The sequence below is a fragment of the Solanum dulcamara genome, chromosome 1, assembly GCF_947179165.1.
Source record: "Solanum dulcamara chromosome 1, daSolDulc1.2, whole genome shotgun sequence".
Taxonomy (NCBI): domain Eukaryota; kingdom Viridiplantae; phylum Streptophyta; class Magnoliopsida; order Solanales; family Solanaceae; genus Solanum; species Solanum dulcamara.
In genome coordinates, this window is record NC_077237.1 from 3668089 (window position 1) to 3740177 (window position 72089).

General features: G+C 31.9%; 6 protein-coding genes across 8 annotated transcripts in view; 3 read left to right on the plus strand and 3 right to left on the minus strand.

The window, feature by feature from the left end:
• The window catches only part of LOC129898123 (protein DETOXIFICATION 27-like), a 7832-nt gene extending 5264 nt beyond the window's left edge, over positions 1-2568 (plus strand). The window contains exons 5-8 of the mRNA XM_055973083.1: positions 105-343; positions 602-720; positions 1056-1145; positions 2259-2568. Coding sequence (XP_055829058.1) covers positions 105-343; positions 602-720; positions 1056-1145; positions 2259-2318 — 508 coding nt within the window. The 3' untranslated portion in view covers positions 2319-2568. The remainder of the gene's footprint in view (positions 1-104; positions 344-601; positions 721-1055; positions 1146-2258) is intronic.
• Positions 2569-5685: 3117 nt separating this feature from the next.
• On the minus strand, positions 5686-6988 carry LOC129886082 (putative clathrin assembly protein At4g40080). The gene has a single exon (XM_055960614.1). It carries the CDS (start codon positions 6926-6928, stop codon positions 5885-5887), a length of 1044 nt encoding a protein of 347 aa, XP_055816589.1. The 5' UTR covers positions 6929-6988; the 3' UTR covers positions 5686-5884.
• A 7058-nt stretch (positions 6989-14046) lies between these two features.
• Positions 14047-18228, minus strand: LOC129885152 (uncharacterized). Its single transcript, XM_055959357.1, has 6 exons — positions 17813-18228; positions 17115-17361; positions 16750-17018; positions 15962-16683; positions 15527-15820; positions 14047-15332 (listed from the first exon to the last, which is right to left on the minus strand). The coding sequence occupies exons 1-6, from the start codon at positions 18226-18228 to the stop codon at positions 14047-14049; spliced, it is 3234 nt and encodes a 1077-aa protein (XP_055815332.1).
• An 11803-nt stretch (positions 18229-30031) lies between these two features.
• On the plus strand, positions 30032-30994 carry LOC129886091 (protein MIZU-KUSSEI 1-like). The gene has a single exon (XM_055960626.1). It carries the CDS (start codon positions 30110-30112, stop codon positions 30818-30820), a length of 711 nt encoding a protein of 236 aa, XP_055816601.1. The 5' UTR covers positions 30032-30109; the 3' UTR covers positions 30821-30994.
• A 2483-nt stretch (positions 30995-33477) lies between these two features.
• On the minus strand, positions 33478-39796 carry LOC129898139 (probable glucan 1,3-beta-glucosidase A). Of its 3 annotated transcripts, none has more exons than XM_055973084.1 (10): positions 39504-39796; positions 39284-39399; positions 38907-39026; positions 37304-37489; positions 36186-36341; positions 35843-36012; positions 35600-35755; positions 34341-34693; positions 34045-34230; positions 33478-33766 (listed from the first exon to the last, which is right to left on the minus strand). In XM_055973084.1, exons 1-10 carry the CDS (start codon positions 39577-39579, stop codon positions 33678-33680), a joined length of 1608 nt encoding a protein of 535 aa, XP_055829059.1. In that variant the 5' UTR covers positions 39580-39796; the 3' UTR covers positions 33478-33677. The 3 variants fall into 3 exon arrangements, with proteins under 3 accessions (XP_055829059.1, XP_055829060.1, XP_055829061.1); XM_055973085.1 differs by having other exon boundaries at positions 33478-33754; positions 39504-39773; XM_055973086.1 differs by lacking the exon at positions 39504-39796 and having other exon boundaries at positions 38907-39039; positions 39284-39370.
• Positions 39797-54904: 15108 nt separating this feature from the next.
• Positions 54905-56794, plus strand: LOC129886102 (transcription factor bHLH96-like). The gene is made up of 3 exons (XM_055960637.1): positions 54905-55375; positions 55956-56360; positions 56638-56794. The coding sequence occupies exons 1-3, from the start codon at positions 54992-54994 to the stop codon at positions 56731-56733; spliced, it is 885 nt and encodes a 294-aa protein (XP_055816612.1). The 5' UTR covers positions 54905-54991; the 3' UTR covers positions 56734-56794.
• The last annotated feature ends 15295 nt before the right edge of the window (positions 56795-72089 follow it).

A 72089-nucleotide genomic window follows, 5' to 3' on the forward strand; every position in this document is an offset into this window, starting at 1 on the left:
TCTAGGAAATTATTCGTACGATATTTAATGCATGATTTTTCTCACATATATATGTAAATATTTCTTATCGTGAATACTAAATTCAGTTGAACTCGTTGATGCAGAGTAAGGGTAGCAAATGAGTTGGGTGCTGGAAATGGAAGAGGAGCAAAATTTGCAACAGCAGTAGCAGTAATGCAATCAATAGTGATTGGATTATTCTTCTGGATTTTGATAATATTTTTCCACAATGAACTTGCCCTAATTTTCTCAACAAGCAAACCTGTTCTTGAAGCTGTTCATAAACTAGCTATTCTCTTAGCTTTCACTGTTCTCCTCAACAGTGTCCAGCCCATTCTCTCAGGTAAATTTAGAGATTACAATTTTACCGTTGCTCCAATGCTATTCTTCAACTCAGGAGCGGAGCTAGTAAGGGCTTAGGGGGTCATCTGAATCTTCTTCAGCAAAAAATATATATAATAGATGTTGAACCCCATTGAGTTCTTTGTATATTTATTTCTTCATATTTTGAACAGACGCTTACTAACTCGAATTTATTAACATTTTTTAGGTCTATTTTCTTGGGGTTTTTTTTCTTGAACTAATGTTTGGATATTTACAGGGGTTGCTGTTGGATCTGGATGGCAATCATATGTTGCATACATAAATTTGGGCTGCTATTATTTACTAGGCGTCCCTATGGGCTTTATTATGGGCTGGGGTTTCCACTACGGCGTCATGGTAATGTTCCTAATATACCCTTTAATTTTATGTTCAAATGTGTTACTTGATTCGAGAATTTTTTGAAACACACTTTCTATTTTCACAAGGTAGAAATAAAGTTTGTATACACTTAATTCATCAATTCTATGTAACTATGCTGAATATTATATATTGTTATTATCGTCGTTGTACAAATGCTTTTTGCAAATGGTTTTTGTGCTGCATAAATTAGTTATAAACATGGAATTAAAGTTTTTGAAAGTGAAAATTTATAATTTGAATATTTTTTCGATAGTAAATCTTAACTAGAAATTAAATATGAATTTAAGCTAATGAAAATGTTTTATTTATAGGGAATATGGGCTGGAATGATCTTTGGTGGAACTGCAGTTCAGACTTTGATATTGGCTATAATCACAATTAGATGTGATTGGAATAAAGAGGTAACATTTTTCTTTCGGAAACTTACGTAGATATACTATATTAAGAAACTTTTTACTATCTATCGTAATAATATTTTTTTCACTGAACACTTATAATATATATATAATACAGTTTTCACATATATTACAGAGAACAATTTATAAAACACATATTATACAAGTTTTATTCATAAATAATACATTTATCACACACTTTAATACACTTATAATAAATTGTGTCAGTTTCTTACCAAACAAACATAATATATTTTAAAGCACTTATAATACATTTATATTGTATGCATAATTGTTTTGTTTTGTTTGTAAAGCACTCAAGTAATTTTTCCTTATTGTTTTGTTTCTCATCCGAATTTAATAGTTATTTTTGAGGGTCTAACTAATTTAAATTTTTGTCGAAAATTTTTCACATTAACATGATAAAACATTCTCTACAACCCTTTCGGTACCTATCCACACAAATATATAATGTTTAAGTGTGAATATCGGCCAAAGCTCAATTTTCAAAATTAAATCCGAGATTTTTAAGTAAATATATATTTTTATATTATCAGTGTATTTTAGTTTTCCATTATTTTGGGCATATTGACAATCATTACCACATTTCCTTGATTACTATATTTTATTTTTAAATTTGCTTTAATATGTTTTATCTAAGCTGAGAGTCTATAAGAAATAGTCTCTCTACATGTTTAAGTGTGAATAGAGGCCAAAGACAACTTAATTTTCAAAATTAAATTCGAGACTTTTAAGTAAAATATATATTTTTATTTTATCAGTGTATTTTAGTTTTCCATAATTTTGGGCATATTGACAATCATTACCATTTTTACTCCACTACTGTATTTTATCCTTAAATCTGTTTTAATATGTTTTATCTAAGCCGAGAATCTATAAGAAATAGTCTTTCTATCTTTATAAGGTAGGGATAAAGTACATACATTGCTTACAAAATTCTATCGAATATGTTATTGTATTAGTGTATTTTAAGTTTGTTGGAGTGGATAACTTACTTATTTTCATGTTATAAACATCACCTTATATTTTTAGATAGTTAGGTGTAGTTATGTTTTAAGTGATCGGATAAAGAAAATTTTTTCTTTGTTGAAAATGCAGGCAGAGAAGGCTTCAATGCATGTAAGGAAATGGGACAATGTTGGTCACGTGACTTCATAGAAATAGCGACGAATTTTGCCAAGTATTAATGATGACGAAAAAGAAATAACAAGAATATTGAATATTTTATCTCGAAATTTTGTGCATTGATTTAATTTTCAGTCTAATTAAGCTAGTTGTAGTTTTCCTTTCGTACACAAAGTGTATCAATACATGTATAAATTTTAAATGAAGTTGATTGATGGTATGGATTTTTTGTATCTTGGAATATAACATAGAAATTGATGATTTTCATTCTATGAAATCTATATATACATAGAAATGGGTGGATTTCTTATTAGACTTGGTCAATCTTTTTCCATTTGAGTTAGCTTTTGTTTTACATGGTATCAGAGTAAGATTCATCTCACTCAATGTTGGACCCTCAAAATTAAAATTGTTCACGCATCAAATGTTAAGCACTGGGTGTGAGGTGGGGTGTGAAAGAATGACAAAAGTCTTATATTGGTGATTAATGAAATGAGTGGACTCCTTATTAGACTTGGACAATCCTCTTTTCTTTGAGCTAACTTTCAGTGTTTGAGTTAAGTCGAAGACTTAATTTTACAAGCTGAATATAGAGAAGATAAAATGGCACCTCTCTCTCTGGCTCTGGCTCAAGACATGATAGAAAAATACCACATGAATTCATATTTCTTCCTAAGAGACATAAATAAACACTACTTATTCTCTCTAAAAAAAAAATTAATATGAAAACTGATAATTTACTTCTAACTTTACAAGCCATCTGTAATCAACATGTATAAACGACGATAGTAAAATCATTAGCTAAGTTGATTTAGGTCTTTTATTGTTGTGTTGTTATAGTTATTTTTGTTTATTTTACTTGAAAATTTTCTAAAAACATGCTTATTGTGTTTTTCAGATCGATTTTTTTGTAGCCACAAATTTTAACAAACGAATTGCATTTACACAAGTTTGAAAATCGTTAATAGAGGATGAAAAAGAAGATTAAAACTTCTTAATTGAGGAAGAGAGAAAACTGATAATTGAATTCACCTATTTGGATCTCTTAATATATAACGTAATTAGCCTTTACCATATTTGAAAGATACTCTTTCATAATTTTCTCCAATCTATTTTCAATTACTTGTATTATATGTAAAAAACAAAAAAAATACAAAAAGTGTCTAAATAACAAGTCAAATTATTGTCATTTTTAATAAATAATAAAATATAGCTAGAGAGTTCTATTGTTGTTTTGAAAATTTCCTCAAGAAAGAGGGTCAAATACAAAAAATGGTCATCTTTGACAACTTCTCAAATCTTGATCTAGTAAACTTGTATATACCAACACGGTTATTTGCAAAAGTGACACTGTTTCATTCTTAATCAAATGTCTCAGATTTAAGTTTTGAGTATAAAAAATATTTTGTGGAGTGTCACTTTCAAATGAACCCTACAGTGCACAATTCAAATTTAGTTGGACTCCATGAACTCCGATATCGGATGGAAACCAAAAAGATTCCAATTTTTATAATCCGAATTGGTAAATGTGGAAAAAAATATTTTGTTAATTCTTGTTTAGCAACTTCACAAAATGTTGATTAACTTGTCCCAATTAACAATTCTTTTAGTAACTATCCATTTTGTACAAATTCAACCTTTTGACTTTTGAGGTACAACACACTGTACATCTCCAATAATGACATTCAACATAGAACAAAAATAAATTATGTTTTTTTGATTCCTTAATTAATTAATTGTTTTTCCTTTGTTATATTTATAGTAAGAGAGAAAAACGAATATTGTTTGTTTGTAATTAAAAAAATAATAGTTGGGCACTGACATAATTTATTGACGTACAAACTGTATTTGTACCGGGAATCTAGAGACATTATCAAGTTGTCTGTATTATTTATTTATTACCATAAAGATGGATTTTACAAAACATATGTCATATTCTATCAGTAATAAATACTAAGTAATTTTTTTTGTCAATATTAGAATAGATCGGAAAAGAACGACTCCCACCAATTGTAGGTGCTAAGTAACTTTGTTCATCGAGATTAGAATAAATATACACAAATCACCTAGTATTTTTAATTCTGCTGAAATTTAAACTTATTTATGTTATTATTTTTATCACCACTTAATTTTCTTTTTTTCTTTTTTGGGTAAGCACCAGAGTAATATTTAATTTGCTTTGACATCAAAATTTGATTAAATCACACACAAGTTGATAATGTGCTTTATATCATAAGATGCACTGCAATTTGTTTTGAGCAATTGGACCATATTAATATGTACTTCCATGTCACCACTAGGTTTTCATAATATAATCTGACTTAATATATAATTGCTAATGTATAGTAACTGACGTCTCAGTCGTGAGAAATGAATAAGCTTTCTCTTTCACAAATTTATACAATATGCACATTATGCTACTTAGATTTTACTTTTTTACATTTTTTTCCTTTTAAAATCAAGGTAGGTCACTATGTTATATTTTAATTGTCGAAATATTTCATTGATTCTTTGAGTCTCACACATAGTCTAGCACTTAATCTTAAGCTCCATTAATTCAGACTTACATTAAAAAATACATTTTTGTGTAAGACAAAGTTCTTCAACGGTAAAACGACAAGGGGACCATGTTGTTCCAATAATAGATATAATTCCCATGCAATAATATAATACTCTGACAAAAAGCCTCAACATTCTCTTTATAAAGTGGTAATTTAACGGTTCATTTTTTCATCATTTCTCCATGTACATAAATATAGGCAAATTTATAATTTAGAATGGCAAATTCAGAATGAAAGTAATTACATGTATACTTTAACCTTTTTCATAACAAACCCCCTCCCCCTTCTTTCATACATTTTGTATCAAGTTTTTATATAATTAAAATTCAATCAGTTTTATCTTAACCTTCTTCATATGTGTTTGAATTCAATGTCTTTTATCTGAAGCTAACATACATATAGATGATAGTTTAAACATATTGAACTTTAGACATATAAAATCTTAAACATCAAGTTTATTCGAAATAAATAGAGGGTGAAGTAGCTTTAGAAGCAAAAGAAAGACCGAGGGTGAGGTACTTTCCCCAGCATACGGAAAGAAAATCCAGGATGACGGCTTTCAAAAGACGAGTAAGGGACGGAGAGAGGGCGACTAAAAAAAAGCTCGAACATTCACTTTCTTGCCCTTTACTCACTCACTTGAGTCGGACTAAATTACTCTTTGAGTTTGGAAGATAAATTTCCTTTAATTCGTAAGTTTAGACTTACATGTCCTTTCATGAATTCTCGATTCATTTTTTTTCCTTCTAAATTGAGTACAAATTAAGCCTACTACACTAGAGTGATCCAAGTATTTTTACAAAATAATGTAATGAAGACAAAAACATGGAAGACAATCAAAATCCAAAATTGGGACACATGTACCATATATATGTACAAAAATATCTGTGGGAAACATTTCAAATAATATAACACTTCCTAATATATTGTTACACATATAACCACCCAAAAAAAAAAAAAACACCCCCCAATTATGAAAATTATAAAATTTTGCTTCGAATTTGTTCAATTAATTGGAGTTTAATTTCTCCAATTTCTTCATTCAACAATCATTAGAGGTAAATTATTCATCTCATACCTCCCTGACGAAAACTGAACTGAGTTACCAAATTTTACAACTCGGTTGTTAAACCGAGCTGACTCGCTCGATTTTTCGAACGTTAGTAACTTACGACCCGATAAATCGACCTTCAAATCATCAATTTTCAAGCTCAACTCGGTTACGGAACTCCATAATAACTCAGTTGATGGCTTTTTAACTGAAAATAAAACCGATAATCTCTCTTCACATCCTTCTAATCTCTTAAAAATAAAACTCAACTCGACCGAGTCACCGAAACTCAGACAACTGAGTCGTTCCTTGAACTCACTGAGTCGTATTAACAACTCGTTCACCGTCGATAAGTAATCGGAACTCAGTAATCCGATGACTTCGTAGAGCAATTTGTTGCCGTCGAGTAGAAGTGAATCGGGCAATTTGATCGTTTCTTCGATTAATTGAACCAGCGAATCGACGTCTCTGATTAAATCTGAGTTTAAGAAGGTGGAGATCTTTTCGCCTGTGTTATACGAAGACGAAGAAGAAGAGAGAAAATAGCCCAAAATTCTCGAGGTGTAGAGTAGGGTTTCGATGTATCTAGAGTAAAATCGGATCCATGCGGAGATTGTAAATCTGGATGCGGTAGCGCCGTCGCGGAAGGCGGAGAGTTTGAGGTAGTTACGTCCGCCGGTAGCCGGGAAGACGGAGAGTTGATCTTGTAGTATGAACGGTCCCCGTTTGATTATTTGATGGATGATTAAAAGGCATTTGAGTGCGACGGTTGAATCGCCGGTGCGGTGAAGTCGGTCCATTATGATGACGATAAGTGAGGAAGCTGTGGCGCGTGAGCTGTCTCCGAGGGCAAGTAGAGCGGAGATATGGTGGTCGTCTGGTGGTGATGACGGCGCGTGAGTGGTGGCACGGAGGACGGCGAGGTGGAGGGAGAAGCTGCTTGGTTTAGAGATGAAAGCGGCTTTGGATTGTGAAGCTTTGTCTTTAATGGTGCCGATGAGGTCTCTGAGAGTTGTTATTTTTTTCCCCATTGATGGATAGAGAGAGACAGAAAAAATTGACGAAGGAGAAATAACAAAGTTTGTTTTTATGGTTTGAAAAACTAATTTTGATTAAAGTTAATTATATATTATGGTTTGAAAAGTTTCTTGCTACTATTATATTGGGATCATATTATATAGTTTCCAAATATAATTTTGTTTAAAGAATGCCATCGCCTTGAAAATCAATAAATCAAAAGGAAAGAAGATATTTTAAAATAAATATCTTTTGTAAAAAAATAATAATATAAATTCAGAACAAATTTGTGAAAATGTACAAAATCAAATGTCCTCCTTTTGCTAAGTATTCAATGACACGAAAGAGACTTGTTGAATAGCACTTTCCCCCATTTTAAATTAGTTGTTATTTTTTGATTTTTGAGAGTTAACTTATCTAATTTTTAAAGTTGAATTGAATTAGATTAATTAAGTATTTTTTTCAGATCTCACATTTATGAGATTACACAAGATATGTATTGTATCAACTCAATAGTTTATAAGGATAATTATAAAAAAACACATATAAATAAATGCGTATTCAGAATTTCGTAATGATAGATGCACTATTATGAGAAGGTAGATCTAAGATATGAATTTGATCAATTTGATAATTTGGTTCTTATCACTGAAAATCGTTAAGATTTTAAAATTATAGATCCAAAACTATTTTTTATCTATTCAACTATATATATATATATATATATATATATATATATATATATGAACTCCAAAAGTGCTTTCAATAACCACTTGGAGAGGTGCACCCAATCATTATAGCAATATATGATAATTCGAGTGTAGGTTCACACATTTATATTTTAATATTCTTTTTAAAATATAACACTACTATATAAGATTTTGGGAAGGAAGTATGGGTTCACGTGAATTTGGTGACCCCCTTCTACATACGTCCCTGCACCTGAAGTATAATGTTTTTGCGAATTTCAATCTCAACTATTATTTGCATTTCTACCTGAGTTATCATCCATTATTTATCAAAACAAACCAAATTAAGGTCCAAGTTTTTGAGTATAATTGTCAAAAACTGAATGACAAGTAATTTGCCCATAAAATTTCGTATAAATGGAAACGAACTTAATATTGCGACGATATTATAGAGTTTCCAATTATAATTTTGTTAACTTTATACTAAATACTAATGGTAGTGGTTTATATGGAAATTATTAATGGACAAAACACGAAACAATCCCTTTTGCTGACTTGGTAAACACATGAAAGAGAGTTACTTGACTAATAATTTCTCCGCATCAAATTAGTTGTTATATTTGATAGTTGATAAGAGTAATTAATGAAACGGGTTAAACGTGAAACAATTAGAGTGGATGTTTGTTTTTCTATATTTTTAATGTAAGGATTTCACATGATTATGAAAACATAAATAATCTAATAATGAATCCTATCAATTATTCAGAATTGTAGAACTACATAATTTTTACATAATATAAACTACAATAACTTGGTCAAAAAAACATACTTGAATCCGTCATGTTATTCCTTGACTTAAGTGCGGAAGTGTTCTTTCTTAATTATTCTTTACTCTTTTCTCTCTCTTTTTCCTTTTTCTGATTTCTTAATGAATAGAATGATGGAATACACTATTCTCATTTTAAGGGCAGAGAGAGGGCCCATAATAAATTGTATGGGGAGTTACAACTTCTTTTAACCACTCTCCATCATGTAAGGAAAAAAGAGTTACAATACAAATTCATTTCTCCATAACATCCAATTAATTTAGCCGTTTAATATTTATGAAACTAACTTTATTACTTGAGCCACAAATGAAACTTACATTCTCCCACTTGGCACACGCTTATTCATGTAATGTTTCAATAAATATTTCAATCATTATGTGCACGTTTAAAGTCAAATATTTATTTTATTGGAAACATCATTCAATGTGATTGAGTAAAACTAATGTGAGTCATGACAGTTGTATATCACCTCTCGATATAATTCCTTCCATGTACTACAATATTAGTCTATCGCCCCACACAACCTTTAAATACGTAATAGTCCAATCACAGTGCTTAGTATATCTTGACATAAGCCAAAATATGTTATCGTCATTTTCAACATAATGTGTACAAGAGAAAATATATAATAACAGAAACATATATATATCGTTGAGCCCAAGTGTCAATTACATAAATATAATGAAATTTTTACATAAAGTACTCATTGCTATCAATAAGATCCATTCTTTCAACATGTTCAATAAATATTTTGGGTGGCAATCCTTTCGTCAAAGGATCAACAATCATAAGCTTGGTGCTAATATATTCAATTGTCACTTTATGTTTCTAGACTTCTTCTTTAACCGAAAAGTATTTCAATTTCATATGCTTAGCACCTTTTATCTTGTTTTCCTCTTTTAAAGCCGAAGGTCTTTCGAAAATAGTCGTCTTACCTTTTAAGGTGGGGATTAGGTCTGCGTACACTTTACCCTCCCCAGACCCCACATTGTGGGATTACACTGGGGTTGTTGTTGTTGTTGTAGTCCAAGTCCTGAAATAAAGTTTCACAGCTAATTAGTCTGAACTGTGGCCTCAAAGCATGCCATAAACTCAGCTTCCATAGTGGATGCAGCTATAACAAACTTCTTCACACTCTTTCATGATATTGCTCCTTCAGCTAACAGGAATAAATATTCAAATATGGATTTTCTTGTATCCACACAACCAGCATAATCTGAATTTGAATATCCAATCACATCAAGATGATTAGATCTTCTATAAGTGAGCATATGATCTTTCGCTCCTTGCAAATATTGTAACATTTTCTTTGCAGCCCTTCAGTGGTCCATTCCTGGATTACTCTGATAACGACCCAGCATCCCAACAGAAAAACTTATCTCTGGTCTCGTACATGTATGGACATACATTAGGCTCCCAATAATTGATGAATAAGGAATATCTTTTATTTTTTACATTCCAATTCATTCTTTGGATATTGATTGAGACTAAATTTATCTCCTTTCTGAATTGAAACGGAATTTGATAAGCATTTTTTCATTCTAAATCTCTCTAACACTTTATTAATATAGGCCTTTTGAGACAACCCCAACAATCCTTGTGATGTATCTCAAAATATTTCTATTCCACTCACATATGATGCCTCACCTATATCTTTCATTTCAAAATTGTTAGAGAGATATTTTTTGGTACCGTATAACAAATTAAGATCATTAGTAGCAAGTAAGATGTCATCAACATACAGTACTAACATAATAAACTTACTCTCACTGACCTTTAGATATATACACCGATCGATGATGTTTTTCTTAATTCCAAAGGTGACAATAGTTTCATTAAATCTATGATACCATTGTCGAGAAGCTTGATTAAGTGTGTATATTGACTTCTTAAATTTACGCCATCACGTGTTTCTTTTCTTTAATAGAAAATCCCTCATGTTGATTCATATAAACTTCTTCCTCTAAATTTCCATTTAGAAAGGTCGTTTTCACATCCATTTGATATAGCTCTAAGTCATAATGAGCTACTACATTCACTATAATTCTGAGTGAATCTTTTCTAGAGATAGGTGAAAATATCTCCTTATAGTCGATGCCATCTTTTTGAGTGAATTCTTTGACAACAAGTCTGGCCTTGTGACGTTCCATGTTGCCAGTTGAATCTCGTTTGGTCTTAAAAACCCATTTACGCCCTACTCTTTCGTAATCTTCAGGTAATTCAACAAAGTCCCAAACTTTATTATGTTCCATAAATTTCAACTCATCTTTTATAGGTTCTATCTATTTATAAGAATTCTTACTTTCAATGGCTTGTGAAAATAAAACTGGATCATTATCAATTTTCAGATCAATTTCTGACTCGTGTAAATATATCAAATAATCATCAGAAATAACAGGTCTTTTTTATCTTTGAGATTTTCTTAATGCTATTTCTTGTGGTTCATCTATAATAGATTCATTAATTAAGACTTCATTGTGATTAACAGGAGCATTAATTTGTTGTTCTTATTGATTGTTAGTTTCTACAACAACTTCAGGAACAACAATTTTAGAAGAAGTGCAAAGTATAGGAATATGTACTCTAACTTCTTTAATCTTCACATTGCATAGTTCTACACTCCCACTAACTTCACCACTCTCAATGAACCTAGTATTTTCAGTTTCAACTATTTTTGTATTATGATTTGGACGGTAAAATCTATATCCTTTTGATTTTTTTGAATAACCATTGAAGAAATCAGTGATTGTTCTTGAATTCAGTTTCTTTTCTTGTGGGCTATAAACTCTAACTTTTGTCGGGAAACCCGAAATATGGAGGTGCTTTAAACTAGATTTTCTACCAGTCCACAGTTCAAAAGGTGTCTTTGGAACTGCTTTACTAGGAACTCTATTTAGTAAGTAAACGACAATCCTTAAAGCATACATCCACAATGAAAGAGGTAAAAATGAATTACTCAACATACTCCTAACCGTATCCATTAATGTACGATTACGCCTTTCTGCCACACCATTTTGTTGTGGTGTGCCTGACATTGTTTATTGAGCACATATGCCACGCTTCAAAAAATTTAGCAAATGGATCAGGGTGTTGTCCACTTTCATCATATTTTTCATAATATTAACTACCTCTATCTGACCTGATTATTTTCACCCTTCTGTATAGTTGTCTTTCTACCTCAATGATAAATACCTCTAAAGCATATATCACTTAAGATTTTTTCATGCAACAAATAAATATATCAATAACGTGAAAAATCATCAGTAAAAGTAATAAAGTATTTTTTCTTACTGAAAGATGCGTATAATTTCAAGAAGTTGTGTGCTTCTTGTGGATCATTTCTCTGTGTGTTTTGTTTTTTTTCTTTAATACAATCCACACAAATGTTAAGGTCTGTGAAATTCAAATCTGAAAGAATTTCATTCTTAACTAATCTTTTCAGTCTTTCTTTGGATATGTGACCTAAACGTTTATGCCATAAATATGCAGATTGTTCATTCACCAAAATCCATTTAGTTCCAATATTATGATGCAAAGTTCAAAGTGTTTTGACAAATAAGCTATCACAAAGAGTATTAGTACCAATGAGACAATTTTGCTTAAACAAACTAAAACATTCATTATCGAAATTAAAATAGTATTCAATCTTATCCAACTTAGACAAAGAAACTAAATTTATCGAAAGAGAAGATACATAACAAGTTTCAAATAAATCTAAGTGATGCCCAGTATCGAGGATCAAACGATAAGTCTCGATAGCTTCAATTTGAGCCTTTTATCACGGGCCTATTTTCTTCAGCGCGTGGGACAATCTAAGTAGCGTGCACGGCTTGCCTAAGCTCAGTCCTAATAACAAGAAAGCACAACAAGTGCAAGAAGAAAAACAATCACAAAGTCCACACAAACAACCACAAGCTAAGAGGAAACTAAGGGAGAAGCTTTGGGAGGCAAATGCCAATTTTCTGATTGTATATATTTCAAGATTAGTTACAATGGGTGCTTCCCAAAGGGCTTATATAGATACAGAAAATAAAACAAAGGCTGGAAGTCCCAATAATTCACTCAACTATGGCTATCTATACAAGCAACAACAAAATATTAAAAAGTTGTCAGGCCTGCTCACTGTCCCCAGTGCTGCAGGCTGCATGCTGGCACAGCTTCACAGGCTGCCTGGACCACCAAGCTGCTGGAATCCAGTGTAGCAGCATGCAGGGCGGTACACGTTCCTCCACCTGAGTTGGTGACGACCCCGGCACCACAAAACAGCAAGTATTCTTGGACCTTGCGGTGAATCTGCCACAAGTCCTCATACTTCTCCCAAGTTGCCTCCTCTAGCGAAGTCCCTTTTCAGTGTATAAGGAACTGCGCACTTGCATTATTCCACCCCTTGCCGCGCACCAGCTGATGGTCAATAATTTCCTCAATCTGCTTGTCTACGGCCAGTGGAGCAATAAAGATTTGGGGACGACTGCCTTGTCCTCTCCCCTTGTCTTCCGTATCTTCAAAATAAGGCTTTAGCTGACTAGCATGGAAGATAGGGTGTATCTTCAAATGATGTGGCATGTCGACCCGATAAGAAATCTTGCCTGCCTTGGCAATGATCTCAAAAGGCCCTTCATATAGTCGAATCAGATTTTGATTCACCTTCCTCAATGATTTGAATTGTCGGGGATTAAGTTTGACCTTCACCTTATCCCCAACATGTTAATTAGTGGGACGCCGCTTATGGTCGAAAAATTTCTTCATCTTCCGGGCTGCTTTATCAAGATAGGACCTTGCAAGGTCGATTTGTTCTTCCCAAGCCTTTGCCATGTGATAAGCCCCCGGGCTCTTCAAGTCAGCATCAACTGGTAGCGATTGAGGCATGTTGTGCTGCTGCACAGTAGCCAATTCAAAAAGGCTCTGCCCTGTGGCCTCACTCCGCTGCAAATTATAGGAGAATTGGGCAATGTCCAACAAGTTAGCCCAATCCTTCTGGTTGGCACTAACATAGTGCCGCAAATAGCATTCCAAGAGCCCATTAATCCTTTCTGTTTGCCCATCCGTCTGAGGATGGAAGCTGGTGGAAAAGTGTAATTCGGAACCAAGTAGGCTGAACAACTCCCTCCAAAATGCTCCAATGAACCTTGGATCGCGATCGCTAATGATGTGCTTAGGCATACCCCAATGTTTGACAACGTCCCTCAAGAAGAGACGTGCAACCTCCTTCTCCTTGCAACTCGCCATAGTGGCAGTGAATGTTGCGTATTTAGATAACTGATTGACAACAACCATAATAGTACCAAACTCCTCAAAGTTCGGCAAGCAAGTGATGAAGTTCATAGTGACGTTGTCCCATGGTCTCTCTGCAATAGGCAATGACTCAAGTAGTCTGCCAGACACTTTGTTCTCAACCTTGCCTTGTTGACAAACAAGAAAGGTGCGAACATATACTTCAATATCATCTTGCATACGCGGCCAACAATAAGAGAATTCAAGCAAAGCCAATGTCCATTTCTACCCTGGGTGGCCCATCCAAGCAGAATCGTGCCCCTCCTTTATTAACATGTGCCTCAGGTTTGCCCACCTTGGCACATACACACGCCTGGCTGTAGTGTACAACAGGTCATTCTCTTCCTAAAATTTCTTTGTCTTGCACTGCTGGGCTAAGACGAGGAGATGCTTCGCCATAGGATCGCGCTGCATACCTTCTTTGATGTTGTCAATAACACTATTGCATGTTGAGCTGATGAGAGATGCCAGAACAGTCTTCCGACTTAGAGCGTCGTCTATAATATTAGCCTTCCTAGGCTTGTGCTCAAAGGTGAAATTAAATTCTGCCAAGAAGTCTTGCCAGCGGGCTTGCTTAGCAGTCAGGGTCTTTTGAGTTTGTAAATACGTCGTCGCGACGTTGTTCGTCTTCACAATAAAGTTAGCCCCCAATATATAGTTATACCAAGTCCTTAGGCAGTGGACTACGGTCGTCATCTCCTTCTCATGAGATGAGTAGCATCGTTCGGCATCATTCAATTTTATGCTCTTAAAAGCTAACGGGTGGCCCTCTTGCATTAGGACACCACCAATAGCAAAGTCAGACGCATCCGTATGAATTTTGAATGCCTTAGCAAAATCAGGCAATACCAAGACCGGTTCTTTGGTAATGGTTGTCTTAAGTTCTTCAAATGCCTTGCTGCATTTGTCATCCCATTTCCACTCCCGACCCTTTTTCAGCAGGTTAGTAAGCGGAGCTGTAATTGCCGAGTATGCAAAAATAAATCGCTGGTAGTAATTGGCAAGGCCAAGAAAGGACCAAAGCTCAGGCACTTTCGTTGGGGCCTCCCAATCCTGAATTTCTTTCACTTTATCACCATCCATATTTATCTCACCATGGCAAATAGTATGCCCAAGAAATTGAATAGTGGGCTGTGCGAAGCTACACTTCTCTCGCTTGATGCACAGCTCGTTGTCCCGCAATATTTGGAACACTTTGCACAAGTGCTCCACATGTTCCTTCATGCTGTTACTATAAATCACAATGTCATCCAAATAGATGACAACAAACTGATCCAAAAAAAGGTGAAACAGTTTATTCATCAAGGTACAAAATGTGGCAGGAGCATTTATCAAGCCAAATGGCATGACCAGCCACTCAAACGCCCCATAATGAGTTACACAAGTCGTTTTGGGCTCATCCCCTTCAGCAATACGAACTTGATAGTAGCCTTTCCTCAAGTCCATTTTTGTGAACACATTCGCTTGGCCCAAGCGATCAAACAGATTCGCAATCAAAGGGATCGGACACTTGTTCTTTACCGTTACTTTGTTCAAGGTGCGGTAGTTAATACATAACCGCAACATCCCTTCTTTCTTCTTTTGGAATAGGACAGGTGCACCAAAGGGTGCCTTCGATGGTCGTAAGTGACCTGCATCAACACATCCTTAAGCTACCTCCTTAACTCAGCCAATTCTGTAGGCGCCATGCGATAGGGGGACATGGCAGGCGACTTCGCCCCTGGAATTAATTCAATCTGATGGTCAACCTCCCTTCGTGGGGGCAGTCGCTGGGGGAGTTATTCAGGCATCACATCCTTATTGTTGTCAAGGACCCGTTCAATACAAGGAGGCAAAGGTACTGCCTCAAGAGAGTCCTCAGCGACTCCAGTCAAGGCAGCAAGGAAGGTTGGTTCTCCTTTCTTGAAGCCTTTGACAAACTGCATAGCCGACAGATGCATTCCACTTTGTGGTACCCGAATAAGGGGCACCACGCATGATCCTCCAGCATATTTGATGTGTAACTGGTTGAGACGAGGTAAGATAAACGCATTGATCTCATACCAGAAATCAAGTCCCAATACAATATCAAAAACGTCCATGGGTGCTACAGTGAAGTCCGCTAGTCCATCCCATTCCCCTAAAGAAATTTGTACCTTAGGGGCAACTCCATGAACAGTATTGGGAAGTGCATTGACAGTTTTCAACAAAGTGTTACTGGATACATATGACAGCCCCAAATCCTTGGCTCACTCCTCCGTCACAAAATTGTGCGTTGCACCTGTATCTACCATTATACGCACGTCTTTGTCGTTTAGCTTGGCATCGACAAACAAAGACTCCCTTGGCCTAATTTTAGGTGGCTGCGCAGCAAGTGAAGCCAAAGTCATATGATTAAACAATGTCATATGGTTGAACAAACCAACAGCTTTGTTCCCACCCTTCTCGGCTCCTTCAGCCTGTCCGCCACGCTCACCGGGCTGCCTGTCGGCTTGCACCGCTGTTTGTTCTTGCTGCTTTTGGGCAGCAACCATAACACTCAACTTGCTTAACGAGGGACAGTAACGAGCAGCATGAGTAGTCTCCCCACATAAATAGCAACCTTCACGATGAAGAGCCCCTTTCTTGCGGTTCTCATAATTTTTGCGGAAATTAGAAGGTTGATTGCGATTGTTACCTCTAGTGTCGCTGCTGCGGTTGGGAACAAACTTGCCCTTGTTCCTGTTGTTGTCTCCTTTGGGAGGAACAGTTTTGCTCCTGTTGTCCTTTCTCTTTGATGGTTCTGCTCGAAAATTAGACAAGGATTCCGCCACTGTTATAGCCTCATCAACGTCACCAATTTGACGCCTTTGCAACTCTTGTTTGGCCCAATTTTGGAGGCCATCCAAGAAGTAAAATAGCAAGTCCTCATTGGTCAAGGACGGAATTTGTAGGGTGAGTTTTGTGAACTCCTTCACATAGTCACGAACAGTGGAAGTTTGTTTCAACTCCCTCAATCTCCATCTGGCTTCATGCACTACATTTTGAGGGTAGAACTGCCTCTTGAGCTCTTCTTTGAAATGCCTCTACTCATCAATGGAACAAGCCCTTCGCTCCATATCTGCCTTTTTCCTCCACCACCACAGCATGGCGGTGTCGCTCAAGTACATAGCTGCCGTCCTGATTTTGGCAGCCTCGCTGGTGATATTCACGTGCTCAAAATAAGCATCCATCTGCCACAAGAAGTTTTCAACATCTTGTGCATTTCTTTCTCCACGAAACTTCTTTGGCTTAGCTTCTATGCGAGTTTCATAAATATTTATGGGTCCAACTACGCCCATGTGGCCAGATTCCTCCACCTGTGCCTTTAAAGCCTCAAACTCTTCATGCAACGAAGAACGAGCCTCCGTGAGCTTGAGTTCAAGGCTGGAGAGGCCTTCTCTGCCCTCCTACACCTGCTTAAGAAGATTCGACTTAACTTTGTCTAGCCCTTCGAGTGCAACTGACTCAAGGGAACCGAAGTTTTTCTCAACAGTTGCTTGACGCCTGTTCAGCGCTATCAGCCCAGCCTCGACGCCATTGATCTTTTCATTGAGATGACTGGTTGGTGAGTCGTCTCCTTCGTCAGCAACGTGGATTTTGCCACTAGCAGGCGGCTGGGAGGCTCCCTGCCCTTGCTCGTCACATTTCTTGGCATTATCCCTGCGAACCTCTGCTTCTCATTCCTGGACAGTCTCTTTGTTGCGCTGCGACTTCGACGTCATGTTCGAACCAGTTGCTCTGATACAACTTGTCACGGGCCTATTTTCTTCAGCGCGTGGGACAACCTAAGCAGCGTGCATGGCTTGCCTAAGCTCAGTCCTAACAACAAGAAAGCACAACAAGTGCAAGATGAAAAACGTTCACAAAGTCTACACAAACAGCCACAAGCTAAGAGGAAACTAAGGGAGAAGCTTTGGGAGGCAAATGCCAATTTTCTAATTGTATATATTTCAAGATTAGTTATAATGGGTGCTGCCCAAAGGGCTTATATAGATACAGAAAATAAAACAAAGGCTAGAAGCCCCAATAATTCACTCAACTATGGCTATCTATACAAGCAACAATAAAATATTAAAAACCTGTCAGGCCTGCTCACTGTCCCCAATGTTACAGGCTGCATGCTGGCACAGCTTCACAGGTTGCCTGGACCACCAAGATGTTGGAATCCAGTGTAGCAGCGTACGGGGCAATACACTTTACTCTATTCACCATATACACAAATCTTTCACTTTGATTTATAATCTGTGTTGTAAGGAATCCCTGAATCGTATTAGAAACATGAACAGTATAACCAGTGTCAATCCACCAAGTATTATAAGGAACTTTAGTTAAATTTGATTCGAGACATGTAAAAGCATAAGACTTACCTTTCTTCTCGAACCATGCTTTATGTTTCAGGCAATCATTCTGAAAGTGTCCAGATTTTCCACAGAAATGACACTTATCATTCTTATATTCCTTCTTACGTACTTGAGATGAGGACTTATTAACATTATATTGCCTTTGTTTTTCCTTAACATGCTTCATTCCTTTTTTCCATCTCCTTGATGACTTACAAAGTTGATAGAGTGGGTTCCTTGATTCTTTAGTCTTATTTTCTCTTGAACTTGCATTCCATGCAACTCATGCACATTGTATTTGTCTTTCATGATGTTGTAGTTCATTTGGAAAGGACCATACTTAGACGATAATGAGTTGATGATAAATTGTAAAAGAAAATTCTGTTCCACTTTCATTTCCAAAGACTTTAGTCTTGATGCTATGTTTTTCATTTCAATGACATGCTCATGCATGGTACGTGAACCATCAAACTTCATGGTGGTCAAAGTATCATTAATGTCCCAACAAGAGACTTATCAACAGCTTGAGAGGATTCTTCCATAAATTTAATCAGTTAGAGTTATCCCAGTGCTTATAATGGGACCTTTCTTTAATTAGTTTTAGTAATAACAGTTGGCTTCTCAATATAAAGAGAAACATCAAGATCTAAAACCCCGAGGAGGAATTTGATCTGTTTGCAACAATATGAGAAGTTAAGACCGTTAGAGATCGTAACAGAGGCAGAGTGCGAATGAAGAGCAAATGCTGCACATAAAACATGCTCTTTAGTTAATATTTTGAGTTATTAATTTAAACATACTATTAGATTAAAAAAAATGGTTTATATATTCTTAAATGTATATTGATGTCCTCCTTTGGGTAAAACATCAACATATAACTTTAAATATAATAATGCTTAAAAGCAAATTTAACATAATTCGATAAGCTTAAATGCATCAATTAATACTATTCATTATCTTTGGATAAATAAATAAAACTAATGATGCATCTAAATTATCTCTTTAATGTTAAATAATTATAAAAACAAACAATCAACCTTTGAGTGATCCATAAATGTCTTATAATAAAAAAACTTCAATTTACCCATAAGAGTTATATCGGTTATAAGCATCAAAACTAATGAGTAATTGAATTTAAGTTTAATCATTATTTTGAAATTATGTATTCATAAAGATTTGACCGCTTTGGCGTTTAACAAATCTCTTATATGTAATTTCAAGAAATGTACAAAACGGTAATTTTCAAAAAAATTTAAGTCACTGCATATTATGTGTATAATCCCTTTAGGAATGTAGTAGACCAATTAAAAGGTATTTAAATTGTATTATGAATCCATCAAGTACAATCACAATAGACTCCAAATAATACATTACATTCATTAAAAACAGAGACATGTAGTTCATATATGATTCTAATAAGTCACATGTTCACTGTTAACCCCAAAGGATCATAAGTAATAAATAAAAGAAACGAGAACAACTTGCCAAGTTCATGTTCCCGAAACCGTCATCTTTTCTAATTAAAGAAAAACATTACTTTTATGAAAAATTACTAGTTCCTCAACCTGGCTCTTGATTCCACATGTAAGGATTTCACGTGATTGTGAAAACATAAATAATCTAATAATCCTATCAATTATTCAAGATTGTAGAACTACATAATTTCTACATAATATAAACTATAATAACTTAGTCAAGAAAACATACCTGAATCTGTCAAATTATTTCTTGACTTAAGTGCGAAAGTGTTCTTTCTTAATTGTTCTTTACTCTTATTTTTATTTACTCTTTTCTCTCTCTTTTTCCTTTTTTTGGTTTCTTAATGAATAGAATGATGAGTACACTATTCTCTTTTTAAAGGGAGAGAGAAGACCCATAATAAATTGTATAGGAAGTTACAACTTCTTTTAACTACTCTCTATCATGTACGAAAAAAAAAGGTTATAATACGAATTCATTTATCCATAATATTCAATTAATTTAGCCGTTTAATATTTATAAAACTGACATTATTACGTGAGCCGCAAATGAAACTTACATTTAAAAATAAAAAATGGCAAAAATGGCAAGTTTGAATTGTTTATATTGTTGAAATAAATATAAATAATATACATACTAGCTCCCTCTATTAATATATGTAAAGGTGTTTGACTGATATAGAATATTAAGTGAAGGAAAAATATTTATAATTTTTTTCCCAATATTAATAGACGGACATATATATATATGTGTGTGACTAAGGGAAGATGTCATGTTGTATGAGACTAATTAGAAAAAAAATGTCACATAAATTGAGACGGTGAATCAAAATATTGTACAGTTTATAGATTTTTTTTTTTAATTGAAAAGGTCATTTTCTTATGAAGTGTGTTAGATTAAACAATATACTCAGTTTAATTATGTCCACCAACTTTCGTATATTCATCTGGTTGTTTTTTATTTATTTATTTTTTGGACAATTGTTTAAGCAAAAAGATAAGAAACTCTGACTTTTCTCCTATTAAAAACGTTAGACCATGACCGTTTACAAAACTCATAAAGGAATAATTACTTGGTTGATAAATAAATATAACTTCATTTACATATTCAATACGTAATTATGAATTAAAAATGAATATGAATTCTGAATTTGAAATTTAATACATATAAATAATATAAACAAAAGCTATTAAATTTTCAAATATTGGCATACGAAGAGCTGAATCATATGGGCCAATAAAATGAAGAATTACTAACATATATTTTTTCGAATAGTAAAAATATTGTCCTTATGAGTTATTTGCCCCTCTTATTTTTTTTTGGAAAATTTTCTAAATTGTATAGTTTTTGAAAATATTCACCTAGCCGAATATACAATATTGTATAACATTATATTTGAGAAAAAAATCATTATATGTAATTTATCAATCTTGTATAAAGTGTATTATAGTCTATATTTATACATAAAGTATAGACTATATGATGTAAATTTATTCAAAAATAAACTTTGAGCGTAATTTTTCCTCTTTTTAAAAAATAAACATTAGTTTTGCCTTTCAGAAAGCTTGAAAGATTAATGTTCTAGATGATTAAAAATGGAAAAATTACCACACACAAAGAAAACTATAGAGTATAAATTATTCTAGACACTAATTTAATATTAGCAATTCCAGTAATTTAATATTACTGCACCAACTAATCGTTCTCACGATAGTTCGGAATTTTGTATTAAGTATTATTTTAAACAAAAATTATAATTATAATATATAATTCGAACCAAAAGCAATAAATACATTCCAACTAACTTAAATTAAATACATATACAATAACAGTAAATCATGACGTATTGAGCAATGAGACAACGTTGATGACATAACACATAAAAATATGTCCAGCAAACCACAAAGATAAAGTAATAATAATGCAACTATGAGACTACATTATTCTACAAAGAAAAAAAATAAAAAATAGCTACGAGCAACTTCTATCACTAAACAATAAGATCGTATTGTTAATTTTAATTACGATAAAATTAATGATAGAATATTATAAAAATCTTTAGACTATTAATCGATGAGTTATCGATGAATTTTGTAACTAAAATTTTTTAAAAAATTTACAGAAATTCCACAAGTTTATCAGTTAATTACGTAGAGACACTCTAGTTTGCAATATTACGAATTTTACTAGATTTTGGTGCACGCAAATATGTTCAAATTCATGTATTTCGAGATACATAAGGTCAAAATTAGTTGTAATTTGTCCTGAATACACTGTATTCAAGTAGATTCGCATGTAGATGGAATACATAGACAAATCTCGCTCGCTACTCTCCTATGAATTTGGTATCTCAGATACATGTGAATCACACAAGATACACACATATACATATATCTAATGTGATTTACATGAATCTGGGATACATGACTATCTCACTCGTCTTTCTGCCCGTCTCGTTCGCCTCTCTCCCTATTTTTAATGTATTTGGTATCAAAAATATATGTATTCATATGTTTCTTTCTCAATATATGATTTTAAAAAATTCTTAATCAGTGATAAAAAGAGATAAAAGTAATTATTTCAAACATTTGACTATGTCGAAGTTCATTTAATATAGTGTACATATACCCTACTAATTTGCTGTCACTTTTATCCATCCTCTATTTCCCCTTTTGGACCACATAAGGAAAAATGGATGAAATTAAAGATAAGCCAAGAAATTCAAAGGTGGGGCTCTAAGGTGATATTATATGCTCCCTATGTTTTAATTTATTTTTAAAATTTTTGAGTAGGAGGGTCAAAGTATTTAACTACGTTACTAGATGTGATTTTGAGCACAAATTTTTTTATAATTTTCCAAGATCAAATTTACATATTTATAAATTGCATCGTAAGTATTTTAAGTCTTTATTAGCGGTCTAGATCTAATTTTTAAAATATTATTCACTTTAATCCGTTCTAAGCCACTTCAAAGCCTCACGGATTTGTTCTCTCAAATTTTAACCTAAAAATCGCCTCGTATAATTCTAAACTCACCTTATCTGACCTCTTCTTTCATCTCAACGTGGAATTCACCTAAGATATCTATCATAGTCAACCTCCTTTTGAGTTCAAGTGCCACCATGTTAGCATCCCTTGACTTGTATGGGGAAGCAATTAATTTATTTATTTTTACATTAAACTTCAGGGGAGGTGCATTGAGAAGAATTTACGTACAAGTTACTTCTATATTTAAAGAAATATTGTTTTATCAAAGTTGATTGTAATTATTTCCTAAACTATCACAAGCTAGTTATTAATTTTAGTCATTACTCTTTTAGGTTGCTGCTTTGTGTCTATGTTTTCATAAATGTTTAGTTGGTCAATCAACATCACTTGTTCAATGTTTCCAATAGGAAGTTGATACGAAATAAAAGGTACAAATTCTAATATATTAGGAGGCATTTGTGGAAAAAAACGTAAAGTGAACAATATCATACAAGCCCTGTGAATATTGACGAGTAATCATAAGATACTGGGAGGTGGAGATGTTTTACTAGTTATTACGGATTCAGACTAAGTCAATTCTCATGTTTTTTTTTAAAAAAATAATTATATTCACGTCGAAAAGTTTCACTTTAGGGAGGTAAAACATTCTACACCAAAGATCAACCTAAGATCTCTGATTAAGAATGAATAAGTTGAATACTTACCACTCCACCACAAACTTTGGCGATCCTCAGGTTTGATGTTTTCAAGTCAAGCTGATCAATATTTACATATTCTTGGAGTTTTAATTCAATTAACAAAAATAAAGTTGGTGATTGTACTAATCAGGGTAGATTAAATGGAACTTTCAAGGAATATTCGTACTGTATTTTTTTTTTTGTAACATGTTGTTTCACATTACAATTTACTAATTATATATATTTTATTATTGGGCCGTGTAGGCCCACCACATTTTTTATGACGGTCCAAATTGGCATTTATTAGAACGAGAAAGTAGTCAAAATTAATAAAAGTCAACCAAAATAACAAAGGTATTATGATCCGATCACCAAATAATATCAATCTCAAGTATTATTATAATACATATATATATATATATATACCTTTTACTTATTAACACATCATTTTTTGCTCTAGTTGTGTTATGGAATTGGACTTCCTATTGCAGTCAACTATCGGTATTTAATGGACAAAGTTATTTGATATTTATATTGGTGTGAGAATAATAAATAGGACTAATTTCATATATGTACCAAAAAGTTATTAGTTTACAAAAAAATATAGTTATGTTTCCATTTACACAAAAAAATAGCAAAGAGGCCATGGGTTGAACACTATAGGACTCAATTCGGCCCAAAGCCATTAGACTTTTTTTTATGGAAAAATTACTTGATTGAGTGCTTTTAAAAATTAATTACTGATTTTAGCGATATTTTTTATTTATTATCATTTATAGCAATATATAACAATATTATGATAAATCTACACTTGTATTAAAAGTGAATTATGCATACAATATAAATGTATTATAAGTGTTTTAAAATATATATTATGTTTGTGTAGTAAGAAACTAACATAATGTATTACAAGTCTATTAAAATATATGATAAATGTATTATCCATCTATAAAACTTGTATTATATATGTTTTATAAATAGTTCTCTGCAATATGTATTAAAACTGTATTATAAATGTATTATAAGTGTTCAGTGAAATTATTTTTTTATTGCTATAAATGGTAAATATTTTCTTAATATTGTATATTTACGTAAGTTTCCCATTTTTATTGAACACTACAGGGCTCAATTCGGTCAAGGCCATTAGGCTTTTTTTGCTTTCTTTTCTTTTCTTTTTCATTTTTCCTTTGCAGAGTTGATTTTTTTTTTGTTGTTTTTTTTTTAAAAAAAATCATGGAATTTTTTTCATCTATCAATATTATATAAATGGTGTAAAAACATGTATATATATATAATATACAAACAATTATGTAGTGTATATGTAATGTATTATTTTTATATATATAATTATGTAATGTATCGATATTGTATAAATAGTTATGTAGTGTATATGTAATGTATTAATATTATATAAATAGTCATGTAGTATATATGTAATGTATCGATATTGTGTAAGTAGTTATGTAGTGTTTGTGTAGTGTATCGACATTGTATAAATAATTATGTAGTGTATATGTAATGTATTGATATTGTATAAATATTGTATAAATGTGTATCAATATTATTTAAATGATGTATAAACATGTATATATGGTGTATAAATAATTATGTAGTGTACATGTAATATATAGATATTGTATAAATATGTATAATCATGTATCGATATTATATAAATAATTATATAATGGATCGATATTTATTTGACTAGCATGCATTCCCACCTTAATAAATAAAAGAATAAAAAGAAAATAAAATGACATAAATATTCATTTTTTGCACAAAAAAAGTGAAACAATTATAAAAGAGAAAAAAATAAAAAAGGAGCACAAAAAAATAAAATAAAATCAACATTTTTTTTAAATAGCACAACAATTTTTTTATTATTTTTAAATAGCCGAGTGGCCACTGGCCATTTTTTTTGGTAAGACAAAAAGGCATGACTTTTTTTTTGGAAAACAAAAGGGCCGATTGGCCACCGGGTAGAATTTTTCCTAATAAATATTCATAAAATTAGTCAAAATGCATATAAATTCACACTGAATAATTAAATTTTCCAAAAAAAAAAAAATGTACATAGTGGAAATAGAAAAGAAAGATAGCAAGATCCATAATTGAAACTCTTGCATGTTTTCTAAGTCGAGCTCTCACACGAGACTTGTCTAATATGACCTTTCTTTCTTGTATGGTTAGCAACGGTGGGTTCTCTTATCACAATTAATAAGATTAATGGGCTTAGGTCCATATTTATTGGAAAAATTACTAGAAAAAATATTTTTTAATAAATAATTACTGATTTTAGTGATACTTTTTATTTATTATTATTTATAGCAATATATAGAAATATTATGATATATCTACTATGTATTAAAAGTAAATTATGCATGCAATATAAATGTATTATAAGTGTTTTAAAATATATTATACTTGTTTGGTAAGGAATTGACACAATGTATTATAAGTATATTAAAGTATGTGATAAATATATTATCCATGAATAAAACTTGTATTATATGAGTTTTATAAATTATTCTCGCTAATATGTATTAAAATTGTATTATAAGTGTTCAGTGAAAAAAATTATTATTGCTATAAATGGTAAATATTTTCTTAATGTAGTACATTTATGTAAATTTCTCATATTTATTTACACAAATTCCATAGTGTTAAGAGTTAATTACATTATATCCATGTTGTTTTTCAAATTACAAAAATTCCTTAAATTTGGTGGAATCCAAATACATCCCAAAACGTCCTAATACATCACGTAAAGTGATGTATCCTACTGATACATCGCGTAAAATGATACATCCGACGTCCCGATACATCAGACCTATCGAACGTCCTGATACGTCACGTAAAGTGATGTATCTGATCGATACATCGCGTAGAGTGATGTATCCGAAAATAGAAGAGAGTAGAAATTTTATAATTTTTTCAATACGATAGAAAATTTTAAAAAATATATAAAATTACTTGTGTATTTAGGTATTTTTTCCAATATTTAACTCTGAAGGGCTTAATTGATTAGATGGGGATTTGAATAAGAAATAAAATTCGATTTTCTTGGGCTAAGAGCTAAGTGGCCCATAATCAAGTTAGTTATCTCCTTTTAGGCCTAAGAAAATCTCTTTTTTCTTGGACTAACCCAAAATAGTTTCTTTTTTCCATTCTGTTGAAGTTTGTCATATTTGTCTTTTCCCTCTTGGAAGTTTACTATGGTATTATATATACATTCAATGAACCATATGTCCTTTTTACAGCAAACTAGAATGTCAAAAATCCCCTTTGATACTCCTATCACCCTAAGTATAAAGGTTAAAGTTCCATATAGTGCATAATTATCTTAAATTTACAATTCAAGCTCATGACACATATTATCTGCTTTGATCCAATAAAACTCACGAATTTGTCCCCTACGTATGCTATCAATAACCCCAAAAGAGTCTGTATTATGTACGCTTATTTTGTGTGTTTATAAAACTCTTCATTTTCCTCTCTAATTTTATTGAGGAATTCATCTTAAGGTATCATGGACCTTTTTTAGAAGCTTGTCAATCTTTCTTTTGGCCTGCGACCTTCATCGTTCTACCTTCCAGGTGTCATATACTCCACTTATGGACTTAATGTCCTCGTTGAGGTTTACTCCACTATGAATATAGTCCTCTGATATCATATTTGTCATAGTCCAAACTTCCGGTATAACAAAAAAGGAGTGTGTTGATATGAAAGAATGAACCAAAAATTACAGATATTGACATGGCACATCATGTTATGTCTCGTTTATACAAAAATTAAACAGCAAAACTTTAAGAGGTGATCAAATTTGGATTCCGACATGATCCAAGAACAAAGCACAAAAAGAAAAAAAAATTGAACCACAACATGTGCTACTTTTTATTTATGTCTAGTGGCTATCTTTTAAATAATATGTCAACTCTTTTGTCTTGTTTCTCAAGTATCTACGTGCACTATTTGAGGTACGACCTGTTTATTTTTTATAAAAAGAAATTGCTTGAATGATAAAATTGATCGTTTGTAATTTTAAGATTATGAATTTCATAAAAATAAAAAAGTGAAAGTTCTTAGGGAGATTTTTTTTTTAATTTAAAAAAGTCGTATTTATTTTGCTGCTTCATTATATTGTCATTTCCAAATAATATAAGCATTAGAACTCGTGCGATGCCCAGTCAATTTGCGTTAAGCATATACATTTTACTTCTAATTGCCTTTTTTATTTATATATTTCACCATCTAGTGTTCAATATTTAAATGCTCGACTAATTTAAATTTGCGTCGAATAAATTCATTAAGGAAGGTAAATATTTAATTACCACATAACATATTTTTCATTTTCGGTACTCGACCTCTAATTTAGCTAGCGTTTGGTCATAAATTTTTATCAAATTTTGAATATTATTTTTAAATATCTGTTTGACCATGAAATTTAATCAGATTATGAAAATCTGATCTTCAAATATTTTCAAGTTCCCAAAAATGGACTCATACCAGTTTTAGGGACTTCTACTCACAAGCTTTAATTTTTTTTCTAGTAAAATACATGTCCAGACTCAATATCAAATTCCAAAAATCCCACCTTCAAAAGTCAAAACTTCAATTTTCAAGTTTCAATTTCAAAATTTATGATCAAACGATGAACGAGAAAGTCACCTCGACATTTTAGCTGATTTGGCTTGCCACTTCTTTCAGGGATGACAATTGGGACGGTGTACGTGGGTTACTAGTGAAGTTTACTGGATAGTCCAACCATATTTATTTTCTAAGTAACCACTACATATGTTTCATTAATTTTAAATTGTCAAAAACTATTTCACAATATATTTTTTGTAATTTGGACGATTTTAAAGTAATTAAAGACAATTAATTTAGTAATCCTTTTTGTTTCTAAGACCAAATTATAACCCTCCTATCTTGTCAACTTATATTATGAAAATTGGAAATCTTATTATTTAGAAAAAATAAAAAGAAAAAAGTTGAAGGACATTAGTGGAGAAGCCAGGCTAGAAAGCAACTCATAAAAATCATTCTTTTTTAAATTCTTTTTTATTTGTTGCTTTCCCATACAACATGCAGTCTCTTCTTAGTCCAAAAATTAAATAAAACTAACAATTTATTTTGTTTCTATTTGTTAGTGGTTAACCAACTCAGGACCCATATATTCGACAAAAAGTTCACTCTGATGTGTTAATTTATTATAGAGTTTTAAATCTTATATATTGTCTCAGGTCATTTATAGGATATTTATAGATAAAATCTCGTTACAACATAGGATTTGATAATACCCTTAAAAAGAGATATGTTATATTGTTATAACATGTATAAGTGACTTTGTGTAAAAATTATTTACACGAGAAGTATATTAATTAAACTTTTTATTATGTTATCTATACTATATAGTAAGAAAACAAATATATAGAAGAGTAGCAGTTGAACAGTTGTAAATTATAATATTATATTATGTATAATATTTTATGGACTCAATCATTAAAAAGGTCTGGGGAATTTGGGTTGTTATGGCTGTACGGTATTTTCCTTTTTTTTTTTTTAAAAAAAAAAGTCTTTCTAAATAATGTAATAAATATAGTTGGTATTTTTTATAAGTGCGATCCAACTAAAAAGGGAATTTTAATTCACATGGAAAATTTTGAAAAAATTAAAGTCATAATGGTGAAAAAAATAGATTTCTTTTTTCTTTTGATTACATTCCACATTTTTTTTTTGGGCATTGTTGAATTGTAAAACTTTTTAATTAAGGTGGAAAATTGTATATACAAAAGTTAAGAGTGGTGAAAAATGACTATAATTTTTATTTTCTCTCTTTGGAAGCCTCTTTTTTTCCACTTAGCCTTGGATATTTTTATGGTAGGTTCCGTATGAATTGTGCGATTTTTTTTTTGGCTAAATATCTAGCAACAAACTCTTATATTCATTCATTTCGATAAATTCAAATTTTATATATGTGTGTGTCAATTCTATTTTAAAATAAATTAATTTATGTGATGGCAACATTTGACAACAATACTATTAATTAGGAATATTATTTGACTTATTAATTATTTAATTACTATATATTTTGTGTGTCGTCGGTGTACAAAACTTTTACTCTAATAGATAATTTCAAAGGTAACACAATGTTTAATCCTAGTAGTATGTACTCTAATAATTACTTGTTTGGTCTCCTGTAGCCAAAATTAATTTCATAGGAATTGAACGATCTTATTTGACCGAATACTTAAGGACATGCTCCTATATTCCTTTTATTTCGAACTCTATTTCTCTCTATATACACACGCCTCCTAACAATCAAGAAATTAAAAATTTTATCAAGAGTGTTCAAAATTTAATATATACATATAAAAAATAATTTTTAATTTATTATATTATAAATTTTTTGACAAAGATGTTTAACTAGCTACCTCCGCCACTGCCTCCGAGGTTAGCAACAATTGACTCATTATTTATCTAACACTAATAGGCAATTTCAAAGGTAACACGATGTTTAATCCTAGTCACATCAAAGAAACATTTCACATCATGCATGGAAGTTTTCCAATAAAAAGGCTATTATTACTCACCTAAGACTAGGAATAAGGACAATATTCCTTTGGACAATTTTTATAGGTTTTGGACATTTGCATGATTTTAGCCTAGACAAAAACAAGACCAGAACTATTTAATCACCAACAAAAAGTGGGAAAAAGTAACATTATTAATAGCCACGTCACAACAATTCTTAGATTCCATTGCTCCCTCTTGTGTGTGTTTTGTTTAAAATAAAAATAAATCATTAATATTTTATAACAAACTAAATATTCCTTCAAACTTCTCTCTCTATATAAACTACTACCATTCTCCAAACTAATTCGTTGAGCCTCCGATTATTAGTATTTCTAATAATCACCAATAATGATCAGCTCATACCCCACGGCCGCCGCCACCACCACCATCACCACCGTCGATTGCGAGAAACAAGTCCGTTCGTGGCGACTCCTCCGCTCTCTAGTGGAGTTACTCATCCCGAGTTGTTATTGTACCTTTGTTGAACCCACAGAGCCTGTCCTGAGTAAAAAATCCGTTTCATCCTTCAACTATCATAGGCCATCATTTACCTCGAACACAACAAATATTACGGGTACCATTTTCGGGTATCGTAAAGGAAAAGTCAATTTTTGTATCCAAACAAACCCTAATTCCTCTACCCCGCTTCTTCTCCTTGAACTCGCGATTTCTACTTCTACCCTAGCACGTGAAATGCGTGGAGGGCTACTAAGAATCGCGCTCGAGAGTTCCAATAACGTTGCTGGAAATGAAAATTCTTTCCTTCTGTCCATGCCTGTATGGACAATGTATTGTAATGGGAAAAAAGTCGGGTTCGCGGTAAAGAAAAAACCTACGAAACCCGATTTACAAGTGTTGAACCAAATGGAAAGTGTAGTTGTGGGTGCTGGCACTATTCATGGTAAAGAGATTAATCGCGATGACGATATAATGTATCTAAGAGGAAAATTTGAAAGGGTTCATGGATTTTCAGACTCAGAGTCATTCCATTTAATCGATCCTGAAGGAAGTATGGGACAACAATTGAGCATTTTCTTTCTCCGCTCCCGTTCTAACTGAATTGATCATAATGTCTGAATCAGTTTAGACAAAATATCGATAATTAAGAGTTGTCTAGAGTTTTTAATTGCAATGCGTAGTTTCTTACTTATTTTTTTCCCTTTTTCCCTCCTAGGTTATGAGTTTTATACTTTGGTATTGCATGGCAACACCTCATGTGTTTTTCGAGCTGTGTTTTTTGGCATGGTTTTTTTTTATCCCTTATTATAGGGATATTTGTCACGGGGATGTATGTTGCAATTACCAGAGATGAATATTTGTAAAAATGTAAGAGGACCATTTTATTTTATATATTTTCCTTTTTATTCTATTATTTTCGTGATTATAAATCTTTTTCCCCATCTTAAATATAACTCTATACATGCAACTGTCCATAATAAGTGAAATTAGTTATATAAAAATAAAGCGAAACTTGTAATAACAAGTTAAATAATTACATTGATCGAATAAAATTCTTTTACATCGTTATTAATGTATACAACAAGTTAAATCCAAAAGGAAAAAAAACAAATGTTGAATTCTTCTTGGATTAGTTAAAGTTCATGCATGCAGTGTAAAGCTTGTTAGTTGTTGTTGGCAAAGTTATCGTGATGCATTTTGAATTTTAGAATAAATGGATAGATGTGAAGTTGGGAATTTGAATTTATGTGTTTTGAATTATTTTTTTTTTATTCAAATCTGAATAAATTATTTATACATATGATTCTTTTAAACATAAATATAAGATGTGGACTTAATTTGATAGTTTTTTTAAAAAAAATCTTTTATAGCCGACATCTTATTAATTTGTGATTATCAGAAGAGAATAAAATCTCATTATGCTAAGATTAATTAGTACATATTTGACATGACAAAAATATGACCAACTACCAAATTATCCTAAGATCCTTTTCATATCTAGAGATCAAAATATATAATTGATAGCTAATTTATGTAATTCCAATACATAGTAGAAATCATATATGATTTAAATAGGATCACAAAAAAGAATATAGACACATGTTATGAGAACAAAATGAAGAATAAAGATCAATTTGGATGGCTGAATATTTGAAACAATTAATTTAACTAATCCTCGAGAATTAATTTATATATCTCATATGCATGGATAATGTGTCACTTGTGACAGAGGGCGAGTCAAGGAGAAGAACCGATAAATTTTTAGGCTGATAAGCTTTTGAATAAAAGATGTAGGTGACACCTTAAGCGAATCTCACATTAAAATGAAAGAGAAAAGTGAAAAGTTTTATAAATTGCAATATAAATTCAAATGGAACGTGCACTTTTGGGCTCAATGATAGCGTAACATATATAAGGGACAATTTCATAAGGCTGTCCACTTTGGGCTTGGATCGTAATAGATGATGTAAATAACTTTTACATTTTTTGTATTCGAAATTCTAATTTCTTTCACTTGTTTGAATAATTACGAAATTATATATTTTAGATAATTTAATTGTGTAAATATTTTAACCATATTTCCACGAAAAAAAGAAGAGAAGAGAGTGAAAGATGTGATATAATGTTGGAATAGTGCTTCATTTGATTATTATTTTTTTGTATTTTTATTTTTTATGAGCTGTTTTGATTCCTTGTGTCTTTTAAATAAAAAGAAAAAGAAAAAAAAAGGAGGAAAAAAGCTAGATTTGTCATATAGGAAGAGGGACGCATATGCTCATATATATTCAATCATTTTGATCAATAATTTCCCCTTTTTTTTCATTGTTTAATTTGCTTTTCCTCTTCCTTTAATTGGTTATTTTAATTTAATAGTGTATATATATTAATTGGTTAATAGGCATAACACGTACGATTTTTTATATTTATTTAGGCGAATAAAAGAATATTAGTATACAAAATTAGGGAGAATAAAATTGAGGTCAGAAATTAAAGAAGAAAAAAGTGAGTTGAAAAGATCAAGATATTATATTAGTTTTATTGGTAAAATGTTTAGAATTTATTTTGTTTTAAATATTGAAATTAGTCCCCGTTTTTTTTCCATCCAAATTATCTTGAAAAATGATAAGAGTGTAATCAAGAGATGTTATTTTAGGTTATAAAACTTGAAAAAAAAGCCTTTTTTTTATTTATAATCAAGAAATTCCCACAATTAGCTAGTGCACAGAAAACTCAGTGGATAATGAGTTCACCTCTTTCCCTTTTTCCACTTAAAAAATAATAGGCTTTTAGTTGTCGACATGGCAGATTTAAACATCTGAATACCTTTAGTTGACACATTATGGGTTGTGCTCATACTTCTGAATCAAATCCTTTGGGGCGAACAAAGACAAGATTGTTGAGTAGCAACCAAATAGAAATATATACTTGTCAACATGTTTTAAAAACTATATAACATGACTAACTTGCACACACCTCGATTGATTCCCGTCCTTGATTCATTACATTTATATCACTACCAATGATATATTTTGAAGTTTTGGTTGTCTTCTTAATCAGGTTCTTTTCACTTGGACAAATGATCAAGAAGCTACATTTTGGTGTTCAAGAAAAATTTGTTGTAGCTTATATATATATGTCAAGTTATCTAGGTGCATGTAACAAATAAAAGATGAAAACGTGAATAATACATTTCTTACCTAGTGTAGTCCCACAAGTAGGCTCTGAATTTTGGCAAAGTCGGTAGGAGTCAAGTCATATAAGGAATAACACATGAATGTTGAAAGAATTCACGATATCTTTTCTCATATTTGGCGAATCAATGAACATTCTTATCGAGTTTTACAATATCCTATTGCGTTGTGTGTGTGAGCGCGCTCACCTATATTCTGCAAAGAATAGTTGTGTTTCTCAATTCCATCATTCATGCCGCTGGATTCAAAAGGCTTATTTGGCTCTTCTAATGCAGAAAGGTCCAAATGCATGCCAATCCAAGTAGCAATATTACTCTAGATATACTCTTCCTTTGTGAAATACCTGCATACATACCTTCTCGAAAAAGTAAAACAGATGAAATTACGAAGATAAGAGGCACTAATCTTAATAACCCGAAAACACCTCTTAAAATACTAGTTGTACATGCTTATGCAGGGGGGAGCTTTGAACAAAGTCTTGTATTTGAGTTTTAAAATCCATTTAAGACGTATAAATAATGTGTTTTCTGAAATCTAAAACTCAAACTCAAAATCCTAGCTCTGCCTTTGTGCCTATGCATTGAGAAGTAGATGTTTTCGATTACGCTGAGGCTAGTAAGGTTAGTAGTATACCTGGTTGCAGTTGAAGATAATTGTTCCGAATACTCCACTCGAAATCCCAGTGCTTCTTTTCGCACTTTAGTGTCCAGTAAGACCATCCAAAAGAGGCTGCATTGTATACATCTAACTGAACTCTTCCGAAATCCTGGTAATCTGCTAAGGAACCATTAGTCACATTCCATTCGTTCACCCACTCACCTACAATCGGTTAAATTCATGTCAAGATATCACAATTCCAAAACGTGGCATTTGAAAATTCGTCGCAATTCACTAAACCAAAGGAGTCTCAAAAGGAAAGAAAGGATTACCAACAAACACCAATGGTCCGTTGGCGCTATTCAACGCCCGTATTTGAGATTGTCTGTTCTTGTATATAAATTGAACATTCTCCAAAGAGGTCAGTTTATCAAAGTATCTGTCAAAGAGATTGTAGTAGTGCAAATCAACTACTGTGTTTGATGAGCCTATGTTAGCTTGATAAAGTTCAAATGGATCTGCATTGCCAATTCTTTGGCAAAATATCACGTAAGCTGTTGGCGAATACTTTCGAACAATTTGATATCCCTGTTTGTAAAAAGGCACCAGAATATCCAGTGAGACATCTGCAGCAGATGGCTCGTTTAGAAGCTCGATTCCCAGCAAGGCAGGATGCAAGGCATACCTGTTAATGCTCATGAGTTATATTTGTTTACATATGTGATATACTTGACGATTAGAAAAAGCCAGAGATGTTGACCTTCAAACACAAATAAATTTGGAGAAAATATTGAAAGATAAAGTTCAGCTAAAGCTGAAATCAATGAAAGATTAGGAACGAAGACATATGAGGCAAGGTGAAAGTGGCCTCAAGTGGTCGACAGGATGTGGGAAGCAAGACTAAGATTGTTCAGGCATTTTCAGGTGCCTTAGTCAGGAGGTGCAAGAGGTTGATAGTGATAGGTCTTAGGAGAGGTAAAGGTAGACCGAGGAAGAATTGGGAGAGAGGTGATTAGACATGGCAATTCTTCAACTTACTGAGGACATGACCAACAACAACATTATCCAGTGGTGTCTCTCTCTTCTATGGAAGAGCATGGTGACAGAGCACCTTGTCTGCTCTCTCTTCTACTTATCAGTGTCATTATTATTATTCTATGATTATCTTATCCTTCAACTGTATTACTAGTATTGTTTCTTTTACTTGAGGGTTTGTCGGAAACAACTTCTCTACCTCACACAAAGTAGGGGTAAGGTTTATGAACGCTCCATCCTCCGCAGACTCCACTAGTAGACTTTCACTGGATATGTTGTTGTTGTAATTTGGTTGCTGAAATATTATCAGTAGTTTTCTATATTGTGTGTTGTGATTGGGAATTTGTTCCATAACATCAAAGATGTTATATCAGAGTCTTGCATGTTTCAAGTGGTAAAGAAAAAAGAACAATAAGTTAGGACATCACTTATTATCATGGTCAAAGGACACCGCGTTGAATCTGAAAACTCAAGCAAATACGCAAAATCATGGCAATGACTAAAGCTCATTACAAAGCACAGTTGATAAATTTGTAAAGAATTCGTTAAAATCTACCTGGAAGCTAAAAACTCCATAGCATCCAATGTTTGCGAGATGTATTCTGGAGATGTCTGCCAGTTTACTGTGCCATCCCTACTAGCACTATGTTCCATCCCATTTTGGGAACCTGGGGCAGCATGAATGTCAATTATGCACTTTATGTTATAAGCTCTGCAAAAAATAAAAAGAAATTAAATGGCTGAAAGAAGGGAAGAAATTGTAAAAGAGTATAAAGCAATAGCAGAAATCAAGACCTACTGAGCCCACGAAAATGCATTATCAAGAGCTTCTAAGCTTCCACTGATAAAAGGAGCCGGAGGATTTGAATCGGAAGCTATCCACCAGCCAACAGGAATCCTGACAGTATTTACTCCATGTCTGTACAAGAAATCGAAGTCATCTACAGTGATAAAACTATTCCTATGCTTCTGCAACATACAAAAAAAGGAGAGAAATACAATGAGCTTGCAATAGGTCAACTATCCACTTATCATATTATCAGCAAACAAGTCCTGGTTTTGTCAATTTAGAATAAGAATCTCAGTGTCTCACTTACATCCGATAAATAAGTAAATTAAAAGCAATAACATGATCAATTTACCTTAAGAACGTCTTTGGCCTTGTTATGCCCATATCCATTAGCAAGCTGGTAATCCCCTTGCAACTTCCCCACAAACGTCATCTCAAATGTGGCTGGATTATCATCCCAACCTGGCGTCCCCGGAAAGTCTGCTGTGAGAACATTATCATTTGAGGCCTAAATAAATGAGGTAGAACACTATTACAGCAGTTTTAGTAGAACTTTTGATAGACATGAATGTCAGCACGGCAACATACCAAAGCTGGTGCACAAGAACACATACTAGCTTATAGAAAAATAAATCAGAACATCGAGATCACAACATTTTGACCATCTATAGGATTACACCTCCAAGGCTAGATAATTACAAAAGCACAAAGTAAATGTAGTCGTACTTAAAGAAAGGGCTGAAAAAATCTGAAAGAATATTTGCAGCATACTTCAAAAAATTGATTAACCAGTACAATAATGAACAATAACGGGGTTCCTAGGGAAATCTCGCGCAAGATGATATTCATCAACACCTCCAAAATAATTGGACTAGAAATAGTGGATGAGCCTTATTCGTCATGAAGCAACAACAACATACCCAGTGTGATTATGGGGTCTTGGGAGGGTGAGTGTATGCAGATCTTACTCCTACCTTGAGTAAGGTAGAAATGTTGTTTCCGTTAAGACCATCAGCCCAAGAAAAGCATTTTCAAAACAAGTTTGAAAATACAAAAGTAAAAAGCTATGATGAAAAGACTGAAGAGGACAAAAGTATTGACAACAAAATAGTAGAGAGATAACCGAAGTATAAGGAACAACCACAGTAGTAAAATTGAGGAATATCATAATACTAGTACATATAAGTGGGACCGAAAAGAGAGAAAACGCTCAAACGCAGCAAAATAATATCATAGCTCCTACAACCTAATGCCTAAACAACATCTTTTTATATTTGTAATCCTTCTTTGTACATATTATATAAACCACGAAAAAAAGGATAGAATCTACTTATGTCAAATATGCTTGATATATTCCCCAACAGAGACAGATAGAGAAATAAACAAAAATGAAGACGAGTTATCAAATGGATTCTATCGTTTCAAGAAGTGCTTCGGCCAAATGCAAAAGTAAAAGAAATGAGAAATTACCTGTATATAAGTTCCAGTTTTCAGTTTGATGTGAGCTCTATTATTGAAGTTCCTTTCGAGATAGAATGTTTCTGAATCAGAGGGAGACTCTGCTGTTGCCGTCACATTATCTCCATCACCACTGCATGTCAGAAATTTCCCTTCAGAAGTTCGAAACTGAAATACTGACTCAGAAACCCTCCACAACTGTAAAGAGTAAGCAAATTAATCAGGTACTATTCTCAAAATCAACAATTTCTAGCTTTAAGTCTATTCAAAGGAATCTATTTTCATCATACGAACTTTAAGGTATTAAGCTCCATATTTGATTCTTAGTAACTTCGACACGAGTTTCTAAGCAATAATATGTTGGTCTAGTCGCCTCCTGAGCCACAAAGCACTATCCTCAGACTCCACTTGTGGGATTACATTGGCTGTGTTGTTATTGTTGTTGATAAATCCCAATTTTATCAAAGGAATTTGAAAAAAGACTTGTTTGAATTTATATAAATTTGATAAGCAACTAATGGATATAAAAGGAATCATGGTTTAATATTCCAAAATATAACTGAAAATAAATGAAAAGATTTTCAAACTACTACAGTTTATATTTTTGTGTGAAAGATAATGCATGGAGAAAAGGAGTAAGACAACTTTGAAAGAGGTATATCAGAATCGTTCATTCGATCATTAAAATTGGAATATGGAGTTTGAATTTAAATCAACTTAAATTTCACTTCTTGCAAATACATTCCCTCCATCACAATATTGAAACTAATTGGGAATCTAATTGGAAGAGGAACAAAATCATATAGAAGGTCAAATCTATGAAACAGAGAGCTGACACAAGGGAGCCAATATGAAGAAGTTTGGGAGTTACGAAGGAATACTCGAGCTCATATTGGTCATGGGTTGCGAGTGGTAACTGAACTCTATGAGATCACATTTTCTATTGTTCCTCAGGTGCTCAGTGATAGAGAGGTCGACTATTAACTGATTAGATTGGTCGTAGATTCGAAACTTACTTGGGGAGATTTGATTGATTCTCAACAACAACATACCCAGTGTAATCCCACAAACGTAGCCACAAATGGGGTTTAGAGAAAGAAAAGTGTACGTAGACCTAAGCCCTACCACATAGAGATCAACAGGTTGTTTCTAATAGACCCTCGACTTAAAAAAAATATTTCAAGGCAGTTTGAAAAAGGGAATACCAAAAGAAAGTAGTAACAACAATAAATAATGTGAAATGAAAATCAGTACAAAACATACAAAAGAAAGAACAATAACAACAACGAAATAATGAGATAACCGAAGGACAAACAAACACAGGTAATAACCGAAACCGAAATCAAAGAACAAGAAACTACGAGAATATTGCTAATACTACTAGTAAGAAAGTAGGTACAAGTACGACCATCAAGCCTACGAGAGAACGCTCAACTATCAACTAACCTTCTATCCTAATCCGCGACCCTCAAAATAGATTCTGAATTAAAGAATTTATAACTTTAGGTAACCACAATTTAGGACATAAGAAGGGATAGTATATCAACAAAAACTAATACAATCACCCCAGAGAGACTAAAAGATAGCAATAAAGCAATTTGACAATGCATTTCACCTTGAATGTTTCCCATTCTAATGGATTGTCTCTATCCACAGACACATTCATTCCTCCACCATTCTGTGCAGAAATATACTTTTGCAATGTCACAGATTTTAATTGCACCTGTGTTCCATCCTGCATTGCCAAACTACAATCATCTCCCAAAAAGTTCAAAACTTTTCAATCTAAATAAGAATTCAACAAAATCTAAAGGGTTGATTTCTCAGATAATCACTTAACTAATACTCCGTTATTATCTCAAGAAGTCACATTTCTTCTCGATTCCAATTTTCTTCAACAAAGAAAGTGACTTTACGAGATAATAACTATTAGTTCACTAGTCATCTGAGAAATCAACTCGATTCTGAAGCATAAAGAAAATCAATACATACAAGCATATCTCCATTGGGTATATCATCAAAAAGAGAAGGCTTTATCCACCCCTCTATAACTAACCAACCACCCAAGTTCACTGCTCTTACTCTTGCATTCCCATGTAGCCCCTCCACTAAAATTTCCACAAAAATAAATAAATAAAAGCCCACATTATCTAGTGTAACAAAATACATTGTTCAGAATCTTGAAAAAGACAAAAACAAGAAAAGACCAAACCTGAATGCCCAACAGAGAAGATAAGCCAAGAGCAGAGCAAGAAAGCAGATATCCATTTGGAGAAAAGGAGTTTCATGGAGAAAACAAGCAAGAAATCACATCATATAAGCAAAATCATTGAACCCCAGAAAGTAAAAGAACCTTCTTGCAAAGAAACAAGAGAAAAAATGGAGTAAGAAATACTCAAACCCTTTTAAAATCTCTTCTTTTTGAAGACAGAAAGTGAAAGAGAAGAATCTAAGTAATACTTTTCTTTTCACTCAATCAATTCCAAAAAAGAGTACCTTTTTGAAATTATAATTGCTACTTGCTAGAGAGTATTTAATTACTACATTATTAATTGGATCAGAAAATCTGTATTCAGATAAGGACAAAACCAACAGTTGCAGAATAAAAGAACCAATCCTTTTTTTTTAAAGTTTGCATTAAATGAGAATTGATCTTTAAATCTTCAAAATAAATAACTCAATACATAATCGGATGTATCAGTTAGTCTTCTTATTCAGCTGATAATATTATATCAATTTAAAAAATATACATAAAATATCTAATTTTATAGAAAAACCGTGAATTCACATGTCCATACATAAATATCTTGTAACAAATAATCAAAAAGAAATTACTAATATTTTTTATCTTCGTTGAGAATTAAATTTAAAATATTATAATTCTCGATCCATTGCATTGTGTTGATAGGAAAATTACTATTCTTATCTGATTTAAATTAGTGATGATATACTATAGACAATGCCACAAAGGCAAAAAAAAAAGTGACTTTGCTTGGAGACTTGGTGAAGTAAAACGTAAAGTGTGCATCAAATAGAGAAATGTAAGAAAAGGTAAACTTTTGTTGCACCTCTTATCATCCCGACCGCCAAAATATTGAACAAGTTAAGTATTTTCAATCTGATAAAACTCGTGAACAATTTATCAACATTTTTTTAAAAATCAACAGTACGTTGAATATAATTGGCTTATAATAATTTTAAAAATTCGACAAAACCAATTAGTATGTTGAATAGTGTCTCTCTATGACTTTTTTCAAGTGATTTATCGAGATATTCATCATATATGCACATAAGTATTGTCAATTAGATAAAATTTGTGAACAATTTAATAAGATATATAGAATAAAAATAGTATTAAGTATATATATCTAAACATTAATCACATCAACATATTGTATAAATTTACTAACAGAAATTATATACAAAGTGATTGAGAAAATGGCAAAGTGTGCTGTTACCTTTCCAGTACATAAACTTTCAGCCTGGCTATGTGTTGGGTAATGCCAACATCCTGTCTATGGCAAAACCCACGAGGGGCTAGGCTGGCCCTGGTCAGAGTCATCCAACATGGCGCTTGCGTGGTGAATTTAGTTAAGAAATAAAGTAGCCTTTTTGTCATCAGCTATAACTTTTGGCATAATGATATGCATTTGATCACAACAAGTGTTATTAGAGCCAAGGTCATGGGTTCGATTCTCAAGAGCAACATGCTGCATGTGGTAGGTGTTGGATGGTGATCATGGCGCTTGCTTGTGAACAAAAGTTTCTTGAAAATAGTGTATATTAGGGAATCATTTGAAGACGGCGTTGAATTACAACTATGGATCAAGCAAGTAAATGATCTTGCACATGATGTCCAAGACATTCTTAAAAAACATGTTGTCACATGTAACAATTTTCAAGAAAAGGGATCATGGCCATGTAAAAAATCACATCTTTCGTTGTCTGAGAAGTTAGACACACAAAATGATCATCTTTAAATGATGTTGGAAGGCATCAAGGCTCGTATCATCATCATTTCTGAAGGACATGGAATATTTCTTCAGAAATATGGTGTTTTAAGGAGTGTTGAAAGTAGTAATGAACTTGAAGATGAATTGTTTTGTGTTGTTGGAACAAGAGGTATAGGGAAAACCACCATGGTCAAGAAAGTCTATGATGATGCTTTAGTTAAAAAGCATTTCAATCATACTATATGGATTGAGATTCCGCGGTTTTTCAAACATTAAGGAGCTATTCAAGAACATGCTTGATCCACAAGATGAATAGACCCGTCGAGCACTTGAAGATGTGGATGCTTACATGTTGGCACAGTTCATTCAACAACTCCTTGAGTCAACAAGGTACTTTATGGTGATGTCCCTGATATTGTCACAAGGAGGGGTCTCAAATATGTATTTCCTGTTGAAAACTGTGGCAGCAGAGTTATCATCATATCGCGTTTTGCTTATATGTGTCATACCATTTGTGAAGAAACTGACGGTGATAGTAATGTTTATAATTTAAACCCTTTTGTCTCAATATGAACCTTGGGTACTTTTTCAGCAGAAAAGTATTCTCAGGACGCGTATTACATCTTACTCTACCTTTGTCTCAAATCGCCAAAGAACATCGTAGAAAAATGCAATGGTTTGCCACTGATGATTCTAGTGATTGCCGGTGCACTGAGTACTAAAGAAACAGATTCATGGGAGTTGTTTTATGGAAGAAAGCCTTGTTGACAAGCTACAAGGTAGTTATAGCGAAGACGACCAAATGAAAAGGCTACTCAACCTATGTTGTCAAGACTTGCCTTTCTATCTCAAGTCTTGTTTCACATATCTAAGCATAATTCCAAGAAATCATGTCATCGATAAGATGAGATTGACTCAACTTTGGGCAGCAGAGGGACTTGTCGTTGAACGAGAAGGAAAATCAATTGCACAAGTTGCTCATAGCTATCTCAATGAACTTCCAAACAGAAGTTTGATCCAAGGGAAACAAGAAGGCCTCCCAAAGTCAGACATCTAGTAATCGCCGATCAATTGGCTAGTGATATACAAGATATTGATAGATTTAAGCATCTTCACTCTCTAATAATGTTCGAATCATTCTTATTGGAGCTGTTTTCTAGTAGTTTCAAGCTACTCATGGTCTTAGACTTGACAGGAGCACCATTGGTAAAAATGCACGAAGAAATCTTTGAATTAGTACATCTAAAGTTTCTAAATTTGAGGAACACTAAGATAAAACATCTTTCAGGATCAATCGGGAAGCTGGAGAGCCTCGAGTTCTTGGACCTAAGGGAGACATCAGTAAACGAATTGCCTCTTGAGATTCTAAAACTTCAACATCTTCGTCATGTCCTTGTTTATCGCAATGGTACTGGTTTTTTTACATGGTTTCAATGCACCTAGCTAAGACGATAGGGACAATTGTGTCCTTAGAAGTGATGAATCTTATCAATGCTACTACAAGCACATTGATTGAATTGGGAAAGTTAACAAGACTACAAATGTTAGACATCGCGAAGCTAAGAAGAAAACATGGAAAAGATCTTTGTTCTACCATATACAAGTTGATAAATCTTCAACAACTATCTGTCTCATCTTATGGGGTGAATGACATTATCGATTTGCACTATCCCCTTCCAATATGGGTAGCATCTCTACAAGCTTAAGGATAGTAGAAGTGGGGATTACTGGAAAATCGTGCGTATTCCAAATGTTAATCTAGTTAATTTGTAGAAAAGCTAGATGGTGGAAGAGAAGAGTAACTTGAAATTGAGATATTTATATCTAAACTTCAGGTACATATGAATGAAGTTTCGTTCTAAACTACCAAAAAGGTTCAAAATGGAACATCAAATTTAGGACAAAACTATAATGTATAAAGTTGGGAGAAGACTTGATTCTATCGAAGAGCTAACATTTCTTCTAGTGTATCCACCAATTTCATGATCATAATGTCTTTTTGCCCGGTTAAAGGTGTTATTTACAAGTTTGTGATTCTATTTGGGCCTGAAAAAACATGGACCAAAAATAGAAATGATACTTGTTGGGGGCCCAAATTCAGTAACTAAATATATGGGCTCAAGTATACCCTCCCTAAAAAGTCATGTTAGTCCAATAGCAAAGTCAGTCCAATACACACAAGATCGAAAGTTCATTTTTTCAGAAATAGAACCAAAAAAGTAACAGTACATATTATATCGTAGGAGTTAAAATAGATTGAGTTGATAAATGAGGTTAATTGAGCTTAAGTATTGCGTCAAAATGGGCAAAGCATTAATCGTAGTCAAACTCCGCTCAATTCTAACTAAGTTTTAGTTTGTTTGTTCGTTTTGTTTTAATTTGTTTCATTATCTAATTAATTTTTTTTAAAATTAGTTGAATTGGACGGTTTGTACTAAATTAATAAATTTGTGGGTCATTCGAATCATATTTTTACGGGCTAACTTATTTTGCGCCCCTACATCCAATCCATAAAAGGAAAAGGATGGTCTTTTTTTTCTGGTTTTCAATTTAGAGTGTGTTTGGTAAGAAGAAAATTTCCAATTTTCTCATATTTAGTTGTCTTAAATATTTTAGAAAATATTTTTCTCAAATTTAAGAAAAATAATCTCCTTCCAAAAACTAAGGAAACATTTTTCAAAACTCTCCTCCAACCTCAAATTACAATGTTTTCTTCTTACCCCACCTCTACCACAACCCCCATCCCCCCAAAAAAATTAAAATTGCTTTTTTAAGAAAAAAGTAAAAGTTTATTTTTGAAAAATATTTCACATTTTGAAATTTTTATTTTTTTTACCCCATCCCTACCCCTACCAACTACTCCCCCCCAAAAAACTAAAAACTTTAATTTTTTTTTGAAAAATATTTCAAAATTTTAAAAAAATATTTATTTACCCACGCCCCTCCCCCCTACCAGCCCCCACCCCCACCCTCACCGACCCGCTTCCCCCCACCCCACAAAAAAATTTAAAAATATTTTAAATTTTAAAAGTTTCATATTTTTTACCCCACCCCTACCCCGACCCCGTACTAGCCCCCCACCCCAACAGTCCCCCCTCCCACACACAAAAAAATTAAAATTTATTTTTGAAAATTTTATTTTTTATCCCACCCCCTACCCGACCCTTCTATCCCACAGCCCCCCACCCCACCCCACAAACACACACATATTTTAAAAATTTGGAAGTTGAATCTTGGGTTGAAAGTCGAGTTGGGTCGCACATCAAATATCGGGGTCGGATTCCAAATCAATTACTAGGGTTGATTTTCATGTCTGAAACTATTTTCCTGAAAAATATTTTCTACTCTTTAGTTAAAAATAAAAGATATTTTCTAAAAAATATTTCATTCACTAACCAAACAATAGAAAATATTTTTCAGAAAAATATTTGTCACGCACCAATTAAACATGAGGAAATAAGTTAGAAACAAATTTATTTTCCAAGAAATTTTCTAAAAGAACATTTAGCCTGTTTGGATTGACTTATTTTTAAACAACTTATAAGTTTTTTTTAAAAAAAGTAGGTGCAGGCCAACTTTTTTTTTTGACTTATAAGCTGTTTTCAACTTATAAACTGATTAAAATAAGTTCATCCAAATAAAGAGCATGTTTGGATGGGCTTAAAAAAAGTAATTTTTATGTATGAAGTGTTTTTAGAACTTTGAAGTGCTGAAAGTTATTTTTATAAATAAACAGTTGAGTGTTTGGATAAAAGTGCTTAAATGAGGAAAATGATGTGAATTTTAGGGTTAAAAGAATAAAAATGGTAGTTTGGAAATTTAGTTAAAATATAAGGGATATAAAAGTAATTTTCATGGTCAAAGAAAATGACTTTAAACACTTAGAAAAAAATGTTCGGAATCCTAACTTTTCATTTTTGACTGACTTTAAGAACTTTATAACTTAAAGTTAGCATTAGACAAACACGTTCAAAAGCTAAAAAAGGGCAACCAACTTAGAGGCCGTTTGGATGGGCTTAAAAAAAATAACTTTTATGTATGAAGTGTTTTTAGAACTTTGAAGTGTTGAAAGTTATTTTTATAAATAAGCAGTTGAGTGTTTGGATTAAAGTATTTAAATGAGAAAAATAATGTGAATTTTAGGGTTAAAAGAATAAAAAGGGTAGTTTGGGAATTTAGTTAAAATATAAAGGATATAAAAGTAATTTCCATGGTCAAAAAAAATGACTTTAAGCACTTAGAAAAAAATGTTCGGAATCCTAACTTTTCATTTTTGACTGACTTTAAGAACTTTATGGCTTAAAGTTAGCATTAGGCAAACACGTCCAAAAGCTAAAAAGGGGCTTTAAGTTGGTCAAATTGACCAACTTAAAGCCCATCCAAACGGGCTCAAACTCAACTATTTATTGGGGCTTATTTTAAACACAAAATGATTTTAAGTTGGCCAGTCAAACACTCAAAAAAGCTGAAAACAACTTATAAGTCAATCCAAACAGGCTTTAATTCAGATTCACGACGAAAAGTCTCACTTTGAGGTGTAAAGCGCTTCTCACCAAAGATGATTTTATACTCATAATTCAAATTCAAGACGTGTGATTAAGGATGGAGAAATATATATCACGCCACCACAAGCTTGGATGGTAAATAAAAAGGAGTTGATCTAATTCAATAATAAATCTTGTGAGTCATGAGAAGAGGAGAATAAAAATCAGTTTTTATTATTAATAATCATACGCTTTATTTTCTCTAATAACTGATTCGAAAAATCTCCATGAGTATGCTAGTTGATATATATTCCAAGACAACTTGTTTGAAAAATAATTAACTAGACAATATTTTATCAAAATTTTAAAAATTAAAAATGAAGATACATTTCACCTCCTCTCTCCTTTCTTTTTCAGACTTTAGACAAAATATTGGTGACAGTTTTCATTATTCATTAAAAATTTGTTTTACAATTTTTTTTAGATTTTAGTAATTCATCAAATTTATTTAATCACAATTTGATGTGATATCATCTTGTCAAATGAAGCTTCATCTATTATTCTTGGAGGGGTTTTCTCGAGTCGAAACTAGAATTTTAACCTAATGAGTTATGTATTTTAGAACGGCCAGCCTCAAATAATAATTGGATTATAAATTTTATATGTATACATATTTAATAAATTTCTTAACATAAATACGCTATTACAATAAAAATTACTGAGTTCGTCAGATTCATAGTTCAAACTTCAAACTCATGTCCTACTTATAAAAATTCTAGTAAGAAGACAAATACAATGTGATCATCAAATAGATGTGTTGAAGTTAGTAGAAAAAAGTACATAGAAAAAAATTGATCTAATAGCTCATTTAACATTGAGAAAACCACTTGAAAGCTCCATTCTAAATTCTATTTAGAATATTAATGATGATTAAAATTCTTATACTGCAAATTGGAGACAAGTGGGGAGACACGCTTGGACATAAAGCTAAACATAAACGTTAAATCATTTTTAATTAGTTAATAATTATTTTCATGCATGCATGCATTTGCTCATTTTCTTTCAATTATATTGAGACAATTAAACATTCATGTGTCTTTTGGGATGACTCAGTGTAACGACCTTATTTTGTGGCTTTTGTTGATTTTTCTATTTAATCCTTAACTTTTATGAATAATTTATGACTTGTGAGAATGAGTGGCATGATTTTCATATTAATGAAAAAAAAATTATTTGAGGGTCGAATAACGATCCGTTTTAGCTGAAATTTGATATGTGAGTTTATTTTATCATGAGTGAACATAATCGAAAAGAAATTTTCAGATTTGACTTCAATGACTCGAGATGACCTTTTGACCCAATTTTTTATCCGAAAATAAATATAGCAATATGGGTGTCATTGGATTCGTATTCTTATGAAGATTATGTATTTGAAAAGATTTTGATCATTTGGAAGCGTCACGAAAGGCTCAAGTTTTAAATTGATTATTCAATTTAATTGAGAAAAGTGAATTTCTAAACTTCACTTTAAGCTTGTAGATGCTTGTATTTTCGTGTTATGTGTACTGGAGAGTAATGAGAATTGGACTGCGTTATTGACTGTATGATTGGCCTTAAAAATAGAGATGAGGGGTATAAAATGGTGGTCTAATGACATGTATTGGTGGAATTGATATGTTGTGATTATGGGTTTATTTTGGACATGTGAAATGATTATGTTGATGTGAGATAGGAAAAATTATTGTTGTTGTCATGTTATTATCGTGAATTATATGAACATGAATTGATTGCATTGGTTCTGACATATTGTGTTGAGACTGAAAATGATATAAAATGAAAGGGGTTGGGCCACACGCTCCGTGACAGGTATTATGAAACAAAGGGGTCGGACCACACGCTCCGTGACAGGATATGTATATTGAGGGACGGGCCACACACTCCGTGGCAGGTAACATGGACAGAAATGTCCCCCATGGATTTCGGATTGTAATTCAGCGGATGTGTACCGATAGAACAGACATGCATCATTTCATTGCATTGCATCGCATTTTGTTGATATTTGTGAATTCATGTTTGCCACTTATTGCTCTGTATATGTTGAATTTGACTTGATATGATTCATTTGATAAGACTACCGATGAATATTCGTGGACTGTATTGTTATTATTGTGTAGAGTGTAGAGTTGGGTTGGTTTTATGCAGGTTGTAGTTGAGGAGGTTCGATTGGGATGACATGAGTACTTGTATCTATCGAGCTTTGCTTTATTTTAGTTATCCACTTGTTGAGTATCGTGTTGTTTGGTACTCACCCCTTGCTTCTACATTTGTGTAGGTTGTGAGCCCGGACCTGCTTGATCTCCTCGTGTTTTATACCACATCCGAGGCTATCATCTCGAGTGTTGAGGTAACTGTTACATCCAACTAGAGGACACCTCTTACTTCTTTAATATGTTTTAGTCTTATTCTAGAGAGAACCAGTCTTAGGGGATTTTGAGATTATTTATTTGTTTTTGACTAAGTTAAACCTTGCCTTATCTCAATTACTTCCGCATTTACTTTTCGTTGAGTTTTAGGCTGATTTATTTCGGTGGGTTGAGATGAGTGTCATCACACCAGGATTCGGGTCGTGACACTCAGTTGGTTTGCAGAGTAGCCAACCACACGGATGATTCAAGATCGATCTTTCCTTAATGTCTTCTAAATCGAGCTTGTCACATGGTGCTTGCCTAATGCGAATTATATCTAGGGTGTCGTTTACAGGCGATGGCATAATGTGGAGTTATCCAGTGCGCAAAGTGCACAAAGGCTGTGAAAAAAATAATTAAACATTCATGTTAATTAACATTACAACAACGACGTATTCAATATAATTTTTTAAATAAAACATAAGAAGGATAGAATATACGATAACTTATATTTATTTATAAGCATAGAAAAATTATTTCTGGTTGATTCTGACTCAATGAGAGAATTTATGAAATTAACGTTAAGGATGTAAAATACATTTAAATTAATCTCACAACTTTATAAGGAAAACGACATATAAGCATGCAAGTGGTTCAATTATTGCAAGTTGTAGTTGAAGTGACAATCTTATTTTCTTTAACCGTTAATTTCTGATACTTCACTTTATATTAATTTTTTTGTACTTTACGATATTATATTTATTTGCTATATTATTAAATTTTCTTAAGAATTTTTTAAATATATTTATTGTCAATATAAAAATAGAATTTAATTAATTTTCCCTCGATAATATTAAACTCTTATGTGTAATTACTTTTGGTAAACAAATCTTAGATCAACAGGGTAAATATACGTACCGTGTAGCTTGGCAGAAGGAAATTTTTTAATTGTTTTTTTTTTTGTAGAAATTATTTATTTTTATTGCATATTTTAAATATCTGGTAAGGAAATCAGAAAATATTATTTTTATAAATACTTATTTAAAATTTTGTTCGGAAACAGACGCCCTACCTTTCAAGGTAGGGATTAGGTCTGCGTACACTCTCTCCTCCCCAGACCCCACATTGTGGGATTATACTGAGTTTATTGTTGTTATTTAAAATTTTGATAAATATATAGATGAGGCGAAATTAAAATTTAAAGCTTATAGCTAGGTTCGTTTTGTCCGTTTAAATTATTGAGTTATAAATTAATTTGTAAAAAAATATGAATTAGTACTACTTATGTCATTTGCTAGACATTTTGGAAGTTTCTTGAAAGGAATAATAATTAGAATACTTAATGATAGTACGTAATTACTTAACGCAAGAAAGTTGTGGGGAATAATATAATCATATTTTCATTATAAAGATTTAATTGGCATCAAATCTCTTAAACTATGATTAATTTTGATACATTCAAAGTGCTGCCAGTTAAGCTTTTTTTTTTTGGTTGCTTTTATTTTTTTTAAATGTCCATAAATAGTACTATGTGGGGCCATTAGGGACACATCTCATACGTTGTTTGGTTTTGTTTAATATTAATTAAGAAGGTTTACTGAACCCCTAATTAATAGTAGTAACTAGTTTAGTTAGTCAATTTTTGTTGTTAAACCCCCATTAACTAGATAATCAATCTTGTTCTGGAACCAGCTAGGCATATGATACACGAGAGACAAAAGAGAGGTAGTTTCCTTTATTGCAAGGCAATTTCAAGATTTTAAGTTAGCTAATGAATCAGCAGATCTTTGACAACAATAAAATTGTAAAATTAGAACAAATTGTCAAAATGCATGAGCGTAAATTCTTGCGTATCATGAGTTTGACTTAAACCCTAAATTCCTCTTTAGAAGATAATAATGTCAAAACTATCTATTAATTCTTAACTTCAATTACAGGTTATAATCTCATAGTTAATATTCGTAACAAGTCACAAAATAGTGGCAGTTGAATTTGGAAGGGGGTCATTGTGATTTGTGAAGTTACTTTTAATTACGAATTTTAAAATGGAAAGGAAAAGTTAAAAGACTATAAAGGGCGAGTACAAGATTCAACTGTTGAATTGTATTTTGAGTTTTGAGTTAAAGCTCAATAGATCAAAATTATATATAGGTCCCAATGATTTGGTAAAAGAGAGTCCTTGTTATTGTGTCTGAATAGTTACAAATGATATCAAAGTCAATACTTCCCTTAACATAGTATTGAAACAAACCCCTTTGAGGACGTTGAGCCCGTAATAGTAGGCAAACATAAAATCCTATGGACGATTGATAATTGAACTCGAAAAGATATTCACCATGAAACTTCATAGCTCGGTAAATTCTATATTGGAATGAGAGGAGAAGGTTGGGGCGATAAAAGGGCGACGAGTTAAGAATTCAACTGTTGGATGTAGGGGCGGACCTACGTGGGTGTCAGGGGATTTACTCGAACCCCCTCGGCAAAAAAATTACATAATATATATAGGGTTGATTTTGTATATTTTTGTACATATACTAATTTTGAACCATCTGAATCATAGAGGAGAGATTACTAGACTCCCTAACTTGGGTCGCGAATACTATTTCGAATTTGCAGGTTCGATTCTTGTTAGGTACATAAGCTGCCTAATTTCTTAAAATTGAATTTTTTGCTGGTGTACAACTACTACTATAAAACAAACCGTTAGAATAACTTAAATCTTTTTTCCTTTGATGTTTGTATCAGCACTCTAGTTCACATATTTATATTTTTATATTCTGAACCTCCTGAGTGAAAATTATGTCCTTTTTTATTAAATATAAGGCGATAAAATCGAGAAAAATTCATGATATCCCTAAATTATATCAAAACAAATAATATCTTAGAACGGATAATACCTTAACAATTAAGACATAATCACACGAGCCAAGTTGTAGCTATATGAAATGACTCTTCCACATTTGCCACTCTCTGATATTAATTGAACAATCATCAAAAAGATAAGTAATTTAAAAAATTATAAACTCAATTTTTTGTTATCAATGTTCAATTATCATAATTATTTATTAAAAGCTTGACTATTGTTTTGGTTTATTCATTTATTTATTTTTAAAAGAAAATAACCAAGCAATTATCTTCCTAATTATTACTTGTGAAAGGATTCTTCATCTCATATTCTAAGTTGCAAATCTACTAATTTGGTAGTATAATCCAAGCCAAAAAGTATGATTAGTCCACAGTCCACGGTCTAATAACTGACTAAGATATAGAGATACAAAATCTTTGAAATAAACTCCTAATATTCCTCTTAATGTCTAATTTAAAAATAATATATATACACCAAACGTTTAATTTAGTAATTAATGTGTGGTCCTTCAATATAATTGATCCTTCTCCAAATCAACAGGAATTGGTGCTTTAATTTGGTCCACACGTACACAGTTAATCATTTTAGTTTATTTTAAGATTCAATTATTTTATTATCTTCTATAGGGCAAATAATTAAACAAATTTAAAACATATATAGTTGTCTGGTTTTTAAATTAAGACATGAAAGAAACTAGATTAGTGGGGAGGAAGTGGAGGTTTACTACTTAAGAACTAAGATACATTACAAGATACTCGTAATATGATGTGATATTCTTTTACTTTGAGTGAAGTCTGCAGTATCTATTTTAAGCATTACACGATTATATTAGGAGTATCAGTACACCTTACGGGTTTGTTTGATATATGAAGGAAAATGTTTTAATTTCACGAAAAATATTTTTTTTTAAAATGCTATACTAAAAAATAAATGGTTTTCGTACTAACTTTCTTGTGTTTGATACACTTACGGAAAATATTATTTCAAAGGTATTTATGTATAATTTAGATAAACACTATGAGAGTTGACGAGTAGGGTGTAGGGGTGGTTGGATGGGGTAGATTGTGTTGAAGGATGGAGAGAAGATAATTAATATGAAATGCCACTTGTAAAATTATTTTTTTCTATTTTTACTTGAAAGTAATTTCCTTATATATTTTTAAGAATTTTTTTTTCATCAAGAAAATATTTTTCAAGAATACCAAACATATCCCACATACTTTTTTTTTTCAACTACTAATGTGAAATTTGGTTTGCACATCATCAATCTTCTAGTCAAACTAAATTTCACATGAATATCACCTAATAGACTTATATGGAAATTAATTTTATATTAATCGAATATTTATGGCCCACCAATCCCATCGACTTCTTTATGTATGTACCCAAAGCTACAAATAATGATAGTAAATCGTCCATGGGTAAACAAAGATACTAAGTCGGGCCTCACACTATTACGCCGCCATCACCGTTTATACTCGTCTCATCAAATTATTGACTTTAATATTAATTGTTAAGCTAAAAAAAACAATCTAAATATATTCTTAATATATGATGTGATATATTTTGCTTTGAGCCAAACTCTCACCGCTTTCCCACACTACCTCATACATTATATCACTATACATCATATGTAATTTTCCTTTAATTGTTTTTTCACTAATACTGTGAGACTTTGTTCTCACACCCGACATATATATGAGATAACAAAGTTAGCCTTTCCATTACTGATCACTATGTATTATGCTATTCACTGACCAGAAAATATGAATAGATACACAAATAATTAAGGAAACACAACATGTACGATCCCTTGGGAGCTTAATAAGCTATATATATATATGTATATTGAAAAGATTCATTGAAATTGGAGTTTTAACACTAAGAGGTTGATAGTTAAAAGTTGCAACTTAGAAAGCAGATGTTGGGATTTCAAGCACAAACCAAGTGTCTTTGGAAATAGGAAAAATATTTGTCATTTTTGTTATTTTCTCGTTTTTAAACTTTAGGATATACATTATATATACACACTATTCGTCATTATCGAGTCAAAATTTTTACTAAAAAAATTAAAATTAAAAAATAGACACAAAATAAGCAAGAAGATTAAACTTTTACTATATATATGCACATACATAAAAATTATTTTAATATATTATATATACCAAGTAAATTTTTGACAAAGAAGATTCCAATTAATCCCCAATCTAGCAAGGTACTTGGTTGACGCAAAGCTTTCTTTCCACTGAATATAAAAAAAAACTTACATATTATCAATCCGATAATTATCATATCTTATTTTTCAGGTTATATAAATCTCACTTATTAGGTACACAATCACCTTTTTTTCATTTTTAATTTTTTACTCGATGTTTGATATTAATATTGACGATTAATTAAATTTAAATTCATATCAAATAAAATACTTCCTAATGAAAATAATTTTATATGAGTAAGACTTAAATCGGAGACCTACTCTTCTTTTCTTTTCTTTTTTGTACGGGAAGTCACATGAATTTATTCAGTTGCTCCTATCAGATAGCATCCATACTGACTCAAATCTGTTCACTTTTTCTAGTCAAAGCTAATAAAAAGATTCACCATGCATGTCATACACATAAGAAAGAAATGTTATATATCAACCAAATAAAGACAAAACAATGCCATATCAAAATACGTAAAAAGAAAATATTCCCCAGCATCTTTTCTCTTATAAAGGTAGAAAGTTTGTGTAGTTGGGTGGCTAGCTGTGGCGGGGTGGGTGGAGACAAGCTTTATAATAAGAATTTAAGTTATATATTGGGATTGTAATTTGTAGAGCCTGGCTCAGTCTATAGGTCCGCTAGTATAAAGCGAGGAGTTAAATTTAAATTGGCGAAACAAAGTCATTTTTGGCACCATATTTCTTATAGCTAATATGTGTTTCGTGATGGAAAAAGCTACATTATTGACTTCAGAGAAGTAAGCGGAGAGCATTATTGAAAGTTTTTATATTATCCAAAAATATTTATAAGTAAATCTCCTTAATTATAATATGAACTTTGTAATCATGAAAATAAAGTAATAGCATAACAATTTCCACAGAAATAAATAATTTCGACATAATAATATTTGTATGTAATACATGTAAAAAAAATAGATTTTAATCTGATTCGATCTCAAAAATTAGCTAATGAAATAAAAGTTGTTCAAGATCAAATAAGAAACTAAAATTTCTATCTCATAAAACCAATAGTATAAGACAAACTCAACAATACCTGAATCAAATGTCTCTAAAAATGTATTTGTCATCATTCATCAATACTCATGACTATGCAGTATCATTCTATTTCTTAGCCATATTTTAATTTTTCAATATATCTAAAGTCTACTAGCAGCCGAGTGCACTAAAGCTCTCGTTATACGTAGGATTTGGAAAAGGACTCAATCTTCTATCAGAAACTGGTTTGAATCCGTGACCTCCTGATCACATGACAATAATTTTATCAGTTACTCCAAAATTCTCCTTCTAAAATCTACTAGCCCCTTTAATTTAGATTTGCACCAAACAAGCTCACACAAAGGAAAATATATATATATATATATATATATATATATACACAACATTTCGCATTCACATAGAAAAAGAATTAAAAAATATTATGATGTATATAGTCTATCCTAATATAAGAGATCAAAACGCTTTACTTTTTCTTGTTTAGACAAGCATACCCCACCCCAACCCCAACCCTCATTAATAAGAAGAAATTTAATTAATTAATTAATGAACTAATAATAGAATGTTCCTCTATTAGTTTTTCTCACAATTTTTTTTTTTTATATAGTACTAAAATTTGATTGGTACAACATGGCATTTTCTTACTTCATTTCTTCCAATTTTCAAGCCTTTATAAGTGAACCAAACCCCTGAACCCTTTACACAAATTAGCCAAAATCTTTGAGAGAGAAAAAGTAAAAAAAATATCAATAGTAGCCCTTTTTCTTTTAAAAAAATGGCTCTTGAAACTGTTGTTTTCCAACCAGATCCTTTCAATTATAGCCTCAAAGATTGTAATTTTTACAATCTTGAAAATTTTCATGATTATGGTAATTTTGGCTATGAGGGGTATAATAATTGGGATTCCTCTAATTCTTCCGTACCACAAAGTTGCAACAATAACAACAATAATAATTCTTCGCCGGTGAAATATTTTCCGGCGGAGAGTACGGTGATTTCGGGGAGGAGAAAAAGGCGGCGGACAAAATGCGCAAAAAATGAGGAACAAATACAGAATCAAAGGATGACTCACATTGCCGTCGAGAGAAATCGTCGACGGCAAATGAACGATTATCTCGCCGTTCTCCGGTCGTTGATGCCGCCGTCTTATGCTCAACGGGTACTTTAATTTTTTTTAGTATATGCTTTTTTATAATACACACGTAACGACATGCACTAATCATAGACAAGTTGGCAATTTTTTTTTTTTTTGTATATTAAATGAATTGAACGCGCACTTGTAAGATTATACCAGCCGTATTGTAGCAGCGTCATATCATTTTTCATACAATAAGTATTATTTTTATCATTTTCAAGCATCTTTAACTTAACTAAAACTGATGTTGTTAATTATTGTATCAGTTTCGAGCATAATTAATTAAGGATATCTGTATTTTCATAGATTTGTGAGTAAATTTTGATATCTACTTTGGGTATTCACCAGAATATTGGAGTACTTTTTTTTTAATGTATAATTTCTTAGATTAGATTAAGTGTATTATTTGGTTGGTAATTACTGATAGGTCGTGTTTATTAATTAAAAAGAAACATATTGCTCTAAAGACAAGGAAGCGTCTAGATTGGTAGTTAAAGTCAAATAAGTATATAGTATAGTAAAACATTTATTTTAAATAATTGATACGATAATTTAATCGTTTTTGTTTATATTTTTATTTATTAATGGTTCATAATGTAAACAGGGTGACCAAGCATCAATTGTTGGAGGTGCAATTAATTTTGTTAAAGAACTTGAACAACTCCTCCAATTTTTGGAAGCACATAAACAAGTCACAAAAAATCAACAACGTGATATTCAGTATAATTCGTTCTCTAAGTTCTTTACTTTCCCTCAATACTCCATTGATAACAATCACCCGTTGGCGGCCGCCACCAGCACCGAGGGATCAATGACGTCATCACGATCGGCGGCCGCGGACATTGAGGTGACCATGGTGGAAAGTCATGCTAATGTTAAGGTGTTATCAAGGAAAAGACCAAAACAATTGTTGAAAATTGTTAATTGGTTACAAGCAATGTACCTTACTATTCTTCACCTTAGTGTTACAACAGCGGATCATATGGTACTTTACACATTTAGTGTCAAGGTTGGTATATGCACAATTTTCTAATATTATTTTACGAAATTTAAGAAAGAAAGACACGTAAATTCTTATGTATTAAAATATCTTTATTAGAACTTGTTGTCTAAGTCACATTTTATGGCTATAAGATCATGCGTGTCACTACGGGCCAAAAAAAAAAAGTTAAATTAATTGGTGATTTTCTAATTAATTAACTATAAAAATTATTTGTCGCTAATGTTTTTTCTTCAGATATGTGAAAAATAAAAAGGCCTAATTATTTTGTATTTACATGAGACAGGTAGAAGAAAATTGTGAGCTAAATACAGTGAGTGAGATAGCAAGTGCTGTACATGACATGGTGGCAATGATTAAGGAGGAGGCTATGTCTTGTTGAGATGACCTGTCTCTTCTCTTCTTGTCCCCCCTCCCCCCCAACCCCCAAATTCAAGAAACTGGAAAAAAAAGTTCTCAAGATTGTATAATTCAAAATATAAAGGTCAAGTTATTAAGATATAAATCTTCAAGTTTAATAATTTTGCTTTTTTCCTTTTCATTCCATAGGCATAGTGGTTGAATCAATACATAAACCTTTTCTTTGGTATAAATGATATATCAATATTTTTTCATTTCAAATCTTTTCCAATAATGTCGTGAGAAAAGTCTCGAATTTGAATTTTAAATTAATGGATTAGTCTGACTTTATTCATGTAGTTATGTATTCTTTGAATATAATATGTTTTCAATGAAAGTTCTTGATTTCGTACTTTTGTGGGTCTTTGAGATATTTTTGATGATTTATATATGTTGAAATTAATCGATTGCGTACATAAAATTTATATATTTAAATTATATAAAAAGTATTATAAATCATAATAATTAATAAAAAGTATTATATATATATATATATAGAGAGAGAGAGAGGGGATTAAATTAAAATTCATTAGCTCTTTAATAGTAATTATGCCATATATCAGTATGATCTGCACCATTTATATAGCATTTAAGTGTCACGATCCAAATACGGGTGTGATGACACTCATCTCTACCCACCGAGACAAGTGAGCCTAATAACCAACGGAAAGTAGATGCGGAAGAAAAAGACATAAATCAAAAATTTAACTTAACCTAAAACACCTAAAACAACCTCAAAATCCCCCAAGATTGGTTATCACGTGTACAAGCCACTAATACATTACCGAAATACAAAAGAAAATATAGTCACAATGTCTTTGTCTCTATAATAGGACTAAAACATAATAAAAGAGTAAGAGGTGTCCGCTAGATGGATGTAACAGCTACCTCAACACTCGGAATGATAGCCTCGGATGTAGTAGAAAACAGTAGGAGATCAAGCAGGTCCGGGCTCACAACCTACACAAGTGTAGAAGCAAGGGGTGAGTACCAAACAACACGGTACTCAACAAGTGAACAACTAAAACTAAGCAAAGCTCAATAGATACAAGTACTCCTGTCCTCCCAACCGAACATCCTTAATTACAACCTGCATAAAACCAGCCCAACTCTACACTTGTACAATAATAACAATAATACAGTCCAGGAATAGTCATCAATAGTCTCATCAATGTTCATATCAAGTCAAGTTCAGCATATACAGAGCAATAAAGGGGTAACACAAATTCATAAATATCAACAAAATGTGATGCAATGCAATGAGATGATGCATGTCTATCCTATCAGTACACATCCGCTGAATTACAGTTTGGAACCCATGGGGGACATTTCTGTCCATGTAACCTGCCACGGAGTGTGTAGTCCATTCCTTCAATATATATATCCTGCCACGGAGCGTGTGGCTCAACCCCTTTGTTTTTTAATACCTGCCACGGAGCATGTGGCCCGACCCCTTTTATTTCATATCATTTTCAGTCTCATATGTCAGAACCAATGCAATCAATTCATGTTCATATAATTCAAGTTAATAAACAACAATAATTTTTCCTATCTCACATCAACATAGTCATTTTACATGTCCAAAATAAACCCATAACCACAACATATCAATTTCACCAGTACATGTCATTAGATCACCATTTTATACCCCTCATCTCTATTTTAAGGTCAATCATACAGTCAATAACCCAGTCTAATTCTCATTACTCCCTAGTACACATAACAAAGAAATACAAGCATCTACAAGCTTAAACTGAGGTTTAGAAATTTATTTGCCTTAATTAATCAAGCAATCACTCCAGCACCTGAGCCTTCCCTTTTTGTTGGGCCTCCAAATCAACGTAATCTAGTCAAATAAATAATCACAATAAGATTTTTGAAATTAACAACACCCTTATTACCATATGTCTAGCCTAAACCCAAAAATTTAAGCAAATCTATAAACACGTTCCTAATCTTGATGCCACTTAACATGTCAACTTCCATATTTTCTGAATTTCAAAACTAGGGTTAAACCTCAATTAAATTGAATAATCACTTTAAAACTTGAGTCTTTCTATAACACCCCAAATTTGTTTTGCCAAGATTCGAACCATTCTTTATGTGTGTGTAAGATCGAAATTGGTGACTTCGAATTATGTAGATGAGTTAGGATCGATTCCTAAGTATTTGAAGCGTATTAGATGTGGTTTAGGGTCATAAGGGATCTCTAACATCAAGTCAATTCCAAAGAATTTCTATCGTCTAAATTTTCCGATGAGTCCGTATAAGGGTCAACTTAAAATGACCATATCTCATAAAATATACCAAATTGGCTGGCCCATAATCTATCAAATTAAATATCTTTGAGTTTTCTTTCCAACGCCACCAATATTGTATTTTTTCGATTTCAGAGTCAAAAGTTATGACCATTTTACTGGAGATGCTCTATCGTGGCAGAAGTCCGCGATGGATCTGCGACGCGGAGAGGACACGAACTCCACTGCCTAAGACGAATGACGCCCCCTTTATATTTTAAGGGTATTTTTTTCCTATAACCTTTTGGGGAGTTATTCTAATGTCCCTAAACTTATAGAAATCAGTTTTCCTCATTAAAACCCTCTCATTCACTTCTAAACATCAACGCTCAAGAATTTTCAAAAAAAAAAGTATCAAGTTAGGATTCTTTTTCAAGATTCTTAAACAAGGTAATTCCTTCATAGATTTCAAGCTTTTCAAATCAAACTTCTTCATCTATTCATGAATCGCTAAGAGAAATCTTCAATCCTAACCATAGGGTTTTCAGGAAAACAAATCCAAGAATTTCAAGAAAGGGTCTCTTGATTGTTCTTCTTCAAGTTAAGATTTTTCATCAAGACTTATGGAGATTTTAAGTTATGTAAGGCTAACCTAAAATATGTATTGAGTTCTTCCATATGCCCCATAGATGTGTTGGATCGAAATTGCGAAAGACTTGAACCCTCCACGAACGTTTTCTTGAATTTTCCTAAAACCCTAGAATATCTTCACATACTATTAATTGATTGATGATTTTCATGACTTGAATTCTTGAATAATTTTTCTTTCATATTTATTTCACAAACCGTAATTACATATTGACTACAATGATATTTTTGTATATAAATTCATATGTATTGATGGTGTTCTTGAGTTGAGTTTTGTTGAGAGTATGGATTCATGTATTCATTCACATGAACCCAAGATGAGACTTCTTTTTGTTATAATTTGTTTTGAGGTTGAGATTGATAGTTTTTATGTAAATATTGTTTTCAAAGGGAGATGATGTATTTTTGTTAGTGAGTGAATGAAATTGAATATAGAGATAAATGGAAATTTTGAAGCAAGATGTTTGATGATGATGTGAATGATGGTTATCTTTAACATAGGTAGAATGATTGATAAAGAGGTATGTCAATGATGATGTTTGAGATTAAATGAATTGGAGTCTAATGTAACTACATGATATGTGATTTGCATAATTTGATTTGATTGGAATCATATGAGTATAAATGATTGTTTAAGAAGGAGTTTTAAATAAATGATTTGTGAACATTTTTGCATAAACTATTTATACACTATTTTGAGTTTAAAGAATGATTATTTTTATTTTTGATTTAAAAAGAGTTTAATCATGAGTTGAGTTTGAGAAATCTCTAAATTATCATTTTTTAAAAATTAGTATTTTGAGTATAAATGAGTTGAGCATTTTTACATAAAAATATCTATTTTGAGTTTGAGTTGAGGAGTTAAAATTATGTTTTAAGTGCATCTAATATTTTCTACATTCATTAAGTTGATATGGTATCAAATTTAAAAAAGAAAGAGTTTGATGATTGAGATGAGTTGATTGTGAATGAAGGTCCAGTGAGACCAGATTGATTGAGTTTGAAAAGAGTTCAATGAGACTAAATGAGTTGATTTGAAACTAAGTCCTAAGAGACTAAATAAGTATTTTGAGTATTTTACTCACTTGATAGATATGAGCATATTGAGTCTTGAGAGGAGTATTGAGCACCGAATTGGATAAGAGTATAGTAGATACTTGGACCGTTAAAGCATATGTTTCCCAAATTAATGTCCTGACATGATAGGACTTGAGTGGTTATGGATCCATGATTGTTGATTCGTTCTTACCCTGGCAAGGTATGAACGGATGTGGCAACAACGTCGGCTTGTTGTACTATCACTGGATCATAGGTGATAGTTGTCGGTTAGAAAAACTCCCAATTTGAGTGGATTGTGCATAATATGATTGGTTGATTGAGATTGTTGATGATTGAGTTCGATTGTAAAACATTGCTAAATTCTAATTTGCATATCTATTGAGTGAGTCCTTTGACTTTATTGTTGATTTGATTATATATGATTGGATTGGATCGGATTGAATATAATTGAATTGGATTAGATGGTATGTGATTGAAATGTAAATTATTGGATTGAATTGGATTGTACATGATTGAATTGGATCGAATTGTATACGATTGGATTGGATCGAATTGTATATGATTGGATTAGATTGCATTGTATATGATTGGATTGGATCGAATTGTATATGATTGGATTGGATTGAATTATAAATGATTGGATTGGATTGAATTGGATTGTATATGATTGGATTGGATTGTATATGATTGTTTTCTCTATAAACTGTGTCCTTACTTTAGACTTTTGACACCTTGATTGAGTCTCTCTTATTTTTATGACTAGAGATATTTGAACCAGTATTGTTCTATCTTGACACATGTTTCATTCTGCCATATTACATACTCGTACATTCCATGTACCGAGCTTATTGGTGAGGATCTATTCACACTCAGCTTATTGGTGAGTCCTCCCCTATATTCGGAGGACACCACTTATGTTATTCTTGCATCGAGTTTAGTCTTTCTATTCCATTTTGAGGTAGCCATGAACCTTTCATTGACACCAATTAGATAGTAGTGATAAAGGCTTCATAGAATAGATAATGATGGGTCGATTGCGTATTTTATTCCTTGAGTTGTTCTTGTTATACTATTTTAACGACATAGATTGAAGTTTGATTTGTTGGCTCATGGCCTTTCTCTCTTGAGTTAGATTGTTAATTTGGATTATCCACCTAATATTCTCTTTATTTTAAGTCTTCCGCTGATTGAATGAATGAACGGATATGTGATTAGGTCAAGTGGTTCGCTTGGGAGCCAGTAATGGTTTCTAAGTGTCGGCCACGTCTAGGGTACCCTCCTGGGGTGTGACACTTTTGTAACACTTCCTAACGATCAAAATCTGTTCAAATACATAATTTTCATAAGATTACGAATCCAAAGACAGCCATATTGCTATATTTATTTTCGAATAAAAAATTAGGTCAAAAGGCATCCCAAGTCATTGAAGTAAAATCTAAAATTTTCTTTCCGATTATGTTCACTCATGATAAAATGGACTCACATGTCAAATTTCAGCTAAAACGGATCGTTATTCGACCTTCAAATCAAGATTTTATGTGAAGAACCCTACGGTCATATTTTCTTATTGACGCTTTGGAATGAAAATTCCTATTTTTCTCTTCCCCTTTATTTTTCCTTTCCCCTTTCTTTTCTTTCTTCCTCCGTATTTTTTTCTCCAGTTTTTGAGTTCATTTTTGCGTCGTTGTTCTCTTTTTCTCGTTACATCTGATGGCATTAAGCCATTAGATTATATATATATAATTTTTTTCCTTTTTCAAACTAATTATGTATTAAAATTTACAAATCCTACTAACCTATTTTAATAAAAAAAAAATGGTATAGTGTATTAAATAAATTAACACTTTAGCCCATCAATTAAACTAATTCTCTAAAATTATCCCTCAACTAATTAATTAAAATTACCAAAAGGTCCAAAATTTTCAACTTAAATTTACGAAAATGATCTTCTATGAAAGGAGGAGAACTCATTCTCAAAATTACCTAACGGATCATTACATTAAGGGACACTCAATATGAATTAGGCGATCTCTCATTTTTCATATATGTTAGCTCACGAATTTTTTGGTGATATGACTTTCGGTTAATTTTTTTGTAAAATATTTACAAAATCATCCGTAATGACCTAGGGGAACAGTACATGTAGCTTTGGCATGATCCGCACATTTAAATAGCATTTAGGGGCCACTCAACAAGAATTGAGCGATTTTCTCAGTTTTTCGTATTTGTTATCCCATTAAATTTTGGTGATATGACTTCTTATGCAAAACCTTTATATAACCATCCTTAATGACCTAAGGGAACAGTGCATGTAGTATCGGCATGATCCGTTATATAGCATTTAGGGGCTAGTTAACAAGAATTAGACGATTTTTTTAGTTTTTTGTATGTATTAGCCTATAAATTTTTGGGATATGCTTTCCGATTAATTTACGGAACCTTTATGGGATCCTTCATAAGTACTCGCAGGAGAGGTACGTGTAGTGTCGTCATTATCAACAACATATTTATATCATTTAGGGGTCACTTAAGCGAAATTAGAGAATTTTTTCATTTTTTTGTGTGTTAGTTAGCCTATGAACTTTTTGGTGATATGACTTTCGATCAATCTATTTGTAAAACTTTTGTGGACCCTTCGTAAATGGCGGAGATTATGCCGATGCTACACTTACTCTTTTTCAGGTCATTACGAATGGTTCTATAGAGGTTTGTAGAAAAATTAATTGAAAATCATATCCCTCAAAAACTCATAGGCTAAAATACACGAAATATTGAGAAAATTGCTAATTCTTGTTGAATGGGCCTTAAATGTTATATAAATGATGCGGAACATGTTGAGGCTAACATACTATTCCCACATATCATTATGGATGGTTCTATAAATACAACAACAACAACAACCCAATGAAATTCCACAACATGGGATTTGGAGAGGGTACAGTATATGCAGACCTTACTCCTACCAAGGTAGGACGACTGTTTCTGAGAGACCCTCGGCTCAATAAAAGCATAAAAAGAGGTCAGATAAGGCTAAAAAGTTCAAAGCGATATGGGAAAGCAAATAACGAAAGCAACACAGATAAAATAGAGTAATCAAAATACAAAAAGTAATAGATAATAACAGAAGTCGGAGCACAAGAAATTGTAGTGCGCTAATGCGCCTACTAATATGAAAGAATAACGAGACTATGTACTAGCCTTCTACCCTAATATGAGTCATCTACATCTCCTATCTAAGGTCATGTCCTCGGTAAGATGTAACTGCGTCATGTCCTGTCTGATCACCTCTCCCCAATATTTCTTCGACCTACCTCTACCTCTTCTGAAACCATCCATGGCCAACCTCTCATACCTCCGCACTGGGGCATCTGTGTCTCTCCTCTTCACATGCCCAAACCATCTCAGTCGTATTTCCCGCATCTTTTCTTCCATCGAGGCCACTCCTACCTTGTCCCGAATGACTGGAAGTCATATCATCAAAAAAATTATGGGCTAACACATATGAAAAAGTGTGAAAATTACCTAAATCTTATTGAGTGACCCCCTAAATGTATATAAATGGAGCGTATTATGTCGAGGCTACACATACTGTTTCCGCATGTCATTATGAATGGTTTTGTAAAGTTTTTGCATAAAACAATTTGACCAGAATTCATATTATCAAATAATTCATGATATAACAAACATGAAAAATTGAGAAAATAGTCCAAATTCTATTTAGTGACTCCTAAATTTTATATAAATAAGCGGATCATGTTGAGGCTACACATACTATTCTCCCAGATTATTAAGGATGGTTCTATAAATATTTTGCAAAAAAATTAATCGAAAGTCATATCACCAAAAAAATCATGGTGTAACTCACACGAAAAACTGAAAAACTCGCCTAATTCCTACCGAGTGACCCCTAAATGCTATATAAATGATGTGGTTCATTCTGAGCCTATACATATAGTTCCCCGAACCCTCAAGTTAGTACAGATGATTTTGTAAAAAAAATTGACCGGAAGCTAAATTACAAAAAATTTATGGGCTAACACACATGAAAAAAATAAGAAAATTGCCTAATTTCTGTTGAATGACCCTTAAATGTTATATAATTGACGCGGATCATGCTAAGGCTGCACGTACTATTCCCCATGTTCATTACGGATGGTTATGTAAATATTTTGAAAAACAAATTGACCAAAAGTCATATCACCAAAATATTTATGGGCTAACACACATTAATTTGAGAAAATTGCCTAATTTTTGTTGTGTGATCCCTAAATGCCATATAAATTGCGTTAATCATGCCGAGGCACATACTGCTCCCCAGGTCATTACGAATAGTTCTTAAAAAATTTTGCAAAAAATCACAAAAAGCCATATCACTCAAAAATCATGGACTAACACACACAAAAAAAAGAAAAAATCATCGAATTTCTATTAAGTGGCCCCTAAATACTATATAAATGAAGCAAATCATGTCGAGACTACACGTATTCTTTCTTATCTCATTTCAAATGGTTTTGTAAATGTTTGCAGAAAAATTGACCAGACATCATATCATCAAAAAATTCATGGGCTCACACACATAAAACACTGAAAAATTATCTAATTCTTGTTGATGACCCCTAAATGTTAGATAAATGATGTGGATCATGCTGAGGCTACATATATTGTTCCCCCAGATCATTACGGATGATTCTATAAAGGTTTTGTAATAAAATTGATCGGAAGCCATATCACCAAAAAATTCGTGGAAAAACTAAGAAAATCGCCTAAATTCTGTTGAGTGACCCCTAAATGCTATATAAATGGAGCAGATCATGCCGAGACTATACATACTAATCCCCTGGGTCATTACAGATGATTCTACAAAAGTTTTACAAAAAAATTGATCACAAGCCATATCATGAAAAAATTTATAGGCTAATAAACAAGAAAAAAACTGCGAAAATCATCCAAATCCTGTTTAGTGGCCCTTAAATGCCTACATAAATGGTGCGGATCATGCCGAGGCTATACGTGTTATTCCCCAAATCATTAAAGATGGTTCCGTAAAGGTTTTAATTGACTGAAAGTTATATCACGAACAAATGCATGTACTATTTTTCCAGATCATTATGGATGATTCTAAAAAGATTTTGTAAAAATATTGATAAAAAATTATATAACCAAAAAGTTTATGCACTAACACACACGAAAAACATAAAAAATTGTCTAATTACTATTCAATGGCTCATAAATGTTATATAAATAACGCAGATCATGTCGAGACTACTTGTTCCTCAAGTCATTACAAAAAAAATAGTAGTACTAAGGGATAATAGTCCGAAAAAGACTCAAACTTTGACGAAATTTTCTGTTACAATATCAAATTTTGGACGGGCCCTATTACCTTCCTGAACTATTTAATAGTGTATTTTAAAAGTATATTCGTAGTTGAGTTAATCCAATTTTTTTTGGGTTTGATAATTATTGACATTATTGTTGATTTTGAAGTCAAAATTTTAGATTTTTCATTGACTTCAAGAATATTACAATCAACACAAAATCAAGTTCCATTGACTACAACCATACAAACTGGCAAACATAAACACTTTCAAACTTTCATCAACATAAGAAAATGCTTCAATCAACTATTCTGATCCAAACAACAACACTTTCAAACTTAACTCAAGCACGGATATACTTTTAAAATGCACTATTAAATAATTCAGGAAGATAATAGGGCCCATTCTAAATTTAGTATCGTAACAATAAATTTCGTCAAAATTTAGATATTTTTCGGATTATTATCCCAAATACTAATTATGTACATATTTCAACAAAATCTCCTAGCCCCCACAGCACCATCACATGCCACATGGGCTTTGGTGCTCGAATACTAGTTAGTTTTGAGAATGTTTGTTTTCTTACAATTATTTTTTCTTTTATGTATAGTGCAACATTTTATATCATACATGTCCCACTTCGTGTTTTTATATATTTGTGGGAACTTTCCATAGATTCTTTTGTTCGATTGTTAAATGTTAAATCTTTTATATTAATAGAGCATGCAACTATTTAGCACGTATAATGTTATCGAAAAGTCAAATAAATATATTTATTATTTAGTGAATAGAACAAGAATATGAAATGATCATTGATTTGAGGGGAAAAAATAATTGTCCAATGATGCGGTGCAGTAATAAGTATTTTTCTATTTTTAATCAAATATTTTGAATTTAAATTTGGGATATTAAATCGTCTTTGATAAAGAGTTTATAAACTTTCAAAGTAAAACTTTCGACACAAATATAAAATTATCGAATCTCAAAATATATATATCAAATACTAAATGAAAGACCAAAATAAAAATAAAAACAAAGGCATGCAACTTGGTACGGTTTATTGTGTTTAAATGCGAGAGATCAAGAAAAAGAATATTCTTCTAAATAAATTTTATTTTACTGATTATCTAATAATAATAATAACAACGACAACTCAAACCACATAAATAAAGTTGGATAACTCTGGTCATTGCTTTTTCTGATAGATAGAAATGTTCCAAAAGCTTTATCAACAGCTTCTGAATAATTCTTTAGATATGTTAGTCAAAAGTTTAATTTACTTTTTGGCATAAATCATCTCTTCTTTCTTTCTCATACATCATGATGTCTTTCTTAGCTCTAATAAATCTTATTTTCGTCTCAAATTATCTATAGTATTTTTTTAATTATACATATAAAAAAATATCGAATTTGTGGATTCAAAGTTTTGTTTCCTAGTGATTCAAAATTAGGAAAATTACCTGAGATGACAAACATTACTAGTTTATTATTTCATATGGGTATAATTTTATTTTATTACTATTCGTGAGTATATTTTGCTGAGATTTGCTATAATCTGCGTCTGTATAATTCACAGTTTTTGTATAGTGTTTGTATAATTCGCTATACAATTTGCAGTTTTTGTATAGTGTTTGTATATTTCGCTATACAATTCGTGTACAACGTTTGTATAATTTACTATACAATTCGCAATGTTTTTATATTTCGCTATACAAATAATTCGTGGGTATAGTGTTTGTATAATTCGCTATAGCTTTTGAATATTTCGCTACAACATTTGTATAATGACAAATTTTTGTTTGTCATTATAAGTAATTAGAAAAACTATATCCATATGGAATAATTATACTTAAAAGATTTGTCATATATGAAATTTTCCCTTCAAAATTAGACTTGGGGTGATTTATTTGATGGCAAGATCAACGATTCTTTCGTTGTATTAAGGCACATAATGTGTTGTTCTTGCTCTTTGTTTATTCCACGTATGTAAATGGTTGAATCATTTGTAAACAATAAATTTTCGAGCCGAGAAAAATAAATAATTAAAACCGAAAAATTGGAGTAACAAAGTGTAATATTTGATTTCAAAATATAGTGCGGGTTACAATCTCGATGATAATCCTCTGATTCTTCAAATAATATGAAACACGTTGAACTTGAATTTGATTTAGAATCAAGGGCTTGAATAGCTTGATCTTGAATCTTCGTCTTCAAATTTGGATTTGAGTTATTCGTCACGAACACTTGTATGGTTATGACGAATAGTAAATATGAACAAGCAACTTGATCTTGATCTTCTTGATATTTTTCTTCGTTCTTGATCTTGAACTTGAACTTGAATTTGATTACTTGAACTTTATAACTTTGTAGAGAATTTGCGGTCTTTGATCCACGAGCTCTCTTCTTGCTTCTTGTTCTTCAAAAACCTCCCCTCTCAGAATAATGAGGACCCCTATTTATAGTTGTAGGGAATGGTATGAGGGTGTGATTTGATTGGTTGGTTTGAACTGACCAATCAGATTTCTTTGGTGAAGAGTTTTAATTTGATTGGTCAGAACATGTCACATATACACGTGACATTATTCTAGTGGGTCATTTAATTTGACTTAGATTGCCACATAACTTCGACACGTGGCATGATTTTAGTGACTTATGAATTTGACTTAGATTGTCACATAACTTTGACACGTGGTATGATTTTAGTGGCTTATTTAATTTGACTTGGATTACCACATAATTTTGGCACATGGCATGATTCTAATGGCTCATTTAATTTGACTTGAATTGCCATATAAATTTGACACGTGGTGTGATTTTAATGGCTCATTTAAATTCAATATAATTCTAATGTTTACATTCTTTTGACAAACAAATATTTCGTTTCAATTCTCTTGTTTGAAATTTTGATTTCGCCATTAAAATAAAAGAATTTAATTATATTAGAAAAGCCCAACTCAATAATGTTTCTCTAAAATTGGCCAAGCAATTTCTTCACCGTATGTGTCAACCCAACCACCCTTACAATAAGGGTAATAATTAATAATTGTATTATTATTTAGTTAATAATTGTACCCCAACTCGATATGTTTTTCTACAATTGGCCATACAGTTTTTTCATCATTATGTTTATTGACTCAATTAATTTTATTTATTTAGTGGCCCTAAAAAAAATGTCCCCCTTTCCCTTGTCTAAATCAATAAAAATACAAAATTCATGAACAATTATTGTTTATGCACCTTCTCATCAAATCAAATCATTTGTTGTTCTTTCCAATTTTATCCATCATAAAAAAAAAAATCTAAGCCAATTTCGAGGAAAGTTCAAACAGACAAAAGTTATTAGTAATATTTTATAGGATTACCAAAGGGAAAAAGAATTTAAAAGTACGAATCAGAAATTTTGAGTTTGAATCTTAATATGAAATTGATTTTAATAAAGAGGTTTTATCCCTCAACATTGAAATATTTCATTACGAATTTCCCCATTTTTTTTTCTTATAAGCTATGGACGATTTAGATTATGGTTTAAAAACTCTAAATTAAAGATTTTTTTTTTAGCAAACTGAAAATCTTATGAAAAAAATACTCAATGAATCTTTCTCATCTACAATTTTTTTCAGAAAATCTCCACGTATTTTGGTACTAACATGCTATAATATGTTAAATTACACCGATAATGCAATAAAAATGGTAAAAATATAACCATTGAGATTAATGTACCTTACTATACTTGAAAAAAAAGAAGAAGAGAAGATTTGCTATGGTCCAACAATATAATTGGAAACAAACTAGATATGTGTAGCTCATCAATATAAGTTGTGGTGAAATGATCGGAATCTTTTTATCTTAATTAGAGTTAAATCAAAAAAAATCCGTTTGAGCCATTGGGAATGTAGAAAAAATCTTGTTCGAACACGCATAAATGAGCCAGCTTGTAACACGAATACAAATTTAGTCATATCCAGCCCATCAATATGAATCCCAAACACTACGTGAGAGAACCAAAAAACGAAGAACATGTGTACTTTTTTTCTTTGCTTTTTCTATTGTCCTATTATATGTTGAATCTTTGAGCAATGACAATTGCTAAAAGACATTTTCAAAAAAGAACCTTGAGGTGAAATCTCTCTGGACAATGCAATTATTGGTTCATGAGAAAGATCACAAAATTAAATTTGAATATCCAAAAATATGATATTTTGTCAGCCTTTTTTCACATCAAAAGATAAGAGTAATTTGGCCATCAAAGGCAAATTAAAAGAGGGCTTTATATTATCAACACGAAGAATTACCTTTTATGGTAAGTCAACTTAATATTACAGTGCAAAAATTCAAAACAACATATGTTCCACTTTATGTGAGATGATTAGGAGTATGAGAATTAAATTGTTGAATTTTTGGTGTGAAATCATTGAACGTAGAATTTTATAAGAGTTTTTTAAAAATATACATATACTTACAAACTATATAAAAGTATATATTATAAGTCATAATAATTAAGTTAAAAGACATGAAAAAATTGAGGATTAAAAAAAACACTACTTTGACTCTTCAAATAGTAACTCCATCACCTAAAATAGAACGCTAAGGACTATCTATTTCGGTATCTATTACTGGTGAGAGGTGACAAGTATCTCCTGAAATGAATCGACGTGCACGAAAGTTGACGCAAATACCATGATTATTAAAAAAAAACATTTTCATATCTCAGTTATTCACTGTGTATCCTAAAGCTTAGAAAGGATATGACAAAAAAAAGCGGAAATAAGAACTGAACATTTTGTTCTCACATGATGTTGAGAATCCATATAGGTTAAAAGATAAAGCTACAAAAGCTTCCTTAGCCTTTTTTAAAAAATATATTTTTTCTTTTTTTTATATTTTGACTTCACTTGGAAAAAAATCAAACTCCGCCGACTGCTTGATGTTTTACCAGTACCACACCTAGTTTTTTTATGGAGTCAGAAAGCTTTGATCAATAGCAATTAATGTGCATTGCAAATTTTATATGTTAGAAATGTGTGTCTGTTCCTCTAAAATATTAAGCTATTAGAAAGTATTTTTTTATTCACTTAATTATATATTCGACTCATACCCTTTCACGTGTTAACCTGATTCTTTTCATGGCCAAACACATGAAAATTCTTTTTAATAATGAATATCTATGAGACTCGAACTTTTTCATCTTCTTTGATACCATATTAAAGTATAAAATCATCTCAGTAAAGTTTAATCTTATTAGAAAAAATATATTTTTATTTACTGTTTCAAGCAAGTTGCAAACCAAAGGGAAACTTACATAAATATACAATATTAAGAAAATATTTACCATCTATAGCAATAAAAAATAAATTCACTGAACACTTATAATACATTTATAATACAGTTTTAATACATATTGCAGAGAACTATTTATAAAACATATATAATACAAGTTTTATAGATTGATAATACATTTTTCACATACTTTAATAAACTTATAATACATTATGAGTTCTCTACAATATAATACAGTTTTAATACATATTGCAGAGAACTATTTATAAAACATATATAATACAAGTTTTATAGATTGATAATACATTTTTCACATACTTTAATAAACTTATAATACATTATGAGTCCGTTTGGATTGGCTTTAAGTTGGTCAAAACCAACTTAAAGCCCCTTTTTAGCTTTTGGACGTGTTTGTCTAATGCTGACTTTAAGCCATAAAGTTCTTAAAGTCAGACAAAAATAAAAAATTAGGATTCCTAACTTCTTTTTTTCAAAGTGCTTAAAGTCATTTTCTTTGACCATGGAAATTACTTTTATATTCCTTATATTTTAACTAAATTCTCAAACTATCTTTTTTTATTCTTTTAACCCTAAAATTCACATTATAAGCACTTTTATCCAAACACTCAACTGCTTATTTATAAAAATAACTTTCAGCACTTTAAAGTTCTAAAAGCACTTCATACATAAAAGTTACTTTTTTAAGCTCGTCCAAACGGGCTCTATGTCAATTTCTTATTACACAAACATAATATATATTTTAAAACACTTATAATACATTTATATTATATGCATAATTC

What these genes read in the sequence shown, in the direction of transcription:
- LOC129886091 (XM_055960626.1), top strand. Translation starts at nt 30,110, where the DNA reads ATGATCAGCTCATACCCCACGGCCGCCGCCACCACCACCATCACCACC.
- LOC129886082 (XM_055960614.1), bottom strand. Translation starts at nt 6,928, where the DNA reads ATGGGGAAAAAAATAACAACTCTCAGAGACCTCATCGGCACCATTAAA.
- LOC129898139 (XM_055973084.1), bottom strand. Translation starts at nt 39,579, where the DNA reads ATGAAACTCCTTTTCTCCAAATGGATATCTGCTTTCTTGCTCTGCTCT. An exon ending in CTTCTCTGTTGGGCATTCAG is followed by an intron (nt 39,400 to 39,503) that starts GTTTGGTCTTTT and finishes TGGAAATTTTAG; the next exon opens with TGGAGGGGCTACATGGGAAT. An exon ending in AAACTGGAACTTATATACAG is followed by an intron (nt 36,342 to 37,303) that starts GTAATTTCTCAT and finishes TCATTTATTTAG; the next exon opens with GCCTCAAATGATAATGTTCT.
- LOC129886102 (XM_055960637.1), top strand. Translation starts at nt 54,992, where the DNA reads ATGGCTCTTGAAACTGTTGTTTTCCAACCAGATCCTTTCAATTATAGC. An exon ending in CGCCGTCTTATGCTCAACGG is followed by an intron (nt 55,376 to 55,955) that starts GTACTTTAATTT and finishes TAATGTAAACAG; the next exon opens with GGTGACCAAGCATCAATTGT. An exon ending in TTTACACATTTAGTGTCAAG is followed by an intron (nt 56,361 to 56,637) that starts GTTGGTATATGC and finishes TACATGAGACAG; the next exon opens with GTAGAAGAAAATTGTGAGCT.
- LOC129885152 (XM_055959357.1), bottom strand. Translation starts at nt 18,228, where the DNA reads ATGAAGCATGTTAAGGAAAAACAAAGGCAATATAATGTTAATAAGTCC. An exon ending in AGTCGAATCTTCTTAAGCAG is followed by an intron (nt 17,019 to 17,114) that starts GTGTAGGAGGGC and finishes TTAAAGGCACAG; the next exon opens with GTGGAGGAATCTGGCCACAT. An exon ending in AGGGCTTGTTCCATTGATGA is followed by an intron (nt 16,684 to 16,749) that starts GTAGAGGCATTT and finishes GCATGAAGCCAG; the next exon opens with ATGGAGATTGAGGGAGTTGA.